We start from the raw sequence: 60,948 nt of genomic DNA, 5'->3' as shown, positions 1-60,948 counted from the left end.
CTATGCCTCCTCCCCACCAGGCTCCCCGAAGTCCTCACCAGCTGTCTGGAGCTCTGGGCCTCACTGCTTCGAAAGTCTGTCCCAGCCCCTGAGTGGGACGACAGGGGATTGCCGGGCCCTCCTCTGCCCCAGCCCCTGGATGAGCCCTGATGGCAAGCGGGGGAGTGAGGATTAGCTCAGGGCAGGTGGTGAGGGCAGAGGGTCAGAAAAGCACTCATCTTTATTGGACAGCCTCGGGGCCACCTCTGCACTGACCAGGCAGCCAGAAGAGGAGAAAGCAGGCAGGAGGCGGGGGTCAGGGAGGCGCACACCCTCATTTCCAGTCCTTGAAGAATTGCTTGAAGATGGGGCTCTCGCGGCCCTGGGGCAGAATCTCCACCTGCAGGAAGACCGGGGGAGAAGTCTAGCTCACGAGGTTCCACCAGGCAAGGCCCTAGCGGAGCTGTGGAGCAGGGTACTGGGTGCCAGGCCTGAGTCCACATGGCCGCCCAGGTCACTGATGCTCCTGGCCAAGAAATAAGCCAAGAGAGGGGACACAGCTGAGAAAACAGATGGCTTCAAGCACTTGGGTGCATAGTCCAAGAGATGCAGCTGTCATCTCTGAGCCTTATCAGCTCCCCTTGGAATGACTCATGGAGTCACTGTGCTGGGGCAACAGGGGCAGGACAAGCCGGAGACCAGGGCCCAGAGGAGGCACACACGCTGCCTGCACCAGGCTCTCTGGGCTGCCAGAGGAGGGCTGCCCAACGTCCCCTCAGAAAATGTGTACTTTTGGGATGCCTGGGTGTCTCAGCTGAGCATCCGACTCTTGGTTTCGGCTCAAGTCATGGTCTCAGGGTCGTGAGATCGAGTCCACATTGAGCAGAGTCCGATGCGCTCCTTCCTTCTCTCCCTCTGCCCCTCCCCCATCACGCTCGTGTGCGAGCTCGCTCTCACTCAGATAAATAAATCTTTTAAAAAGGAGGAGAAAACACTATGTACTTTTAAATGTTGAAGGATTATCGCTTCTCGGCCTTTTGGCTAAGATCAAGTGTAAATGTTGAAGGATTAAAAGGGCTTTCAACCTGGAGGGGCCCATAGGGAGGCCTGACTGTTCCTGACTGTGCCCGAGGATTTCCAGCCCTTCTTGTCCACTCTGCAGGTTAGGGGGCCACAGGAAGAGCCCCAGGAGGGGGAGGGGGGTACCAGGTGTCTCCTCACCTGAGTGTTGGGGGCATATCGCATGCGGGAGATGAAGTCCTCAGCCACTTGGAGAGCCGCCTGCCGCTCCTTCTCGTTAGCTTTTCGCCCTGGGTCAATGGGAAGGGGAATTTTTTAAAAAGAGCAGGGACCCTCTCTAGCATACATCCCATTTTTTCAAGGAAAGCGATGGGGGGAGGGCAGTCCATAGATAGCTGGCAGCTTCTCAAATAAATGGACCAGGAGGTGCTAAGATGCTGAGGAGTCTGGAGGTGTGAAGTCAGGCCTGGAGACTTCTCCTAATCTGGCAGCTCCAAATGGGATGGAAACTCTTCTTTCTGCCTGCTCTAATGGAAACCTTCTGCTCAGACCAGGGCCCCATGGATGCTCAGTTAGTGTTCCCCCATGGCATGAGACTCTACATCGAGAGCCCCATCCAGGACCCCTTACTGCTGGAATCTGTCAACTGTACTGTTGACGAGTATCAGCAAGTATCAAGCCTTTTGTGTAAACCTAAATAGGACAAAAGGGTGTGATTTATTATTACCTTACTCCCATGATGCCAGAGCTTATAAAAAGCAAGACCATACAGTTATTCATCCCCTCCTGTGGGCAATCCTGTTAGTGCAAGATGTGCTCTGGGTAAGGCAAGATACTTCTCTTGCTAGCTCCAAGTTTTCTTGTTTTTTTTTGTTTGTTTGTTTTGTTTTTTAGATTTTATTTATTTGAGGGAGAATGAGTGAGAGAGAGCATGAGAGAGGAGAAGGTCAGAGGGAGAAGCAGACTCCCCAAGGAGCTGGGAGCCCGATGCGGGACTCGATCCTGGAAGTCCGGGATCATGACCTGAGCCGAAGGCAGTTGCTCAACCAACTGAGCCACCCAGGCGCCCCAGTTTTCTTGTTTTTATTTGTTTTTCTTCTCTGGTTTTTCTTTCCAAAATGATTCAGTTCTTTACTTGGGGTTAAATTCCCTTCCGTGGGCATGTGGGAACCCCTCAAGCTCGGAACTGGTCCCATGGGAAAGGTACCTTGTGACAAGAGGGGAAAAGGCAGCCCCAGTGCCCGGTCTCCTACCATCCCCGCCCCAGCTCACAGAAAGCAAGGAGAGCAGCTCCTTGCTGCTCTGGCTCTTACCCGAGCCCGGAGTATTACTGGCCAGTAGCAGCTACCCTGGGACCACCTAATCCCTCCCCATCTTCCTCCCCAGGCTAGGCTGCAGGTTTCTCTGGGCTTTGGTTGCCCCCACAAATATTTAATGAGCAAATGCTATTTCGCCACAACACTGGAGATGATATTGTTCCTGCTCTCAGGAAGATTATAATCTGGTCAGGGAGGTAAGACACGCTCGAGAAAAGAGAAGCATGGAGAAAGAAGTTCCCAGGGTCAGTCGGAGACTCAGGGATTTGTTTCAACATTTTTGGAGTTAAACCAAGTGAACAAGCTTGTACACAACAGTGTTTCTATCTCCAGCCAATGTAATTTCTTGGGAAAAACAAGTTCTACTAGTTCATTTCCCAGGGCACCAAGTGAGATTTAATTTATCAAAAGTTTCTGTCATACCCCAAGGCAGAATGGCAAGACTGGGGTCCCAACAGCCCTGAAGGCCTAGGGGTGCTCTAGGACAGCAGGCCCCAAAATGTGATCCTGGACCAGCAGCAAGGCCTGGGAACCAGTTAGATATGCAAATTCTTTGGAGGGGGGGTGTCCAGCCATCCATTCTAATAGGCCCTCCGGTGATTCTAAGGCTTGCTGATACTTCAGAACCCCTGCCTGGGATTTAGGGGTGGGAACAGCAGAGAGAAAAGGCTCAGCAGCTCCCTGGTGCTGTTTTTGAAAGCAATCAGGCAGGCTGAGCCCCAGAATGGGAAGCATGCCCAGGTCTGAGCAGCTGCAGGGGCCTCAGGCTAGAATGGAGAAGCCACGTGTACCTTTCCAGATGTAGATCTTGCCACAGAGCCCGTTGTCCAGCACAAAGCAGTCATCAGACAGCAGCAGCTCAAGGGCAAAGGGACTGGAGTCGGCCACCTTGGTCAGGTTCATCTGTCCGGTGGCATCGGAGACCTGGGGGAGGACGGGCAGTGCCAGATCCTACCCGCTGCCCCCAGCACACAGCCCTAACCTCCGCCCCTAGACCACAGCCCTCAAGGTCCCCACTCATGGCCCCAGCCCAAGGAGCAGAGAGGAGACTGGGCACACCGACCCTCATGTCACCTCAGTCACTGCAGCGCCAAGGAAATTAAGTGGACTCCAAATCACAAGTGAATGGAACAAACCCCAAAAAGTAAAGCTCAGCATTGGTTTCACACTTCCTTTTCCAAGAATGGGGGAGAAGTGAAGTGGTCTTTATCTCCTCAGAAGGGCCAGGCATCCATCTGTTTCCCATCGTCACCCCGCTCGGAGTCCCAGATAAGCCACCCTGCTGCATGGCCCAACCTTCCCTGGGCTTCCCCCTCTCCCTTCAGCACACCCTGCCCCGGCCCAGGGCAGGCCCAGAGTGCCCACCTTATACAGAGCTGCGGCCTGGGCGTTTGTCCGGTCAGCTGTGAGGTCTTCCTCGGGGTTGCCCTCCTTCAGAGCTGGCTTGGGGCCCAGGACCTAGAGGGGCCACAGCAGGCCAGGTTTCCAGGGACTCCTGGGCATCTGCCCCAGACCTTCCCAACCCATCATGCCTGAGGCTACCGCGTCTGGGGGAGGCAAACCATGTCCTGCACAAGGGCACCCAGCAGAGGCGAGTGAGGGCTGGGTCCAGCCCAGTCCACCTGCCAGGGCACTGGTCCATCCACCCAGAGGGGCACTTTATTCTAAATCGCACAAGGCACCCTGTAAGAAGCCATAGCCCTAAGCAGTACCCCCAGACCACCCATCCCCACCCCCACCCTCCTCTCCTGACCACCCTCCTCCCCACAGCTTCTCCCAGCTGCCCACCCCAATGTCCCCCAACCTGGATCATCTCAGCGGGCTCTTCCCCATCCGTGACAATCTCCACCTGGGCCTTGCCCTGCCGCTCACTGTCCCGGATGGCCAGGGCCAGGTCCCGTGCCTTGTTGCGCTCCAGGATGTTGGACTTGCCACCACACCAAGCGAAGATGTTCTGGAGGGAAGTGGGGAGGCTCAACTGCCTGTATCCAGCCTGTTGTGCGCATGTGTGTGTGGGGGCAGTCCTGAAGACCTGCCCCTGGGGGCAAGACCATCTAAGACGACACAACACTTTTTGCGAGTGTTTCTGTGGCCAGCCTATGTCCCTCCTGCTTTCCTTTTCTCCCCAAGGCTCACCCGCAAATACATAAAGTCTTGATCTTGTCTGTAATCTATCTCCCCTGACTAGAAAGTAAGCTTCACTAGGCCAGGAGTGTTTTGCTTTGCTTTGCTTTGTTCACAGCCGTGTGCCCAGTACTTAAACAGAGACTGGCACATATCCAGACACGTATTAAATATGAATGAATGAATGAAAGAATGAACGAATGAGTGAGGGAAGGGGTGACTGGCACCCTGGAGCCCCGTATCTCACACCACCACCTGCACCCTGCTGCGCTGGTCTCCTCCCTCCACTCACTACTGCTCACCCTCCTCACACACTGCCCGAGGTGGGCTGCCTGCCTGGAGCCTTCAGTACAAGGTGCAGTCCAGACTCCTCCAAAAGTCTCAGGACCTGGGTCTCAGGCTCCGCAACAATTTTCGCTCCCACAGCTCCTGTCCCCACTCAGGGTCTCAGCCCAGCTAGTCCCCTCCCTGCCGTCAGCATGTGTTTCTGCACCTCTCCCCCTTCAGTGCCTCAGCCTCACCTCGCCTGTCCCTTCACCGGGAAAGGCAAGTCCCCCTTCGAGACGGTCTAGTCAGATGGCTCCTGCCTGGGACAGTGGCGTCAGCGCCCGCTAGAGGGAGCCCTCCCGGACCCAAGCACCCCTCAGCACAGGTCCTGCTCGGAGTCCTCATCGCATCCCAGGGAGCATTACAGCAGGTGACAGGCCTGTGGGGGCTGCCTTCCCAGAGCAAGCCATTTGTGGTCCCCCGGCAGGCTCTGAGTAGGCATCAGAGACTCCCTGAGTGAAGGGCTGAGCGGACAAATGAATGGGAAGTCTGGCTGGCACGACCTCGGAGTTACAAAGGCTCCAAGAGGAGGAGATGGTGGGCTGCTGTGTTAGAGACACTGGCTAGACGGCAGAGGAAGGTTTCTGTCTTTCTGAATGTTTTTAAGATGTTTTCTAAAGGCTGGAGCGGCTTCTCTCCCGCTCTCTGGCACTCTTAAAAGCCGGGTGCCCACATGGCGCTCAGCCCTGCCAGCCTGCTCACCTGGCCCAGGTCCAGGATGAAGCAGTCCCCGGTGTTGAAGCTGTCCCAGCTCAGTGCCCGCTCGGTGGCCCGGATGTTCTTCTTCCCCTTCACCTGGTACAGTTTCTTGATGGCAGCTGGAGCGGCCCCGGGGGAGGTCTTGTGAAATGCTGAGTCCACTCCGCCCTCCTGCAGCCCAGACCAGCCAACCTTAGCAGGCTGATGGGAGCCCCCCAATCCTCCACAGCCCCTGCCAGCGGGGGATGGGTGGAAAGTGGGGAGGACCCAGGCCTGAGGGCGCCTGGGCCTCCTGCAGGGTGAGAACTGGCTGGAAGGAGGAGTGGCTTGGAGAGAGGCTGCAGGCTAAGGGTGCCAGAAGGTGGGCTCTGACCTGGTACTTGAGGCCACGTGGGAAGTAGCTCATGAAGAGGTCGGACTCATTGCCCTGCACCTCTCGGTGCTGCACGGGCCGCTCCCCAAGCAGGGTGTTGAGATGCACGGCCAGCATAGCGCAGGCCCCCTGCTCGTCCCGGGAGGACTGCTGGCCTGCAGGGGCGGGGAAGGGCAGGCAAGGCCCGTGAGACCCATGCCAGCCCCAGCTCCCGCCGGGGCCACACCCCCAGCTTGGCCCGCAGCCTCCTTACCTATCCACAGGTGCAGGTGGGACAGCTCTTCCGGGCCATTGTGCAGCACGAGGTAGGAGTCCCCTGAGAAGAAGACGCCCTGGCTCTCACGTGCTACAGGCACTGGCTTCAGTTTCTCCACCCGCCATACATGCAGGCCAGGATCCTGCACTGAGGCTGGGAACGGAGAGCCGCTGCAGGAGGGAAGCAGGGGGGTGGTGGTGGCCAGGGCCCAGGAGGAGTGGGCCCAAGCAGACACCGGGGAGGACCGGGGTGGGCAGGACACTGTGGTGTGGGCATGAGGGATGCTGTGAGGAGGGCAGTCCTTGAGGCAGAAGGGGAGAAGGGAAAGGGGATGGGGCATATAGCCTACCTCTGGGGGAGGCGTGTGTACATGCTGTTGCCGGTTCTAGAAAGACAGAAGAAGCCGTTATGATTACAAATGTTATGATAACCACCCTTCACTTTGGTCTGGGGAGGCCTTTCCAGGTGTCAAATGCTATCATATTCATTAACAATTTCATCGCAAGAGCCCAAGAGATTACCCTGGCTCCATTATGCAGGCAAAGACACTGAGGCTCAGAAAATCAAAGTACAAAGCTTGTTAGAGGCTAGTGAAAACTAGGTTTCTGACTCCTGGGCCAATGTCTTTCTCTTGCTGTGACTTCACAGCCATACCTCTCCTCTGCTTCCAGAACCCTAACTCTGGTCCTTACACGAGACTGACTGACATACAGCTCTTTAAGCAATAACTGCTTATATTAGAAAAGTAAAAAATCAATAACTTAAGTTCCCACCATAACAATGCCAGAGAAGGAAAAGAAAATTAAACCCAGAATAATCAGAAGAAATGAAATAATAAAAATAAGAGCAGAAATCAATAGAAATAGAAATATATATATGGAGAGAAAATCAGTGAAGCTGGGTTTTTTTTTTTAAGATTTAATTTATTTAGGGACGCCTGGGTGGCTCAGTTGGTTAAGCAGCTGCCTTCGGCTCAGGTCATGATCCCAGCGTCCTGGGATCGAGTCCCACATCGGGCTCCTTGCTCAGCGGGGAGCCTGCTTCTCCCTCTGCCTCTGCCTGCCATTCTGTCTGCCTGTGCTCGCTCTCTCCCCCTCTCTCTCTGATAAATAAATAAAATCTTTAAAAAAAAAAAAAGATTTAATTTATTTATTTGACAGAGATCACAAGTAGGCAGAGAGAGGGGAAGCAGACTCCCTGCTTAGCAGAGAGCCCGATGTGGGCTCGATTCCAGGACCCTGGCATCATGACCTGAGCCAAAGGCAGAGGCTTTAACCCACTGAGCCCAGGGGTACTCAGGTACCCCAAGAAGCTGGTTTTTGAAAAAAAAAAAAAACCAATAAAACTGATGAGCCTTTAGATAAACTGATTAGGAAAAAGAAAAGACAGAAATTTCCAATTCAGAAATAAGAGAATGATTCACTACAGATTCTACAAATATTAAAAGGACAAAGAGAATATTACAAAAACTTATGCCAATATATTCAACAACATATATGAAATGGGAAAATTCCTTGAAGGATATAAATTATGAAAATTCAATCAAGAAAAAATAGACTACCTGAATAGTTTTCATATCTATTAAAGAAACTGAATTTGTACTTAACCCTCTGCCTCCATTCCAAGTCATGGTACATTCTTTTTTTTTTTTTTTCTTTTCATTCTTCCTTTCTTTCTTTGAGAGAGAGGGAAAGGGAGAAGCAGACTCCCTGCTGGGCAGGGTTCGATCCCAAGATCCTGGGATCATGATCTGAACTGAAATCAAGAGTTGGATGCTCAACTAGCCACCCAAGGGACCCCCAAGGCATGGTACATTCTACCAAAACTTTAAAGAAGACAAAGTACCAATTCCATTTTCCAGAAAATAGGAGAGAGAACTTTCCCAATTCATTCTATGCCCCCAGCATTATCCTGATATAAAAAACAAGATAAATATATTATAGAAAAGAAAATTAGCGTGTACCTGATTCTAGAAGGACCTTGAGGGACTGAGGAAATTTTTCCTCCCCCACACCTCAAATGTCATGTTATTCTATAGGTCAGTGAAAGCAGTCTTTTTTGGACAAGTTACTCAAGAGGGAAATGGTAAAGGCAAATATTTCAAAAAAATATATATATATATATTTTTAAATCAGCAAATGCAATAGCTACAGCTTCGCTTACCATCTGTTTCCTATGTTCCTATTACTACACAGCTTCTTTTTTTCTTTCTTGGCTTAAAATGCACAGCCCACACTAGCCAGCACTGTAACACAATTCACGCTGTGCAGGTGAACAGCATCTGTTACTCAGGGTAAGGGCCTGGGGAATTTCAGGGTGAAGAGACAAATGGGCACCATGGGGAGCTTTTTGGGGCCTGGAGAAGCAGGAAGGGTGAAGAGCCATCCTTAGGGGATAAGCAGGAGAGGAGAGGGTGTTGGGTCTGAGCAGAAAACGGAGGGAAAACAGGAGCAGTGGTAATGGCTGTCAAAAACCAAGGGAATCATCACTTCTTTTCCATTCCTAACTCACAGCAGAGCTGAAGGCATTGTTTGGAATCACTCTTTCCCAAAGCAGGAGGCAATGAGGGGAAATTTGGGGAGGGAACCTTTAATGTTCCTCCATTCCACAAAAGGTCACATGCTTGCCCACATCCCTTGCCACAGGCCGCTCAGCCTGTGACTCAGGTCTGAAATGGTGGGGCGGCTGTCCCACGCCCCAGCCAGCAGGGAGAGATAGTGTGAACAAGAGGGCCAATTGTGAGCTTTACTATTTTTCCTTTTATGTCCCTGACCGGGGAGCTCAGGCCATACCTCCGAAGCAGGCAGCCCCCCATCGGAACTGTGGGTCTCCGGGACCCACTTGGCCACCTGCTTCTTCATCATCCTCCCTGCCTGTTCAAATTAGCTTGGGATCTTATAAAAACACAGCTGCCCCAGCCCCAGGCCTGGAGATTTTGATCACAGAGGTGTGGAGTGGGGCCTGTGCATCTGCATTTTGAACATACGTTCCAGGTGATTTTCTGCTGCCCGTTAACTGGCCAGAAAGGCATCTCACACCTGCCTGTACATTAGAATCATCGAGTTCAAAAAAATATCCCAGTGTCCAGGCCACACACCAGAACAGTTGAAATCATAGTTCCCAGGGTGGAGTCGGGATGGAGGGCAGGTGTGAGAAGTCCCAGGGAGACTCTAAAGTTCAGGTCGAGGCGGGAACACCTGCCATCCCGTCAGATCCCTGCCGCTTGGCCTTCTGCTCTAGGGGCCATCAGACACCTCTCCCTTCCAGCGACTCTGCCCAAGCCCACAGCAGCTTGAGCTTGCCCAGTGTGCACATACCTACCCTCAAGTCCAGTGAAGCCCCACCACCCTCCAGGCCCAGACCAAACCCCAGCTGTCCAATGAGCCTGCCAGAACGTTCGGCAGTCTTTTCCGGGAGTACTCCCAGCCCTCTCACTCAGGAGCAGATACTCCAGTCTCTACCTGCAGGTTGTCTATTAGGATGATCTGGCAGCTTCACATCTCAGCCAGAGCCGCAGACTCAACTGACACGCCTGTATTCCTCCAACAGCCCAAGACAGGCTCCGTGCAATTCCATACAAAGTCTACACTGGGAGCTTGGCACTGGGCAAAGTGATGGTGGGGGCACAGAAATGAGAAAGAACAACCCATGTCTCATGGTCTACCTGGAGGAGACAGAGCAGTCGGGAGCCATCACACCCAGTGGCGCCACAAACTTCCCCTAAGTGGGCAATGTCATAGAATCACAGATGTCAGCGTTAGAAAGGACCTAAATACTTATCTAATCCTGTTCCGCATCTGCCTCCCAACACATGCCCATTCGTACACAGTGCAGGAATCTCTTCTACAGCATCCCTCACCATCCTCCTCTTGCACACTTCTGGTGATGGGGAACTTACCACCTCACAGGATAGCCTCTTCCACAAATACCTCTTACCTTAAAACCTTTGCTTCTTCCCACTCTCGGAGTACTCTGAGTTATGGATCTGCCTACCTCCCCTACTAGGCTATAAAGGCCCTTGGGGCGGAGACAGTATTTTGCCTCTCTGAACATAGCTAGAACCTGATGGGGGCAAAATATACCATCCCCAAATAAGCCTCTTTGGCATATTTTAAACCGGCTATTTTTAAGAAGTAGCAGACATAGGTAACATTCTGAAAACGAAGTAGAAGTTGTCCTTGGTAAGAGACATTTACTCTTATAAGGGAAATCTCCCTTGGTAAGGGTGTCTCCCCACGGCATCAGGAAGGGAGGGGGGGATGACTGTAGCAACTTATCAAAGGGGGAAGCAGCCACTTAAATCTTCGTAACAATCTTTCCCTTGTTCATTATGCCTTTCCTGGTAACCTCCTGTAACTAACCCCCAACATCTTTTTTCTTTAACATAAGATGGTATTTAATGGTATTTCGAATGGCTTCAATCATTTCAGGGTGTTTTCCTGGGTCTCTCCCAAGTATACAGGAGGTATACACGTGATTAAACTGTTTTTCTCCTGTTAATCTGTCTTGTATCAATGTACTAGACCAGAATCTAGAAGGGAAGAAGGGAAAACTTTTCTGCCGCTATAAACCCCACCCTGTGCTGGGCACCCTGCGGGAGCTCAGAGGACATACAGGATAACTAGGACTTGTAGGGCTGTGATTCCGAGAGCAGCGCAGCGGGAGCCCAAGAGAGCACGGGATTTCACAGGCTGGGACAGGTTACAACAGCCCTAGAGCCAGAAAGCAGAGGCTGGGGAATCCAGAGAGACTATCCTGAGGCCAGGAGTGGGGGAGGGTGCACACGGGCTTGGCCCTCAAACAGCCCTGACTTCCTTAGGATCCCGCCTTTGAGGACAGCCTGGGGAGCCTGGGGAGTGGGGGAGCTGCTGTGATGCAGACCTTTAAGGCAATGCTTGACAACTGTCGCCCAACAGCTGTCCCTGCCTGCCCTCCTGTGCTATCTCCGCCCCCCTCAAGACACTGATTTTTGATCCAAAAAGGTCCCTTCACCTCGTGGTCCATTTGCCTCTAGTTGTGAAATGAAACAGCCCTACCTCACTCCTCAAGTAAGGGAGGCAGAGTAAGCGTCAACACTAGAAATGACAGCAGGTCCCCCCAGCCTGGGACAGGGGCATTCCCGGGGGCAGGGGGGAGCTGGGTCCAGAGGCCTTGCCTGGGGAATCCCTAGCTAGTGCTCTTTTCCCTGACACCAAGTGGAGCTCCTACTCTCAAACCTCCTCCACCTTTCCCTCCCTACTTCCTCTCCTTCTTCTACCCCAGGCTCCGGAGCAGACCCTCGGCTGAGGTCTCACAGAATTTGCAAAATAATGGGCTGTGCTACAATTTGAATTCAAATTCTCTGCCCTCTCCCGCAACCACTGCAGCCCACCCGTCTACAATCAGGCCAGTCCAATCTCAGGGACCCGCATCCTCAAATCTGTCAGGATATCTGCACCTCCTCTCCAGCCAGGCAGGACACGCCTGACCCAGCAGTGCGTCCTCAGTATCCTAGGCACAACCCGCCCTCCTCCGGGGCATCCTTGGGGCTCCAGACAGACCATAAATGTACCTGGAGCCTGGCACAAAGCTGCCAGGACAGCGGGCTGGGGGACACCGGTCCCGGACAAAGCGGCTTCCAGAAATGTGAGTCTCTGCTTCCAGACCCTGGTAGCCAACCCTCCCCTGCCCGCGTTAGAGGGTCCCAGGGAGAAGTCCCAGGGGCCGGCTCTCCCTCACCCTCCCAGCCATTTTCACCTTTCCGCAGCGCTCCTTCCTGGCACTTCTGCTTTTCAGATTCTTCCTCCCAGCCCGCCCCACCCAACTTCTCACTTCCCGAGGTCCCGGGCGGGGCTGCCCCGCCCACCTGCCCCGCCTGGCTCCGCCCCCGCCCCCGTGGAGCCTGGTCCCCTCCCGCCCGGGGAGGGGGGCCGTGCTGAGGGGCCAGCCGGCTTCAATGGAGAAGGGCGAGCACTGGGGCCCAGCAGGGGATGCTGACAGCTTGGCTCCTTGCTGGCATCCGGCGGGGCATGGGGTGCTAACGTCCACTCCGGATGCGGTGGTTTCCCCATAGTGGCCTCAGGCGGCTGCAGGCCAGGGTAGCCTCTGAGTCTGGGACCTGCGAGGAGAGCCCCAGGAGAGCTACCACACTCACCAGCCGCAGGCGGACCTCTCTACCAGCCCCAGCCTCAGCTGGGTTAGTCATATTTCCTGGGTGGGGTCACTGCCTCTGCAGTGACTTCTTCCTCCTCCCTCAGACTTGCCTTTCTCCTTGCCCTGAATGCATACATTTGATTTTTTTTTTTTTTAAGCTCACTAATGAGGGAGTATCTGGGGTCTAGAAAAACATTCTTTGCTGTGTCCTGCATTCAAAACGTCTCCCAAGTCTACCCTGGGTCATCTTCTCGTTCACCAGATGTTTGCTGACACACAGTCCTGGCACTGGGCACTCTGAGGGACGGCAATAAAAGGAAGGGTGGTTTGGGGCACTTGGCTGGCTCAATGGGTAGACTCATGATCTCGGGGCTGTGAGTTGGAGCCCCACATGGGTGTAAAGCCTACTTAAAAAAAAAAAGAAAAAAGGAGTGGTTCTGTCTCAACCCTGGAGCCATCTTGCCTTCATCACATCACAGGACCCTGGAGCTAGTCTGGCCAGCTTGCTTGCACACTTTCTAGAGGAGGAGACTGAGGCCCTGCGAGCACAAGTGGCTTGCCCACAGTCCTGTGCGACAAGACGCAGGTCACACAGGAATGGGAGGCAGGGGCAGTGTAAGGGGGGAAGCTGCCATTTCTTTCTGAATCCATGCGGAGGGATGCAGAGTCTGCGCGAGATCCAGGAAAAAGTGAGCACCCAGTTACTCAACCACACATGCGGCTCTAGGGACTCGGGCCTGCCTTGGCCCAGTGCTGGTCAACAGGCTCATTAAAGATAAGGCTCAGCCTTTAGAGGCAAGGCCCCACCCAGGGGCAGCAGTTTAGGCAGAACGAAGTCAAATCCACGTGTTAAAATTTCAAGACCAGAGCAAGATGGTAAATACTATTTGGAGAATGCAGACTAGCTGACATCTGAGTGTCTTCATGGTCAAACTGCTGGTCTTTTTCATTTTTTTTTTTTAAAGCCCATGCTTTAAAAAAAGGGGAGCCCATACTCCCCTTTTCTTTTTTAAGAAAGAAAGAGAGATTTATTTGAAAGAGAAAGTGAGATCACAAGTAGGCAGAGAGGCAGGCAGAGAAAGGGGGGAAGCAGGCTCCCTGCAGAGCAGGGAGCCCGATGTGGGGCTCCATCCCAATACCCTGAGATAATGATCAGAGCAAAAGGCAGAGGCTCAACCCACTGAGCCACCCAGGTGCCCCAAACTGCTGGCTTTAAATACAAGGTAATCTGAGCTGTAACACCCACAAGAGCTTTGTCCCCACAAGAACCTGTGGCTGGGCAGATAACCTGGCAGAGTAGAAAGAGCTGAAAAGTTTGACTACTTACTCGCTATGTTTAATCTGGAGCCTCACCGTACCCAGTCTGTAAGTGGGCAGAAAGATAAAGGCAAAGATTAAATGAGATCATAAAATTAACAAATAGATGCTTAATAAACTTAGACTTATTTTTCTTCCCGAAAAGAGAATTTAGTAGGGGGACCCCACTAGGTGTGCTGAGCACCTCAGGAAGTAATGCCCCTGACCCTCCCACCAGGAGCTTGGTGTAGCTGGCAAGTGGATGGGAAGTCACACCACACCTCACCGCCTCTTGTCCCCACCCCTTAGTCCCACCCTAGCAAGGGTTACAGATTCTGGTCTGCCCCGGGGCATAACAAGTAGCTCTTTGGTTCTGTACTGACTCTGTGGTTACGGAGGACGCGGGATGAATGGGAGTCACTGTTCTCCACATTTGAGCCTCACTTGGCCAATGGTGGCCCCATTACCACAAACATGAAATGAGGTTTGGGAATTAAGGGCAAAACAAAAGAGCAGGTCGCTCAGCCTGGGGATCCAAGCCCCTTAGCACTCCATGAGCGACAAAAACATCTGGTGACCAGACTGGAAACTGTGTGTGTGTGTGTGTGTGTGTGTGTGTGGTTTGTTTGGTTTATTTGGTTTTCTTTTAACCAGAAACCGTGTGTGTGTATGTGTGTGTGTGTGTGTGTGTGTGTGTGTGGTTTGTTTGGTTTGTTTGGTTTTCTTTTAACCAGACTCGCATTTTTCCTCTCCCTCCAGCCTGCCGCAGCGGGAATGCCCAGTTTGTTACAGATGGAATAAAATAAAGCATTTCTTTAGCAAGGATCCGCCCCCTCCTGCCTCTCCTTTCGGGAAGGCCCCTTTTTTCGGGAAGCGAGATCCCGGAGGAGGCGCCCCAGGCTAAGAGAGCCCCTCCGACCCCTGTAGCGGAGTCTGGCTCCGGGGGTCAGACCCCAGAGCGCTGCTCGCCTGCCAGCGCCTCGCCGGTAGCTGGTGGCCGTGGCGGGACCCTCCGCCGCCCCGCACGCGGGCGAGTCAGAGCCCGGAGGCCTGAACCGGCTTGGGGCGCTGCTGAGTCGTCCCTCGCCCCTGTCCCTTGTCGGGAGCCAGAGATGCTCACGTGGACCTAGAATTGTAGCGGGTATTGAGGAGGCTAACAGCAGGCCGCGCAGGAAACTCCGCCAGGGCTGGCAGTGTCCACAGCCCCAAGCCCCTTGAGCCTTGGACTCGCTCAAGCTCTCACAGCTGCTGTCTGTCCCTTGAGTGCCTACTGTGGACTCCGTGGCTTTACACGCGATGTGCTTCTGTCCTCAGACCTACTACCCTCATCATTAGGCTTCATGGACAGAGAATGGTCAGGGAGGCTCAGAGGGGGTGACTTGTCCAGGGTCACATTGCCAGTTCAGCCACGAAGCAGGATTCTCGCCCAGGCTGGTCTGGCTTCAAAGCCTGGACTAGACCTGCAATACCTCCCACCCTTCTCTCCAGAGGAAGACAGGCCAGCCCGTGTTTGCACAGTCAGCCAGGCCCTCCAGGAAGTGAGTCAGCACAGGGGCCACACTTACACCCTGGATCCTGAGTGGAGAGTCAGGAGCCACCGGCAAACCCCAAAAGATGTCAGCTGACAAAACACAATGCGATCAGGATATGGACCTGGCCTCCTGCCCCGGGGGGATTAACAGGACATTGTTCTTCTTTCTTGGAAGTAGCTTTAAAACTTCGAACTAGGGGCACTGGGGTGGCTCAGCAGCTGACTCTTGGTTTCTCCTCAGGTGGTGATTTCATGGGTCATAGAATTGAGCCCCAGGTTGGGCTCCTGCTCAGAGGGGAGTCCTTCTGCCCCTCCCCCCTCTCCTGCTTGCTAGCACAGGTGTTCTCTCTCTCAAATAAATAAATCTGAAAAACAAAAAACCCTAAAAACTTCCAACTAGCTTAGGGGCACCTAGAGAGTTCAGTCAGTAGAGCTTGGGACTCTTGATGTCCTGGTCATGAGTTTGAGACCCATGTTGGGGGTAGAATTTATTTTAAAAATTAATAAATAAAATTAATTTAAAACAAATTTTTAGGGGTGTCTGGGGGTCTCAGTCGGTTAAGCGTCCACCTTTGGCTCAGGTCAGGTCCTGGGAGGGAGCTCCTACTCAGTGGGGAGTCTGCCTTTTCCCCTCCTTCTGTCCCTCACCCCCTTGTGCTCTCTCTCTCTCTCAGATGAATAAATAAATAAGGATTTTGTTTTATATATCTGAGAGAGGGAGAGAGCACACGAGCAGGGGGGGGACAGAGGGAGAGGGAGAAAAAAAAATCCCAAGTGGACCCACACTGAGCATGCCGAGGACATGGGGCTCTATCCCAGGATTCAGAGATCAGGACCCAAGCCTAAGGCAGACACTTAACTGCTTAACCGACTGAGCCAATCAGGTGCCCCTATTTTTTTAAAAAAGTATTCCAACCAGGGGCACCTGGGTGGTTCAGTGGGTTGGGCTCCAGTTGTGATCCCAGGGTCCTGAGATAGAGCTCTGCGTAGTCGTAGTCGGGCTTTCTGCTCTGCGGGGAGCCTGCTTCCTCCTCTTTCTCTCTGCCTGCGTCTCTGCCTACCTGTGATCTCTGTCGGTCAAATAAATTTAAAAAAAAACTTAAAAAAAATAAAAAATAAAATCTTTAAAAAAATAATTCCAACCAGCTTGAATTTCACTGAGGCCTACTGATAGGGCTTGGAGGAAGGGAAGCAGTTCAAAGCTTGGTACTACCTCTTTCTATCTGAACCATGCTAGGCAACCACACTTCACTGAGCAGTGCTCAGAAACCACCCTCCCCCTGTCAACTGTCCTCTTGCCAACTGCTCACCCTGCACACTCAGTTGAAATATTGGTCCCCTGCAACATGCAGCAATCCCTGTCCCCCTCCTCTGTAGTTCCCAGGTGCTCTGGGCATGAAGGCTACTAGGCCATCTGATCTACAGCCTCCATGGGAAAACTTTTCAACCACACCCCACAAGGAAAGGTGGAATTGTACCCATGCGCAACCTAATTTGCCTCTGGCCCACTTCCCAACAGTTGCCCCCTGCCAGCACCTGGCTAGACATAGTCTTCCCAGAGCATTCTCATTTTCTACATTTTTAGGGAAAATATACAGCAAGATGAACAAAGCATACGCATAATGAGTTTTGGCATATACAAACACCCATGTAAACCTATATCCTACCAAGATATAAAACACTTCTGTCCCCCTGAAAAGTTCTCTTGCCATCACTTTTTTTTTTTTTTTAAAGATTTTATCCATTTATTTGACAGACAGAGATCACAAGTAGGCAGAGAGGCAGGCAGAGAGAGAGAGAGAGAAGCAGGCTTCCCGCGGAGCAGGGAGCCCGATGCGGGGCTCGATCCCAGGACCCTGAGATCATGACCCGAGCCGAAGGCAGCAGCCCAAACCACTGAGCCACCCAGGCGCCCCTTGCCATCACTTTTTATCATCTGCTACATGCATGCCTCTTCTATCACACTGCTGGCTTCCTCAGCCCAGGAGCTACATCAGATTATTCTTGTGAAATGAAGAGTCCAAGGGCAGGCCACACCAACATGAAGGTCATATTGAGTTAAAAAGCAATCAAAACCCAGCAGATTCAGGAAAAGCTCTTTACCCCCTTCCCCTCCCAAATGCCTAAAAGAATTTAGGTTCAGGACCTGTTCCAGGGAGACAGCTATCACCATCAACAACATTATACTGTGAACTAGGTATGGTAGACTGGAAGGAACTTAGCCTGGGCCCATTTGATCAAAGTCCTCTCTGTCCCGTTGTTTCTGAGTGGCCTAGAAAACATTTGTTGACCAAACATTTACTCTTTTTCATCCTCCTGTGAGTTGCATTCTTTTCCTTTGAAGTCCCAGAACACTACCCCCTTCTTAATTCAGAATGACAACTAGATCTCATTTTGCCTGACTGTCCTTGGAATTTCCAAGTCTGTGTAGGTTCGCCATATGTACACTATTAAATTAGACTTTCTCCTGTTAATCTGTCTCACATCAATTTAATTCTTAGTCCAGCTGGAAGGACCTTGAAGAGAACAAGAAATACTTGCTCCCTACAGATGCCAGCACTCAGCAGAGCACCTAGCAGGTAAAAAATTTTTTTTACTAGATTTCTACTCTGATTAGCAGATTAGAAAGCAAAACTCCCACATTCTAGTGTGTCCCCAAGATACTTGTCACCCTGGGAAAGTCACTTAAAACTTTTGAGCCACAGGGCACCTGGGTGGCTCAGTGGGTTAAAGCCTCTGCCTTCAGCTCAGGTCGTGATCTCAGGATCCTGGGATTGAGTCCCGCATTGGGCTCTCTGCTCGGCGGGGAGCCTGCTTCCTCCTCTCTCTGCCTGCCTCTCTGCCTACTTGTGATCTGTCTCTGTCAAAGAAATAAATAAAATTTTAAAAATTAAAAAAAAAAAACACTTTTGAGCCACAGATTCCTCTCACCGTCATCCTACCTTGGGGTATTGTGGGCATGCAGTGAGATGATCCTTGGGAAGCTCTTTGAAAAAAATAAAGGCCTGGACACATGCAAGGTGCTATTACCATTATTATTAATAAATTACTTCTAGGACAAACATCTGGCTGAAAAAACACCAGGAGAGAGAGACATCTGACATTGACTTCTGAATTTGGCTGCTTGGTCTCTGGCCAAGGTCTGGAGCCATCCAAGATGGCCAGCTCTCTGCTTCTGTGTCCATGGACCCAGGTTTATGAATTGGTTTCCAGGGCTCAGGATTTCTTGAAATTGGAAAAGAGTCTCCCTAATGGAGCTCCCAACCTGGCTTCTAACTACCTTGTTGTATGATCCTCCCTGAGTCTATTTCCCATGTATAAAATGCAGACACCAGCAAAGCAGTCCCTTCTGGGTCCTGGAATGCAATCTAGAGGCACAGGTCAGGCTGAGCTGTCGTATTTTCTCAGCCTGGGAAGCTGGCAGGGATCTGTTGTAACACTTAAAAATTCCAACATCAAATTCCCCAAAATATTCCTTTGAAGGCATTGACTCGGAATGCATCTACCCTTTAAATTTGATCTGTAATGAATTTTTCTAGATCATTTCAACCAGCTCTGAGGAATGGCCAGGGGTGTGGACCGCCATGTTTTCTGAATAAACCTTTTGGGTGCTCAGAGACATTCTGGGCAGTGACATGGTGGAATTTCTTGGTGACCTCTGGGAAAGTGGGACTCTTCCAGTCCAGCAAGAATGGGGCAGGAGGAGCTCCAGTGGTGCACGGTGGTGACAAGAAGGGCACTGGGTGACAGGGGCAGGAAGAAGGGCTGGTTTATCCACTCAAAGCCAGGGTCACACTGGGTCTTCAATACCACTGTAAGCTCATGATAAAGGCTAACAATCTTGGGGTGCCTGGGTGGCTCAGTGGGTTAGGCCTCTGCCTTTGGCTCAGGCCATGATCTCAGGGTCCTGGGATTGAGTCCCGCATCAGGCTCTCTGCTCAGTGGGGAGCCTGCTTCCCCCTCTCTCTCTGCCTGCCTCTCTGCCTACTTGTGATCTCTCTCTCTCTCTATCAAACAAATAAAATCTTAAAAAAAAAAAAAAGAGCTAACAATCTTGAGTGCTGGCACTATATGCCAGGTGTTGTCCTTTATTCGATTTTTTTCCCTTTAATCTTCCCATTTATTCTCTAAGGTAGATGATTTTATTATCCCCATTTTGCAGATGAAGAAATGGAGGCCAAATGAGGTAAAACCAAACAAAAAAACTTGCCGCTTAGTGAGCGGCAGAGAGTGGATTAGGAGCCTGGTGGTGAGGCCATCCCAACCCTCAGAGCACACAGGCTCCTGAGGTGAAGCTGGGCTGAGTCAGGGACCCCTTCCTCCCCACCAGGCCCTGTCCTCCCTCCTTCCCCAGGGCCCACCCTTTTCGCAGCATCAAATGTTAGATGGGAGTCCTTTCACTTGTAATAAGCTACTTCTGTTCACCCTCCAGATACTTGGCTTTAAAGAAAAGAAGTTGTATTTTGCAATAATTGTAGACTCACAAGAAGTTGCAAAAAACAGTATGGAGTACTGCTACCTGCTACCTATGCTAAGTAGGGCGCCTGGGTGGCTCAGTTGGTTAAGCGACTGCCTTCGGCTCAGGTCATGATCCCGGAGTCCCAGGATTGAGTCCCGCATCGGGCTCCCGGCTCCATGGGGAGTCTGCTTGTCCCTCTGACCTTCTCCCCTCTCATGCTCTCTCTCTCTCTCTCACTCTCTCTCTCTCAAATAAATTTTTAAAAATCTTTAAACAAAAAACAAACAAAAAAACCACATTATGCTAAGTGAAAGAATCTCATCACAAAAGAACACATATCATATGATTCCATGAAATGTCCAGCACAGGCAAATCTGTAGAAATAAATAGATGAATGGTTGTCTGGGGCTGGAAGAGATAAAAAGGTGGGGTTTAGGGAGTGGCTGCTAATAGGGAGGAGTTTCCTTTTGGGGTGATGAAAATGTTCTGAAATTAGATAGTGATGGTAGTTGCACAAGTCTGTGAATGTACTAAAAAACACTGAATTGTACAGTCAATAAAGCAGTCAACAAACAAACACTCAAAGAGCTTTGTAACTTTTGAGCAGTAAGGCCATCCCTGACTCATTACCACCCAGCTTCTCTTGATGGAGAGATCTTACATGAGTGTACCTTCCCTTTTAAAGTGAGGGTCCTAAAGGACCAGAGCCTTTTCTCCAGGGTCTCAAGTTCAAATTCTGAGGATGGTAACCCCTTACAATGCCCTGGACTTTAGAGTTTACAAAACAGTCTCATCCCCGGATGGTAACTAAATGATAATGATACTTCCCTAATATATGGAACTGTCACTATATTGTACCTGAGACTAATATCATATTGTATTTCACCTACTTCAATAAAAAACAATAATAATAACCCGCCCCCAAACCCTATTTATGTAATCCTCAAAGGAAACCTGTGGGCCAAGATTGTCCCATTTCTTGCTTTTCCTCCTCAGGAGAAACGTCCTTCCTCCCCGATCTCTCTCTCTAGGGTTGATCTGTCAACCCTGGTCAGCTCTAATGTGCTCAGTCTGTCCTGGGCGAATCTGTTCATCATTTCGAGACATCATTGATCACAGACTCTTAAGAACTGAAAGGGCAGGGGCCCTTGGGTGGCTCAGTGGGTTGAGCCTCTGCCTTTTGCTCTGATCATGATCTCAGGGTCTTGGGATCTAGCCCCGCATCAGGCTCTCTGTCCAGCAGGAAGCCTGCCGCCCCCACCCCCACCCCGCCTGCCTCTCTGCCTACTTTTCAAAGAAATAAAATCTTAAAAACAAAAACAAAAACAAAAACTGAAAGGTCCCCGGACCCTCCCCTTGCCCGGAATGGCCCACAGGCCTGGGCTGGGCCTCCCAGGCCAAGTTCTCACTCTGGCCTTTCCTCTCCCACGTTTACACTGCAGTCTGACTCCGCCTGAAACCAGGGCAGATGGCAGCCAGAGCACGCAACTCTTCGTGCCTCAATTTGCCCACCTAGAGGCTGGTATTTCAGGTGCCGCTGAGGCGGTGGGCCGGCTGCAAAAAGAGACACCAGAAGCCCGACCGGAGCTGCTACTCCGGGTCTACTGTGCAGATCCAGGCCAAAGAGGAATAGGATGGCACTAGCTGGGCTCAGCTCCCGTGGGACACTCTCCGCCCACCCGACCTACACAGGCGCGAATCCGCACCCGAACCACAAGTCCCAGTAGGAGTGGGCCACGGGACGGGTCCTCGGGAGCAGTGGCCTGCGACCTCAGTGCCAACCCCAGGTCCAGTAGGCCCTCGGGCAGGAGGTCACGAGGACCGGGACCCCACAGTGGACCTCTGGATACAGACACACCCACGCACAGGCAGTGCTAGCTCCGCCCCCAGGAACTACAAATCCCAGCAAGCAGTGGGTTGCGGGGCGGGGCCTCAGAGACCGGGACGCTCGGGACCGGAAGAATGTAGCGAGAGGTGGGACCCTCATCCCGGAATGGGGGCTTCCCTGATACAGAGAAGAGGGTCTTCTCTCCCCGCCAGCCGGGCTCCCCGCCCCTGCACACACTGCTCGATTGCGGGGCCGCCGATCCGAGCCCTCCGTTTCCGCGGACCGGAGCCCTGGCCCGCCTCCCACCCTACCGCGGCCTGGGCTGCTGGGGAAAGGGGATGGTTGTTTGGGGTTTGGCCCCTCCGCTGTGGAAAGATGCAGAGTACTCCTCCCTGACCTCTTCTCCTTAGCGTGGAGCGAACGCCTCTTCCCAGGAGGGAGGAGCAGCCGGGACCCTGGGGCGGGACTAAGCTTGTTAGGGTCCTTGTATGGCCTGCAGGTCTCCTTGAGAAGCTCGCAGAAGGCCTGGGTTCTCAGCCCCTGGGATATGTGTGCGGGCGTTCGGGCCACAGTGTCGGACCGCTGTCAGCGTCTTGCGCCCAGGCATCAACTTTACATGACAGACCCTGATAAGGCTGAGAGGCTGCCAGGAAGTTAGAAACTGGGCATTCTCCTTCAGTATGCTCTGTCTCAAAATGCTCTGCTCACAGCTCACAGCGCCAGACTCTTGTCTAACTTCCAGATTACTCAGGGATCCTCTGAGATGTTACAGAAGAGACTTACCCAATCCTTTAAATGCAAGTCAGGAACTCAGTCCAGTCTGCTCAGTGAGATGAGCTGTGGGGAGGCCCCACTTCATCCACCCTCCAGGACCAGGACAGTCTCTCTCCAGAGGCTTCTTCTCAGCTGATTTCTGGCTCCCAAGTGGGGATTCAGGTTACACCTGTATCGGGAGCAGTGACACCACAGTGGCCAGCAATATATTGGACTTTATGTCTCCAACCCTATTTTCAGCTTATACACTTTCTGGTCTGATCATGTACTGCTGTGTCCCTGATCATCAAGGTTGATAGGAAAATACCTGGTTTGTGACGGTATAGTCATGACCCTGTGATACAGTGAGATTTTATTCTTCTGTACTTAGGTCGAGACCAGCTGTTTCCTAGAAATATTCCATTTATTTTTGGTACAGTTAGAAACAAATTCAGAAATGATATTCAAAGTAAATCACCCAGGTTCCCTTGGTAGCAGGAGTGGGGGTCATATTAACTAGTCAGGTGGTCTTTAAGCATACCCATTTCTGTCTGAGACGTTCTCAAACTCTTGGTTTTCCAAGTACTTTGGTTGAGACAATCAACCTTTTGTTGAATAGTCCTCTGTGCCAAGAGATGAGCGATAGATACCATAGAAACTTGGAGACAGCTTTGCTCCAGGCCCTGGACTCTCTAATAAAGGCCCATTCTCTCCTGTAACAGGGAATTCTGCATTCCAGGGCTGAGAACTGGATTCTTGAACCAGTTAGAGCCTGTGTCACTTGGCCGGGTTGTGCCAAAAGCTGTTTAATGCCTATCCCTGCTTCCTGATGATCCAGCTGACAGGATGCAGGTAAAGTCACAGGGCAGTGTTAATTAGGTCATTTCAGGGAATGTGGCTAAGGATAAGGTGCACCAGAATTTGGGTTCTTTCCCTTCAGGGTAATGGGAGCAATTCAGAACCATACACAGTCTATACTGGGAAGGACCTGCACCTGTGCTGGATGGAGTTATCCTCAACACATGAATGTTTTAAATAAAAGTTTGTTAAAACCGTCATTTAAAATCATAAACAAAGGGGCACCTAGCTGGCTTAGTTAGTAGAGCATGTGACTCCTGATCTTGAGGGTTGTAGGTTCTCGCCCAGCAATGGTTGTAAAGATCACTAAAAAATAAAAACTTAACAAATTCATAAACAGAAACTCGTTTTAATAACACTTTCCATCTTATTTGTGCATATTTTTAAAATCTTTCATTTGTATAGGCCTCACAAATTTGTGCCCATTTTCAAAGCAGGGTCCTTGCATCACTAGCAGGTGGTAAACCTTTGTCGGTGGTCCTGCAGGCCACGCCCCTTCCTGTCATCCTGGAGATGAGGACAGGCCGACACGCTTCTCTTTACCACCAGGGGTCGCCCTTTCCCGTAGAAAGACTGCTGTGGTCCCGGTGGCCGACAGGGTCGGGATGGGGGAATGAGGGCCTTAGTACTGGCCTATGATACGATTGGATGGCCTTGGCCCAAGGCCCAGCATCCATCCCTGCTTGAGTCTCAATTTTTCCGTCGGTAAAGGCGAGGAGGGTGATCTCAGAGCCCTCCACGCCCATCAAAGGAAGGATGTGGAATGGTGACACATCCGTTAGGGGCAGTGCCTGGTCTCTCCGAAGGGGGAGGTAAAAGGCCTGGCTGGTTTTCCATAACCTCTCTCCGCTCACCAGTCCTAGGAGGGAGGAACTAGCAAGCAACGGGAATAGCAGATATCTGGCTCTCTGGCTTTGGGCTGAAGAGGGAAACCTAAGTTGGGCCATATTACATCCGTCCAGGGAGATGGGGGAGTGGGGGAATGAGGGATTGGAGCACAGGGGGAGGGGGATAGGTGCCCCCACCACACACACACCCTCTCTGGAAGTTAAATAGAGGAAAGGACCCAGTAGGGTAAGGGCACAGAGAAGATTTCCACAGTAATCCATCTGCATTCAGGGAAGAGAGTTGTTAGCAGGTAGGACACTGTGCTCAGCCTAGGCCTAGTGCCTGATGTCCAGTGGGCAGTAAAGGAACAACCTATAGCCTTTCAGAAGAAAGACACCAGAGATGTTTGCAGAGACGCAGGCTTTTTAAAAATTCTTATTTATTTGTTACCTTTCTTTGTAGAATGTAGGCTCCAGCGGGCACGGATTTTTTTCTGCCATTCTGTGCAGTATTTCCGGTGCCCAGGCCAATGCCTAGCATTTAGTAGGTGCACACAGAGAAGCAGGCTTCAAGGGATATTTGAATATGCAGCAACAACTATTTGTTAAGAGCTGGCTCTGTGCCAGGCTTTGGGCTGGGCACTTGGAATTGGGCCTTGAACTGAACAGACACAGTCACTACCCATGGAGAGTGCTTACAGTCAAGTGGGAGTCCACAGTCTAGCTCTGAAGTAAAGCCCTAGATTTAATGATGGTGGGAGCCACAAGAGAGAGTGTGTTGTGGGGAGAGACAGTTGGCCCTGGTCTGGGACCTCGCCTGAGGGTCACAGAAGCTGTGGCCTGAAGGAGGAGGGAGGAGATGGGCCAGAGTGTTCTAGCAAAAGCATGGCAGGTGTGTAACCTCTAGAAAAGGAGCCTGCTTGGGCCACCTGGGTGGCTCAGTGGGTTAAAGCCTCTGCCTTTGGCTTGGGTCATGACCTCAGGGTCCTGGGATCGAGCCGCACATCTAAAAAGGGCTCCTTTTCTAGCTTGAGGCTAGAAAGGGATGAAGGAAGCCATCTAACATTGTAAATGTTTGCAGCTACTCTGTCCCCGGTCACCTTCCCCAGGCTTCCCGAATCCTGGGACATCTCCGCAGTTCTCTAAAACCAGGTGCTCCTTCTAGAATCTGGGCAGTGGCTAACAGATCAAGTTTAAAGGTAGCTAAAGCAGCTGTGGTGATCTGCATTATCAGGCCCAGGTGGAAGGGAGAGGGCTGGTGTCTGGGGAAGGGGAATGTGCTTCCACCATCTGTGAAGAGAGTCTTGTCACTTGCAGAGCTGAGTAAAGTCGCTGGAGGGTGGGGGGGCGTAAAATGTTTTTGAAGTATTACATACATAGAGAAGAGTCCTTTTTCTTTTTTTACTGTGTTTTGCTCTACATGAAGAGTGCCCTCCCTTGGTTTTATTCTCTAAGGACTCAGTAAAGATTTAAATTTCTTCCAACTGAAATTTCCTTCAGTCAACAGGATGCAGAGGGACAATACCCCTCCTGTTGTCACGTCAGAGAGAAGGCAAGTGTGAGTCCGTGGAGAAAGTGGAGAGGCTGGGGCAGGAAGAGCAGATAGGGGCCTGACCTCCTTACAAGGCAACAAGAAGCATTTGGCTCTTTCTTTCAAGGAGCCATGGGGCGTCCCTCCCGGGTTTAGGCAGAGCTGTGACACGGCAAATTCTGCTATGAGCAAAGCTCCGGAAGAGGGAAGGGCAGGGTGTGTGGGACAGAGGCGTGCCAAGCATGGGCAGAAGCAGGGTGCTAGCGGCTCGTGCTCTTTGCCCTGGAGACCCAGAAAGCTGGCATCGACCGTCAGCCCCCACCCTAACCCTTGGGAAATCTGAGGGAAACTAGAAAAAAAAACACAGACCTACTACACACCAAGCTCTGTATCACTTTTAGGGAGTGAGAGGGCGGGTCCCTGACCTTCGCTTTAACCCAACCTCAGAGTTCCACTGGCCTCAGGCTCCACCTGCTCAGGTAGAAATATCTTGAGGACTCCATCTCTATGACTCTTCATAGGACATTGTTTGCCACTTGCAAGGCTCCCCTCTCCCGCCCTGTATGTTCAGGCCATCCCATGCCTCGGTCTCACCTTTCCAGGAGACGCCCACATCTGGCCTCACTGTTTGGACTTCTGCAGTTTCAACTCTAGAGTTCTCAAGTGAAAGTAAGACAAGCCCACCCTAGCTAGTTTAGGCTGAAAAATAAGTATTAAAAATATTCTGTAGCTCATAGTAGCTCTGGGAGGACCAGAGAAACTCCCAGGAATCATGTCCCAAAGGTCACGGCCTAGCTGGCCCGGTGGAGGCACCTTTGCACACAGATACCACGCTTTGCCAGCACCGCTAACCTGGGCCCTGGTAGTGGCACTAGCTTCTCAATCTCCAGACTCTGGAAATAGGACACAGCTGTCATCCCCTCCCCAGGCTGGGTTCCTCTTGGTGCCTGCTTTGGATACAAAGTTTGACATGGGGGCCTGTCGCTGGCCAAATGCTTGCACCTCAGCTTCAAGGAAGGCTGGGAAGGCCTCAAGGGGCTCCTGTGGCTGGATCTAGGATTTGGAAGATGGAGAATGCCCCCAGTGCAGGACACGCTCCCCAGTCAGAAGGAATGGCACACATCCCCTTCCATTCTCTGGGGGTCCAGTCACCCCCATCTCAGGGCTCCTGCCCTCATCCCTGAGACCTCAGGCCACAGCCTGCTTACCTTCCTCCTCCGGGTCCTCAGGAACCATGCCCTCCTCCTCACAGTGCTTCCCACTTGGCCACACCAAGGATCCCACCACCTGCCCTGTCTGCTGGACAACCTCATCAGGCACCACACCACGGTCTCAGGAAAGCTGGTATTTATTGTGCGGCTGCTGTGTGTTTCTTGGGCTCTCCCCTCATTTGACCCTCAGAAGCTCCCCCGCCAAGAGGACTGCCCACAGACATCTCCATTTACACAAGAGGAAACCGAAACGCAGAGATTGGACATCTCCTCGGGTGTGCCCTCTCCATCACTCGGAGGGGCCCCCTGAAAGCAAGGTCTGTGTCACATTCTTTCTCTGCTGGGGACCACTGTGTTCTGAACGAGCAAAAGTCCATATGGGATTCTAAACATGTCCTAGAAGTCACATGTTCTCAGACCGTTTCCTGTAGAGCAGCATTTCCCAAAGCTGATCATAACATTGACCAAGGATGTTTGTTAAAAATAATATAAAGTCCTGGGGCACCTAGATGGCTCAGTCAGTTAAGTGTCCCACTCTTAGTTTTGGGTCATGATCTCAAGGGTCATGAGATCAAGCCCTGCGTTGGGTTCCCCACTAAGCTCAGAGTCCACTTCTCTCCCTCTCCCTCTGTCCCTCCCCACTGCTTACACGTGTGTCCTCTCTCTCTCTCAAGGAAATAAATCTTTAAAATAATAATGTAGAATCCCAATTCCCTCCTGGAGTAGCCAGTCCTTAAGATCTCAGGGAACGCTCTGCCAGCCACTCCCCATGCTTAACGTGCACGTGGGTATGCACATGATCTCTCTCTCTCTCTCAAAAAAAACCCCCAAAAAACAAAAACAAAAAACTCAGGGAAGATCTGGGAACAAGGGCTTTTCACAAGCTCTCCAGCGATGCTTGTGATCATGCAAATAGGAGGGACACGGCCCTAGAGAGCTTTGGGTGGATTTAGACTACCCTGGGCCTGCAGATTACAGTCTGTTCCCATTGGAGATCAGCTCCTGAAGCCCAGCAAATGTGGAGAATCACCGAGTGCTGGGAAAGGGCCTTAAAACAGGTGCTCGGGGGCTACCAGACCATGGAGACTTGCAACCAAAATGTGAGCTTCCAGCAATTCCACTTCTAGGAATTCATCCTGAGGGAAGAGCTAGGCTTCTGCACTATCCTGTGCCAGGGGAGAAAGAGGTTGTCCAACAAATCAGTCTGTGTAATTAGTAAGAAGCACAGTCCACACCCCTCAGAAGGCCGGCCAGGGTGAGACAAAGCCATGAAGCAGGCTTCCTTCCATCCTACCCCCTTCTCCCTGATCTGTCCTGGCCCATGCCCCCACCCAGATGGCATGATTCCATCCTCTGTTCCCCGGGGGGGACCCTTTCACTCACCCAGGTCTTGGAATTTGCCTATGCAAAGCCCAGAACAGGAGGGAGGTGCCGGGGCAAGGGCAGTGCTGACTGGAAACCCACTTGGTTTGGGCTTCTAGAGCAGCAGCCTCCAGCTGACTTTGACCTGCTGGCCCTGTCCCATAGGAAGTCCCTTTGGTAAGGGAGCTTGCCCCCTGCATTATGGTCCAAATGTGGAACAAAGGTCAAATGGGGAGTAGAGGTTGGGGAGGAGCCTCCTGTCCCTGACCCAGGCCTGGATTGTTTCTCTGTTCTTGTTTTCTCAGTGTTTTCCACTGTACCACTTGGGTTCCCTGGTAAGCCACCCCAGTGATTTTTCATAGCTTCCGAAGCGCCCATTGGCCCGCAGGTCCCAGAACTCATCTGGTCTTCCTCTCTGAAGGCTGTGGCCAGCTCCAACCATGGGGTTTCCTCTCTAGGGTCCTAGCCATGTGGCTTCCCAAGATGTGAGCACCTGGCTTTCACTTCTCCTTTCTGCCAACAGCCAAGACATCACCAAAATAACAGACACAGGAAAGTCACGGTGCACTAGAAAGGTCTTAGTTCATGGTCCTCCTCTGTGTTTCCTCAGTCCCTGGTTTTAACAAAGTCAGACCCCACGCCCTTCCCCCAACACTTCTCAGATGTTAAAGTAACAACACCTGGAGGTCATGGGCTCCTTCAGGCTTAAGGAAGGCATGTTTCCTGCTGTGTCTAATTCCATGACAGGAAAGGAGGGTAGGGACTCAACCCTAGATGAGATACAGGAGCACCTCCAGGTTGGTGCACAGACTCTGGGTTGGGCAAACCTGGGGTGGAACCCCACCTCCCATGCTTACTAGTTGTCTGACCTTGGGAAAGCCACTCAGTTCCTCAAAGCCTCTGAGCTCTGGGCTGCATTTGCCCTTCTTCTATGCCTATGGTGAAGCCCTAACACCCCTGGGATTAGATTCGAAGACAGGCTCTTTAGGGAGATCATTAAGGTTAAATGAGGTCATAAAGGTGGAGGTCTCATTCCATGAGACTGGTTGTCCCTTTAAGAAGGGATGAGAGATGTCTCTCTCCAGGACTGCAGAGAGTCTAGGCCATGTGAGGACACGGAGAGGACACAGAGAGGAGGAGACGGTCTGCAAGCGGGAAGAGACCTCTCCCCGGAAATGAATCCTAATGGCACATTGATCGTGAGCTTCTGGCCTCCAGAACAGTGAGAAAAGTCATTTCTGTTGTCGAAGGCACTGCATCTGTGGTATTCTGTGAGGAGTTCGCTCTAATAAGCTCAGTTCCCTCACAGGGGGATAAAACTAGCGTTTGCATCATGGGGCTACTGTGAGGGTCCGACAGGAAATAGGCATGCTTCTTTGGGATTTTCTACAACATCTTCAGCACCTGGAACAGTATCTGGCATAGAGAGGATGTTCAATAAATATTTACTCCATGAATAAATACAGCCATCCAGAAAGGAAGCTGTCAAACTAAATACACATGCGTATTTCTGAGCTTTTCACTAACCTCCGCTTCTTTCATCATTGGTGACCTTTCACCAGGAAAGGACAGCAAGCGAAAGTGTTTAAGAAAAGTGCAAGGACATTGGGGAGGGTATGTGCTTTGGTGAGTGCTGTGAAGTGTGTAAACCTGGTGATTCACAGACCTGTACCCCTGGGGATAAAAATATATGTTTATAAAAAATAAAAAATTAAAAAAAAAAAAGAAAAGAAAAGTGCAAGGACAGTGTCCCATTTTCAACTGGATCTGCCCCTTAATGGCCTCTGTTCTGTGAGTTGGCCGACCATGGGGAGAGTTGGAGCCTCTGGGAGGAGGGGGCACCGACCAGAGAGCTTCCAGGAAGCCTCTGAGCTCGGGTCCGGCCTTGTGGGCCTGAGGCCCTGGAGCAGAGGGGAGAGCCCTTCCTCCAGAGAGGCAGAGGGGCTGGAGACCGTGGACCACAGCTGTGGGAGGCCATGTGGGGAAGCTCATGGGAGCCTCATGGGGCAACTGGGTTTGAGGTTAGAGGCCACAGCAGACCCACCTTCCTGGTGCTTGTGAGATGCAAATGATGAGAATAATAGGACCTCTGTCCCCAGGCCATTTGTGGTAGAGTCTGGGCTCCCAGGGATCAGAGCTCCTTCAGCCCAGCCATGGTGAGAGTTGGTTCTGGGGCAGCAGCAGGTGCACAGATGTACCCGCCACCCCTGGCGACCCAGGATGCTTGCTAGGGAGACGCATCCTGGCTGCACTGACTTATGCCCCCTCCCTGATTCTTTCCAGGACAAGCTCAGGGGAAGCAAGCTCCAGTGAGTACTCGGGCTCCTCTCTTTCCTCCGCCTCCTCTCTTGTCTCTCCCTCGCCGCCGCTTTTCCTGGGCACAGCCCTACTTGCCCAGGGAGGCCATCCACCCACCTCCATGCCACTGCGAGCACTAGGGCTCCCGCCCCACCGGCTTCACTGGGGCACCTGCTCATCCGGCTGTGCACCCACCAGGCACCAGCTCTACCCCCAGACTGTTCTTCCTGCTGGCCGGGTCCCAGGCTATTGGCGCACAACTCCAGGGGGCGCCACTCACATAGCCGTGGCTGTGAATGTCCTGCGAGCGGTGCAGGGTCCGGCCCCTCGGGCAGAGTTGACTAGAGTCTGATTGCAGGTTGGAGCCACCCGTTCCACCCCCCAGATATGTAGGTAAGTGACGGTGGCCCCCTGGGTTTCAAAACACCGACTTCATTGGCCCTGCGGCCATGTTGGACACTGGTCATGAATAGCTCCTCTGAGTCCAGTGAAGTAGCCTGAAAGGCCCATTGAAAAATCACGGATGGTTTATTCTATGGGGGAAAGAGAGGAAGTCACTGCGGGGTGGGGGGTGCTGGAAGGTGAGGCCAGTCTCCTCAGTCCCCTGTCCAGATTCCCCAGCCTGGAACAAAGGTGCCCCCAGCCCATCTCCTTGGCCCACCCCGGGGACCAGCAGATTTGAGGTAAGTGCAGGTGCTGAGCCTGGGGTGGAGGGAGGTGGGCCACAGTGCCTACCACTGGTACTGCCCCTCTTCTGTCCCTTCTGGAAAGCCCAGGGGGAGGAGGAAGAAGATGAAGATGAATATGAGCTGCCCCCCTGTGAGGCTCTGCCGTTCAGTCTCGCCCCAGCCCACCTTCCTGACACCGAGGAGGACTCTGTGTACTTGGGTAAGGGCTGGGAATTTGAGGCAGGGGGTTGGGTGGTCAGGCAGGACAGAGGTCCCCATGAGGAAGGAGGGCGCAGGCCTTGCCTCTTCTCCCTTTGTCTGTGCTGGGACGGCAAGGGGAGGCCTCAGCCGGCAGCTGCGGAAGCTTCTGGGCTGGGCAGAGAGAGGGAAGGATGAAGGAAAGGCAGAGGGAGGAGGGAGAAAGGCAAGAGGAAGAGTGGGAAGGGGAGAGGAGGCTGGAGGGGCACGGTAACCAAGGCAACAGTGGGAGAGCAGGAGGCCCGACAAGGTCCCTGGGGCCTCCTCTGAGATCCCTCATTTCTCAGAGCAAGGATAGGGGTGCCAGGAGAGCCTGGCTGCTGCTGGCCTCCCACCCCCAGAGCTCCTCCACGAGGCCAGGTGGGGGCAGCAAAGCTGGCCGCCTCCAGTTGCCATGGAGACGGGGCTGTGGGGAAGCCAGTGAGGGGGATAAGGGGAGGAAACAGAGGCTAGGTGGGGGGTGGGAGGAAAATTGGAAACCTATGTGGGAGGAACCCACCGACCCACGATGCCTGGGGCCTTTTCCAGATCACGCTGGCCCCGTGGGCGCATCCAAGTCACCACCACCGCAGCCCCAGGCCACAACGGTGAACAGTACCCTCCCCCAAGCCCCTCCTTCCCCACCCACCCGACCCGGCTACCCTTTCCCAGGGAGTAAATCTAAGAGGCATCTCATTTGCAAGATTCCCCCATATTTGCATTCAAGAGGCCCCTGAGGGTGCCTGGATGGCTCAGCTGTTAAGGGTCCTGCCTTCAGCTCAGGTCTTGATCCCAGGGTCCTGGGATCAAGGCCAGCATCGGGTTCCCTGCTCGGTGGGGAACCTGCTTCTCCCTCTCCCACTCCCCCGGCTTGTGTTCTCTCTCTGTCAAATACATAGATAAATAATCTTAAAAAAAAAAAAAAAAAAAAAAAAGAGGTCCCTGAAAAATAAATGTGTTAGAAGAGGAACCCTGTCAGCCCTCGCTGCTCCCACCTGCCCCACCCGGCCCCCCCAGCGCTGTGCCCCTGGCTGTCCTCATCCCCCAGGACTCACCCTTCCTCTGGAGCCGGAGCCCAGAAGGCAGGGCTGGCTCGGCTTCTCCTCCCCAGTCCCTAGAGCCTGCGGACCCCTCCCTGCCTAGACAGTGGAGAAATCCTTCATTTTGCTGCCATCACTGCCCGCTGGGCTGAGAGAAGCTTATGGTCTCACAAGTTACTGCTTTCATCATAGATTTTACTGGAATAAAAAGAAAATCAGGGAGAGATTCACAACAAAGCAAGAGCCACAGGACCGAGGCAAAGAGTCACCTCTGCACATGAGTCCTTGTGCTGCTGTGGTTTCAAGGCCCATTCCCTACCCGCTATCCTTGCCCTCCCCCTGACTCAGTTCCCCTCCCCCTCCTCCCTAACCCTAGTCCTCCTCCCCGCCCCTTTGTGCCCACAGCTGAAGGCGGTACTGAGCCTGAAGGAGGCTAAGAAGCAGGGACAGCCCTTCCCCCTCAGGAAGCAAGGTAATGAGGATGTCCTGTCTTTTTCAGAGGCCCACTGGTTGCCCACCCCTCAGGGTAGACCCGATCTCCTGTGACTTGGTTTCAGGCTTTGCCTGGTCACTTTGCAGGTTACCCCCTGCAATCACCGGGGGTCCTCGTGGTTTTTTTTTTTTTTTTTTTTTAACCTGCTGATTGCCCATCCCTGCTAAGGCAGGCAGTCCAGGGGGAGACTGAGGGCTGGAGCCCAGAAATGCTTTGCCTGAGATCACAAAGCAGCAGAGTCCCTGACTCCCAGGTCCGGTTGTGCATCTGCTGTGGTGTCCGGGCCAGGCAAGGGACACTCTGGACTGAGGAGTTCTGAAGGGCAGCCTCACCTGCCCAGAGGACCTGCACTGTTGAAACACATCTGAGTGTCATCCCCCATCCAAGGGGCCCTTTGGCTGCCCGTCTCTGATTCTGCCCTTGTCATTATTGCTATCACTGTCCAGAAACTGCCCATGCTAAGAGCCCCGAGGCCTGTGAACACAGAACCTCTGGGGGGTCGGGATAGTGAGGGACCTCAGCCCTGTGTTTTTGTCTGAAAATGGCTCAAGAGGGGCAGTCTCCTCCTGCCTCAGGGCAAACAGCTAACCTGAGGCACAAAAGTTTGTGTTTTCTATGCTCAGTGGTTGGTAAGCCTTCATGAGCTTGGGGGTGATTTTGATTTTTGGAATACCCCGAAGTCATTTGGAGCAAGCCTGGCAAATCATTTGGGAGGTTCAGTTGGGCAGCACCCCTGGGGTTATGAAGTGGGGTGATTGGAACTCAGGTGGCTATCTCCTGGAGCTTCAAAGCTGGCTCGGGGGGTGCCCTCAGATAAGGTCCGAGGACACTCCACTCTCCCAGCTTAAGTTTCGTTGAGTTCCTTTCTCTCTGTATTTCTGACTGCTGGTTTCTCTTTTTCCTTCCAGAGCTGGTTACACCAGCCAGAGAGGTGAGTGGCCCCCCTTGCCCACCCGTCACAGGGTTCTGGCTAGGAAGTTGGCAGGGCTGGGGTAGCAGGCCTGGAAGAGCCAGGAAGTATCCCTGAAACCAAAGAAAAGGGCTCAGAGCAGAGTGGCATCCTGTTTGCCATGGGCCCCTGTCAGGATGTAAGCGAGCTCTCCGTGCCACCCGGCGCTACTGGGGAAGGCCTCCCCCAGAGGCCTCCCAGAGGCCACTCTTCCTGGATGCCCACATTTAGGAGAGCTGGAGCCTACAGGTACCTCTGAAGGGGAAGGTGCTCGTGGGTGCTCCTCCCCCAGGCAAAGGAGTAACTGAAATCATTCTAGCTAGCTCTCAGAAAGTCACCACCTTGTGAGGGGGGAGGGAGATACCCAAAGTAGCCCCCCCAAGGCTCCCCGGTGATGGATTCACCCTCTCTCCCATTTGCGGGTCAAACCCTTAGGTGCCAGGCCTTCCAAAGAAACCTGATAATAACGTCTATGTGGAATGTGAGTCCAGTCCGGGTGAACACCTCCCTCTGTCCCAGGTCCCTCCTGCCCTGGGGCCCTCGGCTGCTCAAAACAGGACACATTCTGGCTTCCTGTTCTTCCCTTGTCTTCCCTCACTGTTCCACCAATACACATTTGCCTTCAGACACTCACAGGGACACCCATGCTTTGGCCTTTGGTCCAGATTGAACCCCCACTGCATAGCGGGGGGGGGGCACTTACTCAAAGGCTGCATGGGGCTTCCCAGCTCTTGTGTCAGGACAGCCCTCCCTCTGGTTGGAAGGACTCCCAGAGATCCCAGGCTGCTGAGAGGCAGCAGGCCCTGCAGGCATCTGCTCCCCTCTCTGGTCAGCGTGGGTACCCCTGCCTGGTGCCCAGCTCAGCCCAGCCTGCCCTCCCTATTTCAGTCCCAGCCTTGACTAGGACTCTGAGCTCCCAAGTCCTGATGCCCCCAATCTCTCTGCCAAGGATATCAATGGTGCCCAGGTGAGTGCCCGCTGGGTGTATGGGTGTGTGTGTGTGTGTGTGCACACACACACACACACACAAAATGGCCAACTCTGGCTTCCCCATCTCTGACCCCGCAATCTCTGGGTTCCCTGGGCTCTTTCTCTTAAAGGAAGTAAAACCTAAGCTCTCTTCCCCACCTTGCCCCCCGCAGGCCCACTGTAGCTCCCCAGGAAGCTCGGAACGTAAGAGGCTATTAGCCAGGGGACCTGTGACCTGGGGTTGGGGGTAGGCTCAGGGAGAGACTTTGGGCCCAGGGGATAGGATTACAGAATTGAGTCTCTTCTGAGCAGGCTTTCTGTGTCCCAGGGAGCAGCGAATGCCACCTCTAAAGGTGAGTACGGGCACCTTTAGTGTGGACCCTAGGCAGTCCTGCCTCCCACCCTAGCCACAGGCCTGCAGCCCCAAGTCTGCTCCCCAGCCCTCTGCCCACCTCTCATGCCCCACTTTGCTGTGGGAATCCTTGCAGCTCTGACTTCAGGTGAGAGCAGGCCTACAGGGATCCTACGGGGGCAATTTCTAGGGTCTTCGACAAAGCAGGAAACTCCCAGCCTGTACCTCAAGATCACCCCTCATTTGAAGGTCACATATGGCCTAGCTGATAGGTCCTACCAAAGCCTGAGGCCTGGAGAGGAGGGGTAACGCACTCAGTGTCCAGTTTTGGGCTTCAGGCCTATGTGCACAGCCCTCTAACCTCCCCCACCTCTGCAGCCAGACCCAAAGCCTTCTTTGTCTAATCCCCTCCCAGCCTCAACTCTGTAATCTGCTTCTCCCAGCAGGAAGGAGATCTTCTTTTTCCTCTAGAGCACCTACCTGGAGCACCTCCACTGCTGAGGTGAGGTGGGGCTAGGAGAGGGCTGGGAGGAGGCAGACAGGGACCCGCCTTGAGCTGGTGGCTGCTATCGCAAGGAACACATTGAACGTGGGCATGTAGCCCTGTGCTGGGCAGCAGGCACAGACACATCTTGGTTCTACTGGCACAGACTCAGTCTGGAGAAGGCAGATGTGAACACAAAGAACCACACAGCCCAGGGTTCTCTGTGTCCCAGCCCCTCTCCAGTGCCCTGGCACATCTCTGAGTGGCTGTATGTGTACGCACAGGACGGCAGCCTGCTGGGTCAGCCCTGGTACTCAGGAAACTGTGACCGCCATGCTGTTGAGAGTGCCCTGCTCCAAGTCCAAAAGGTGGGCAACTGCAGCCTTCCTGGGCCTTTGCGGAAACCCTTCTCTGCTCATGAGCTATGGCTGACTGAGCAACTGGAGATGGGAGGGTGGGTGGGAGGTGGGTTGCTGACCATCTGTGGGCCAAGGCTGCAGGTAGGCTAGTTGAGAGATGGGGTTGACAGATGGGGTCTCCTCCACAGGATGGCGCCTACACTGTGCGCCCCAGTTCAGAGCCTCACAGCTCCCAGCCCCTCACCCTGGCAGTGCTTCTCCATGGCCGGGTCTTCAATATTCCCATCCGGCAGCTGGACGGTGGGAGGCATTATGCCCTGGGCCGGCAGGGCAGGAACAACGAGGAGGTGGGTGCTGGAGGAGGATGGGGACTAGCAGACAAGAGGGCACAGCAGAGCCAGGTGCATTTGCCTAGGGGAAAACACACGGCATTTTTCTGGACTGGGTGGACATGACAGAAGCCAGGGACTTGAAGTCCTTCTCAGAAGGAGACACCCCCTCCTGCACGGCTCAGTCTGTCCAGGGCCCCAGGTGGGGGTGGGGGTTTTTTGTGCCTGCCACGACCCCAGCCAGGAGGAGACTGAGCACCGGGTAATCTAGACTCTGTCCATGCCAAGGATTGGACTTTGTGCCTGCATTTGCTGAGGTTTCCGTGCTAGAAGGCCTGGGCAGAGGAAGGCCCCAGAGTTATTTCTACCTGGCCTGGCTAACAGCACGCCCGTGGGTGCTGTGGCGAGAAAATTCCATGAGGCCTGGAACAGGGCACAAAAGGGCAGTAGAACTTCATGGGGCAAACTGAAAGGAAAGGATTTAGAAAAATGTCAACAGGCCCCTTCCCCAGCATGAGGCTCCGGGGACTCACTGATGCCCTGCGTCCTGTCTAGCTGTTTCCATCCGTGGTCGCCATGGTCCAGCACTACACACAGCACCCCCTGCCCCTTGTGGACAGATACAGCCATCGCTGTCAGCTCACCTGCCTGCTCTTCCCGACTAAACCCTGACCACAGCGTGGATTGTACGCAACTGCCTCTGGCCCCACAGTTTGCTCTTTGCCCTAGTCACCTTGCTGTGTCCCTCTTGCCTCTCCCCCGTCTCCACCCCTCCAGGCCCTCCCCTTCTCTTGTTGCAGTCCCTGCAGACCTGGCCGAAAGGCTTTCAGAAAGGTTGCCCAGAAGCAGAAAGAACCCCCGAGACCCCACACCAGCTTCACCTGGAGCTTGGAGGTGCCCCTCCCTGCTGCACATCCAAGGCTGGGAAGCAGGGGTCAGGCAGAGCCCCCTCTCCCAGGCCCCAGGCATGGCTGGGTCTGTACTGTTCCCAAGGGCCTCCCAGCCGCTCTGGATAAAGGCCTCCTCCAGGAAGCTGAGCCTCGGGAGGCCTGTCCGGGGCACTGCTTGGACACAAAGGGAATCCTTTCACATTCTCTTAGGGGCTTAGCACAGGGCTGGCAGCTTGGTTGCACTGTACATAGTCTGCTTTCAATAAATATTTGTTGAATGAATCTGGAATCTGCTGGGCAAGGCAGAGGTGGCCTCCATGAGGCTCCAAGGTCCTTAAATGTCCCAGGATGCAGACCGGGTCTGAGCGTGGTGGAGCAGCGGTGGCCAGGGCAGGAAGGGTCAGCCCCATTTCTGTACCTGATTGGGTTTTTTACCCTTAGACGTCCCGTGGAGGGTGGCTTGCTTTTGCTTGTGTTTTCGGGGCTCAGAATGGGGTAAGGGTGTGAAAGGCTTGGTACTGTCTGCCGCGCCATATATGACGAGAACGGCCTTAAGTATTTGTCCCCCACCGAGGAATGAGCCCGAGTTTGCTCACTTGGTGTTGCTAGAGTAGGGGAGACAGGCGGACCCCAGGAAGCAACTGGGTATTGGACGTGCCAGTCCGAAGACCAAAAGCTATGGAAGGCCCAAGGGTGGGGCTTAGAGAATACCAGCGGTCAGGGAGCAGATCTGCCTGCGGGACGCGCCCGGGAAGGTACAGCTCCCGCTCCGGGAGCCTGGGCGGGGGTTGGGGGCTGGCCGGCTGGCGGGGCGGCGCGCGTGCGCGCGCGCGCGCGCGCGCGGGGACGGGAGCGTCCCGAGCCCTGGCCCGGCGCCCGGAACACCCCGTGCCGGAAGCGCCATGTGACCGTGACTGCGCAGAAGCCGCGAGCGTCTCCAAACAAAGGGCGGCTCTGCGGCCGCCTGGCGCTTGGGCTGGCACCGAGGGGCGGGACCCCCTACCCCAAGCTGGGCCCCCGGCCCCGCCTCCCAACGGACCCCGGGCGCTGGCCGGCGGGGCGGCTCCGCATCGGATCGTGCGGAGGCCCAGGCTGGAGCGCGGGGAGATGGGCGAGGGTCGCGGCGGGCACTGGGAGATGCAAGTGCGATACGGGGCTAGGCTGGTGGTGGGGCGTTGGCGTTTGGCCCCCGCGCTCCCGGCTCTGACAGATCACCCTTTCCTTTATTTCTGTGATGGTGGTGGAGATAGAGGTCCCTACGCAATTATCCTAGGGGGAGGAGGCACTGATGGACAGTGCCCTAGCTAGCGTCTGTCTCCCAGATAAGCACTCGCGGGAATTCGGGTCAATGGCTTTCAAGTCCCAGCAGGGATGTACCTTCTGGCCAGGCCACGGGGAAGGGGAGCAGCATGAGGCAGGTGGCACAGGGCAGGTGAGGGTGGCACGGCCTGTGAGGTGGGAAGGGGATTAGCAGCTGGGGGCTCTCGCAGAAGCAGGTGGTTAGGAGACCTCAGGACAGCCTCCCTCGGCTCTGTTAGCCAGTCCTGGCTCCCTCGAGGCCCTATGTGGGAGTGTGGCCTGTCTCCTCTACACTTTCCCCAGTCTGATTCAGGTGGGAACTTAAGGACTGGAGAAGGTGGCCAGCCCAACCTTGGCCTCAGGGTACAATCAGACTCTCCCATCTCCCACCAGATTTTCAGCTTTCACTTCCCTTGACGAGCCCTCTACTCAGGGCCTGCTTTTCCTAGTGGTGAATTTGCCTAGCCCCAAAGCTAGCTGGCCTGTGAGGGGAGCAGAAGCCACAGCACAGAGCTCTTGAGCCAGCAGCCTGACACTCTCAGCTTGGTCCCAGCTGGAGGACTAACTTTAAGGAACTAGCCTCAGCCCTTCTCTCCTTAGGGAAAAGAGAGGAGGAACAGTCCAGGCAGTGGGAATAGCCTGTGATAAGGGCTACCAAGGGCCCAAAAGAGCTTCGTTTCAAGAGCCACTCAGTTTAGCTAGTACCCTCCTCAGCCTACAGGTTACACTTAGATGTCCCCTGTTCCAGGAAGCCTTCCCAGATCCCCAAACCTGGGCTCAGGTGCTTAGGATACCTCTTAGCGATTGCCTTTTTACTCCTAGGAAAGGACCAAGCTACCACTGCCCACTATTGTGTATTTAGGACCTGGAATACAATAGGTGCCAAATATTTGTTCAAAGAGTCATTGAATTAAAAAAGGGAAAGAAAGAAAGAAAAAAAAGTCACTGAATAGGTCAGATCCAACCTGGATTCCTCTAAAGTTATTAACATTCCTTGATCAGAGCTTCCTTAGTAAAAGTTCAATAGAACTTTCTGTGGTGATAGGAACATTCTATATCTGCATTGTCCAGTATAGTAGCCACTAGCACAGAGGTTACTGAGCACTTGAGGTGTGACTAGTGTGACTGAGGAACTGAATTTTTAACTATAATTGAATTAATTTTTAAAAAAGATTTTATTTATTTATTTGACAGAGAGCAAGATCACAAGTAGGCAGAGAGGCAGGCAGAGAGAGGGGGAAAGCAGGCTCCCTGCTGAGCAGAGAGCCCGATGGCCTCTATCCCAGGATACTGAGATTATGACCCGAGCCAAAGGCAGAGGCTCTAACCACTGAGCCACCCAGGAACCCCTAATTGAATTAATTTTAATTAATTTAAATTTAAATAGCCACATGTGGTTCCTTGCTATCTTATTGTTCCAAATCTTTTGCATTAAGTGTGAGGGGCAGTGGTAGAAGAGAAAGCTGGAGAACTTGGGAGGGGAGCTAGGTCCTGAGAAGCCTGGGAAGCCTCCATAATGAGTGTGGGCAAAGGGGAGCCATTGAGGTTCAGGGGAGGGGGGGGGTGCAGGAGAAATGGTATTTGAGGAGGGTCTCTCTAGCTGTGATGTGCTGAATGGGTTGAAGAGGCAGCACAGGGACAGAGAGAACAATAGGGGCTGCAGATATTTCTGTGATTCAGATGAGAGATGACATCCTTTTTTTTTTTTTTTTTTTGCCATGTTAGTGTCCCCTCAAACACCCCAGCCCCACTTCCTCTCACCTAAAAGGCCAGACTCTAGAAAATTCCAGGCAGGGTCAGCAATTGGGAGATCAAGTCTGGGAGAAACGCCAATACAGAAGAAGCCCCTGTATTACCACCAGTGGTTTGCCTTTCTCCATTTGCCAGGATAGGCCTGCAGGATGGGGAGCGGTGGAAGTACGCAGCCAGGAAGTTCGTGAAAGTCCCTGGCAAGACCACACCTGCTGGGGCTCATGGTGTGCTCCCTGCAACCATTCAGCAAGCTTTTGGCTTTGGTTTCTAAAGCAGTTGCTTGACCTTCGGCAAAAAATATGGGCTCTGGAGTCTGAAGGACCCACATTTAAAGCCAACTCAGTTACTCACTGGCTGTGTGTCCTTAAAGTCGGTCTCTTTAGTTTTTTTTTTTTTTTTTAATCTCTATTTAAATTCAATTGAGCTAACATGTAGTGTATTATTAGTTTCGGGAGTAGAATTTAGTGATTCATCGGTTGCATAGAACACCCAGTGCTCATTACATCAAGTGCCCTGCTTAGTGCCTGTCACTCAGTTCCCTTCCCTCCCACCCACCTCCCCTCTGGCAACCTCTCTTTATTTTTTAAATGGGGCTAATAGTATCTACTTCTTAGGGTTACTGTGAGAATGAGAAATGATTTATGTAACATGTACTTAGCCTAATGTGGAGTCTGACATAGAGTGGAGCCATATGATTGGTACCTAATGATAATCCTGTGAATAGACCAAGCTTGGTTCTGGTCCCACTTGTATGCTCTTCGGGGGCTCTTTCTGACTTGGGCTTTCCTAACAGCCCCGTACACACATACACACACGCGCGTGTGCGCGTGCTCAGCCCTTAGGAATTGCAGGTACTGTGATGATTGTTTTGTCTGCCCACCTGGCTTTCCTGTCCCGTCCTTCTGGTGATGTCATCCGCTCCCCCAACCATAGGACCCGCCTCTGACCTAGGTCTGACTAGAGCCAAGACAGGCCCAATTAAAGCCTTCTCTGAGATGGATATATTGATGTTCTGGGGCGCCTGGTTGGCTCAGTGGGTTAAGCCTCTGCCTTCGGCTCAGGTCATGATCTCAGGGTCCTGGAATCGAGCCCCGAATCAGGCTCTCTGTTCAGTGGGGAGCCTGCTTCCTCCTCTCTCTCTCTCTGCCTGTCTCTCTGCCTACTTGTGATCTCTGTCAAGTAAATAAATAAAATCTTAAAAAAAAAAAAAAGATGGATATATTGATGTTCAGAGAAAGAAGCCATCTCTCCAAGCCTGAATTTGGGCTGCAAATGGCCACCTTCCCTACCATGGGGACAGAGCCTAACAGCAAAATCAGGCAAAAACAAGGAGCAAGACTCTTGGAGACACTGGGTCCGGGGCCAATGTCGCAGCTTTAGTTGTAGTGCCCCTCCCAGCTATGTGAGCTAGAAATTTCCTTTTTGGTTTAAGCTAGTAGGAGTATGGCATCTGATATTCATCAAGATGACCCTTGCCTGCCACAGGCACTTGTGTGGTTGAAGTCTGGGGACATTGGGGGTTTTTCTGAAGCATAGAGCCCTTAGTGGTAGAACCAGAGTTTAGATTTGTCTGACTGGCTCTAGGTCGGCCATGAACTCACAGCCCACACATCATTCACAAGTGTTTACTGAGTGCATATTATGTGTCACGCACCAAACTAGCATCCTGTTCCCCCTCCACACCTACTGGAGGTCTCCTCCTCCCCACCTTCACTCCTAATCTCTAAGGACCCGCAAATCAGAGGATGTGAAAAACAGTTTTCTCCCCTAGGAGGGGGAACACACTCATGGTCTTTCCAGAATCAATACTCCAGGATCCTCTTCATGTGCCAAAGATGGGAGAGGAGCCAGCCAGCTACCTACCTACCTACCTACCTACTGCAGTCTGCTTGGCATGGAGTTGAGTCCCAGCCCTGGCCCAGAGCCCCGAGGCAGAGTTTCTGCCTGCACCCTACATGAGCGACAGGTTCCTGCTCCCTTTATGGCTGCTGTGGCCACTTATGGGGATACTGAGGTTGTTTTAAAAGTGTTTTGTTTTTTTTTTTAAAGATTTTATTTATTTATTTGTCAGAGAGAGAGAGGAGTGAGAGTGAGCACAAGCAGACAGAGTGGTAAGCAGAGGCAGAGGGAGAAGCAGGCTCCCGGCTGAGCAAGGAGCCCGATGCGGGATTCGATCCCAGGACGCTGGGATCATGACCTGAGCCGAAGGCAGCCGCTTAACCAGCTGAGCCAACCCAGGCGTCCCTAAAAGTGGTTTTTATCTCAATGGACCCACATGTCCCCTTTGTTTACTTTGCAAATCTGGTTGAGGAGAGAGAGGGGTGTTGGGAAGAGAAGGACTTCTCTTCCCAAGAGAAGGACAGTGGTTTCCAAATCTGGTCCTCAGAACACCCATGGACCATGATGATGACATCAACAGTTGGTGAGGGAAAAAAAGGAGAAAAACACAACCTGCAGAGTGAGCGCTTCCTGAAGCAAAATTATTCCATTTAAAGGATGAACTTTTAGAGGGAAATCAAGCTTGTGCTCCTTTTTTGGTATCCAATCATACTTTCTTTTAGGCCACATTATTTTGCTGGGCCTCATCTTTAAAATGGAATGGGGGAGCAGGGTGCTCGGCTTACGTAACCTCCAAGGGCCTTTCCAACCTGATATCCCAAGATCTTCAGGCCCGGGGCTCATCGCTTGCTGCTTGGGACTGTGCCGCTCATAGCCTGGCCTGCTTCCCCCTTCTTCCCCGCCCCCTTCTCTACTTCTCCCCTCATCCCCTCCAGCCCTCCCTGCTCAGCACCATAATGTTTACCCTCTCGGCTGAGCTGGTCTTCTGTGCTCCTTGCAGAGAAACACCTCCTTCACAGTGCACTTTGGATTAATCGAAAACCCAGGGGATACAGCTTATAAAAGGCAAGTATAGGTTTGGAATAGCCTAATGTTTGTCCTGACATCATGAGTGGATTAGCCCAGCCTCCATAAAACCCTGGAAGGGTGGAGGGTCAGATACCAGGAGCAAACCTAAGAACAAACACCAAGACAGAGTCTGCATTAAAAGAGAAAGTTCTAGCAAAAGAATGCCATCATGGACTCCCACAGCACCTGAGCCATCTTGTCCTGTCTCTTCTTGTTAACGATGAGGAGATGAAAGCCCAGGGAAGGGAGAGAAGTCTATGGCTGGGAGTGGGATGTACATTTTTTTCTCTAGCAATGCCTCAGCTGGGGGTAAGGTCTGGAGACGGAGAGAAAGTGAGGAAGACTTGGAAATTGAGTCCAGGAGAGGCCAGAAGCACTAGATTAGGGATGACCCAGGCCCCCGTGAGCCCTTGTGTCCCTCCCCCCAGCCTGCCCTCTCTGCTCTGGCCCCCCAGCTGTCCTTTCCTTTGCCTGTTGCTCTCAGCTCAGCTCTCAGGATATCACAGACAGCAGCCCTCATGGGCTTGGAGCAGGAGGAGGCTGGCAAGAGAGAGCGCTGGTTAGAGAGTGAGGAGGGCTGATGGGTGCCCCCCAGAGTGCCCGGAAACTCTGCATGCCCTTTTGAGAAGCTCCAGAAAGAGGGGAGTTGAAGAGGAGCTGGCATTGCGCTTAGAACAGACTCCTCTCCCCGCCACACATGTACTGTGGACCCCAGAAGGATCCAGGGATAGAGCAGGTGCCCAGCAGTTCCCATGGAGTCCACAAACCCCAAACACTGGGGAGAACAACAGAACAGGAATCCCTCTGCGAACCTCCTGTTGCATTCAACCCTGAGGTGAATAATAAGTGTGAGATAAAGGCTGCCCTGGAAGTCTCCATGATCCGCATCCTGCCCATAACTCTAGCACCTGTTGTTGTTGGTAGAGGGTCATTTTTAAAGTGGTGATGTCAGGGGCCAGAGAGGAGCCAGCTCCAGAGTTCCCGAATCTACCTGGGAGACACCACCAGCTTTAGGAAGTCTTCCAGCAAGGAGACCTTGGCCAGCCGGGGTGGCCTCACAAGGTCCTCAGCTGTGCCTGTCCTTGAGCACACAGGCCATCTGCTGCCTGGGAAGCTGGGAGTTGGGGCAGCTGGCTGACCTGGAAATGGAGAGCCCAGGGAGCCCCAGGTTTGCCGGCTCCACCGGGCCAGCCCCTGCCTGAGAGCAGAAGCAAGGCCAGGCTCCCCTCCAGGGAACCTCCTGCCTAATTCCCAGCCAGCTCTGCAGCTGATGCAAGGCCAGAGGTGGGTGAGCTCAGCCAGGCTCCGGTGCCGGGAGCTTCTGCACCTCCTCTGTGCTCTAGAAAATGTACCAATTCGTTCCCTTCTGCCTTGGCCCTCCTGGGTCTCTAGCTCCATTCCTTCTGGAAGCAGGGCAGGGCCCTCTAAGGGAAGGCTCTGGGAACAGGTGCTGCTGGGAGCTGCGGTAGCACTGGGCATTTCTGAGTCAGCCCAGCTGCCTGCACCCGCAGCCTGTGAACAACGTGGGCACCCAGAGTTCTGCTTCCGGAGCACCTGTTCAGGGAGGGCCTGGGAAACCGTTTGCTCTCAGGCTCTCTCCAGGCTGGCCCGATTCCTCTTCGCCAGGAGGTCAGACCCTCTTGTCCCGTTTGAGGGTAGACTTACCTCTACCTGTTTTCACTCTGTCAACGTCCAGGCCTAAGGCAGGGATGCCAAGGCCCTCTTACCCTCCCGAGGCACCGTCAGCTCAAGATGGGCATTCCTATGGCATTCGCTAAGAGCTCAGTGATAATGACGTGAGGTGTAATATCATCATGTAGACGATGGGTGTCACATTTGATGTCCTCCAAGGGATGATGCCATGATGTAGGGCAGCTCCGGCAGAGAGGTCAAGGGGCAGAATCAGGAGTCATGCCCATGGGCCCGTCCATCAGGCATGGCCCTGAGCAGGAAGCAGCCTCCCACAGACTTGCTTGCTACTGGGACCCGGCTGAGGCAGAGGAAATTTTCTTGAGGACCCTGGGGACCAGGTAGAGGGGGCTGGCAGGACCAGTTGTGGGGCTGGGGTAGAGCTGTGCTGGGAGCCAAGCCCGTCTGGAAAGGCCTGGAGACATTCTGGGAGCACAGAGATGGGAGGCAGGGTAATTGGAGCGCAGAAGCCACAGCTCCTATGTGTCCCTCAGACAAAGGCTCATGGGTCACGACAACTTCAGGCTGCCACCAGCTGAGCTGGGGTCTCTGCCTGGGGACGGAAGCAGACTTTAGGACCAGTCCCTGCAGTTCTGGCTTGAGACCAGCAGTCGTGGCCGCTGCTGGCCTCCCTCTCCAGGCCAGGGTTGAAGGAGGCCATTCCATTCGGGCCTACCCTTTGCCCTCGGCCATGCCTGGACCTCTCTGGGTGGCCGCACACACGTCTTCATGAACCTTGCCCACCTTCCCGGGGCTGCTTCCTGCTGGTGCAACTTGGGAGCCCGGTGAGCTCAGGCTGGCCTGGCTCGCGGGCAGGTGAGCACACAGTGCCCGGCGCTGGAGGGTACAGCCCGTGCTAGCGGCACCCGCCGTCCCTGACTCTGGCTCACTGGCCTGCAGGAGCCAGAGGCAAAGAGGAAGGCAGGGGCGCCCCTCTCATTTAGAAGCACTCCGAGACAACACACCGACTGCAGGGGCCATTCCAGGACCGGCCTGCTGGACACGGCAAGCCTTTCGGTGGCTGCTCCTTGCCCTTCACCGAGTGCACCTGGTCAGAGAAGGGGGATCTGAGGAAGAACACACTGTGCACACGCAGCTCTCAACTCTGTCTTGACCTCAAACCAATTCCTAAAACAGCTTTTCAGTTGGAATTACACTGGTTTTCGTATCAGATATTCCAATCACATGCTATTAAAGTAAAAAGGTGTAAGAAGAGTCTACCATAGAGAAAGATGACGTCCCTCCCATACCTTTCGCTCTCCGCTGCCCTGTTCTCCACCCCGGACAAAAACGCTGTTACCAGTTTCTTGTGTATCTTTCCAGACAGGCTAGATTAGCCACAGGGTTTGTGATTATCAGAGCTGACATAGCAAGGTCACATCTTGCTTTTCTTTTTCTTTTCTTTTTTTTTTTTTTTTAAAGATTTTATTTATTTATTTGACAGAGATCACAAGTAGACAGAGAGGCAGACAGAGAGAGAGAGAGAGGGAAGCAGGCTCCCCGCTGAGCAGAGAGCCCGATGCAGGACTCGATCCCAGGACCCTGAGATCATGACCTGAGCCGAAGGCAGCGGCTTAACCCACTGAGCCACCCAGGCGCCCACATCTTGCTTTTCTTTTCTGCTCGGGAGGGGGAAGGGTAAACTCCCCAGCTTTGAACGCTCCCTGAGAACGGACAGGAAGTGACCGGAGATTAGCTTCCCCCAGCAGGCCCATGTTCCGGTTCTCTCCCCGTCACTGCCCTCCACCTGTTACTTCGCTAGATGCCCAAGGCAAGAGCGAAGGACAGATGGCTTTGGCCTCATTCCTTAGAGAGGAGGAGGTTAAAGAGCAGCGAGGTCTCACACTTCACGCTGAGGCACCCCGGTGTCCCCACACCACCACCCCCTTCCCTGGTATCTTCCCCTCGTCTCCTAAACCGCCTCAAGTTCTTCATTATCTATTTGCTACAACTCGACTCCAGACATTGCAAGGGCAGGGTCAAGGACTCCTCTTCTCTCGCCCCCTCCGAGCTGGACTCTGAGCTGGGCCCTGTACAGCCTCCCAGCAGTGGGAAACAGATGTCAGTGAGGTCCAATGAGAGCAGCACAGGGAGTGCTGTTTCTTCTGGGGGCCTCCAAGACCCGGAGGTTTGCTACCTGGACACATGCACATGCCTGACCACCAAACTCACTGACCCACAGGCCTGTGCCTTGGGAGTTCTTTCCTTGTGTAGTTGGCCCAGTTAGTTAATGGCCCTGCTCAGGAGGCCAAGGCCGTGGGTCTGCTCCTCAGGGGTGGAATCATCTTATGGTGAAACATTCTGTTCCTTGCCCATGAACTATATAGATTGTTGCAAATGACAGCTGGGTGACAAAAAGAGATTTTCCCCTCTGTGAAAAGCAAAATGAGCAGTCATCTAGCTGAGGGGGTGACCTCCTTTGTAATCTCTTCCTCCTCCCAATTCCTCCCCACCCCCACTTCTGTGATCCTTGGGGTTTCTCTGGGGTGAGCCCCGCTTCACCGTCCAGTTCCATCTGATATGTCGAGGCTTGCTTCAGTAAAGCCTGTCTGGGGTGCCTGGGTGGCTCAGTCGGTTATGTGTCTGCCTTCATTCAGCTCAGGTCCTAATCCCAGGGTCCTGGGATCGAGCCCTGCATCAGACTCCCTACTCTGTGGGAAACCTGCTTCTCCCTTTCCCACTCCCCCTGCTTGTGTTCCTTCTCTTGCTGTGTCTCTCTCTGTGTCAAATAAATAAAATCTTTAAAAAAGAAAAAATAAAGCCGGTCTCTCTGAAGGTTATAATGTGCCCAGGGTGATTAGGCTCTGAGAAAACAAGGTCATAACAGCGGACAGTGGCTTCAAAAAAGTATGAGCTGTGCCTGTTCAGTGATGCAGCAGGAACAAGAGGGAGGCTTTATTCATTTCAGAGAACACAAAGTATCTGTCAGGGCTGTCGTGTGAATTCAGGCTCCGTTCTGTGGTGGGAGTAAGGATGCTGGCGGGTGACGGGGCCCAGGGAGGGAGGGCCTGTAGGGAGGCCTGTGACCAAGAGGGTGCTGACCTGAGAGGATCGGAGGCTGTGCTGCTGGAGGGACAGAACAGGTCGCAGTTGGGGACTGCAGTCAGAGAGGGGGACACCTGAGTATGGAGAAGGGTGAGAGAATGGCGAATCTAAGGAGGGGCAGGTCAGAGGTCACAGAGAAGGAAGCTGGAGGCTCCACCAGATACCAGAAAATCAAGGTACTCACCAAAGAACTCATCTGTTCCAAGAGCTGGCCTCTCTACCTGCTTTCTTATTCTGCTCAGGCTGTCTCCATTCTGATGGACTGGGCACCTCCTCTGCATCCAGGACCTCACCTCTCACCAGGCTCCCCAGAGACCAAAGCTCTGTTGTGGGATCTCGGGCCCCACCTGCTTCCCAAGGATTCCAGATGTGGCATCCTCCCAAGCCTTGCTCCCCACGCCCACGCAGCCCCAAGCCTTGCCTTGTTCCCTCTGGATTTCCATCATAGGTGGCTGTGTGAGGTCAGGGTAAACTTAATTTGGAGTGTGGGATGACTATTGCATTCAGTTGGGTGGAATTGGTTTGTTGAATCATTGACCATTGAAAAGAGTGGCCTTTCTTTAACACAGCCGCAATAGCATTCCTTCAGATAAAGGACTACTAGCATCGCCCACATGGAGCCTGAACTGAGTCCGTCAATAATACTAGCAACAACACAAGGGTTCATGGTTAGTGAACGCAATCTCACCCAGCCTCTGGGCTTCCACTCTTTTCTGGTTCTCTTCATTTCAGCGGCCCCTCCTTCTCCACATATTTTTCTGGTTCCTCTTCATCTTCCTGACATCTAACATTGGAGGGCCCCAGAACTGGGCCACTCTTTTTCCTCTGTCCTTGCTCACACTAGATGACCTCATCCAGAGTCATGAAATGGGTCCATCTCCCTATGCTGACAGCAACTATGTTTATATCTCCGGCCCTAGCCTGTCCCCTGAGCTCCAGGTTTGAGGACCCAACAGTCTACTCAACGCCTTGACCTAGACATCTAATGGGCATTGCCAACACACTGTCCAAAATCAAACCTTTATTTTGTGCCCCAGCCTGCTCCTTCCAGAGCCTTCCTGAAGCGGAAACTCTGGCCGTTGATTTTCCTCTTTTTTGTAAGACAAGTGCCTGACTTTGGCTTGGATCACCAAGGTCTCACTTCCAAGAGGCATCCACTCCACATTACCAGCCACAGGACTAGACCAAGAGCCAGGCCACTCCCTGGACTGAGGCTCCTTTGTTTTTACAGAATTTGGTCAATTTTGATCTTGATCATTTGGGCCCCTTGCCTTTTCTCTTCCCGTGCTTTAAATTCCCCCTCTTATGTTTTAAATTCTCCAACACAGAGTGAGTCTATGAAACCCTAGGCCTCCACCCTTCACCCCGGGCCTGCCTGTGTATTCTCTCTCTTTCTCTCTCTCTCTCCCTGTGACCTCACTCTGTGGCCCCAAGCATACTATGTAATTTCCAGGTCCTGAAGTAATAAACCTTTATTTATTTTTTTTTTTTTAAGTTTCCTGATGGTTATGGCTGAAGGGAGTGTTGCAATCATTGTGAGAACTACAGGGCCAGTCCCACAACGGCATTGGTTACCGATGGGCTGAAACAGCCACGTGATTCTTCCCACTCTCAGTAAACAGCTACATGGCACCTTCATCCTCCCAGGGCTCAGACCCAAACTGGTTTGAGGACTCTTCCTCGTGTGTTTTTTTCACACTTCACAGTCAGTATATGAGCAAATCCCATTGGCTCTGCCTTCAAGATACATCCCCCATGCCCTCTTGCCACTATTCTTAGCCACCAAAGCCTTGACCTCTGCCTCCCAGGCTCATGTAACATCTGGCCCACTGTCCCCTCCCTGCCTTCATCTCCTGTCACTCCCCCTACTTGGCTCCTGCCATCCCGGCCTTCCTTCTGGCTGCTCCTCAGATCCACAGCCCACTCCTGCCCGGAGGCCTTGGCACTGCCATCCTTTTGGGTTAGAATTCTCTCCCCCAGGGCTTCACAGAGCAGGCGCTCTCATTCCTTCTGATCTCCACTTCAACATCACCTCCTCAGTGGGACCTCCATGAACAATGTAAGATGGCAAAGCCTCCCACACTCCGGCCTCTACACGCCTCCTTACATTCTCTTCAGAGCCTTTAACTGCAGCCTGGGATCTCATATATGCGTTTGCGTATACGTGTGCACATATAAACATCAGATTCTATATCTTTCTTGGATGTTTATTATCTGCCTTACCCCTCTAGGAACTCCATGAGCGTGGAGACTGCGTGTGAATTGTGCACAGCTAGACTGCAGCAACCAGAACCGTTTCTGGAACATAGTTCCATAGTCATTAACGTTGTTGAATGAATCATCAGGCTTGCAGAGGCTGAATTAGTTCCCCAAGGCCAAACAGCTAGCACCTGTAGAAACTCAGAGGGTTAACAAACTTGCCCAGGGTCAGAGTAAGAGGTACAAAGCTGAGGTTCAAGCCCAGGTCCGAATTAACTACTGTGCTTTCAACCTTCCCAGCCTCCTAACGCCAACCACCTTGGTCCACCCAAGGTTCACCTTCTTGAACAGCAGTTTGCCCTTCAGTCTCTTTCTCATTGCAGTCCATGCTCTAGAAAACATAATAGTTCAAGTTCTTTTTACAGTCACATGGAGAAAATAGGAAAATATTTTTTCAGAGTAGGAAGGACAAAATTACCAATTGCCCAGACACCACAGGCCACCATGGTTACTATATGGCTCTCTCATTCCGGTGTTTCCTGTGACATTTATGACAGGGATCATCGTTATTATCTGGGCCACAAATCCTTGGTTCTAATCCCAGTGAAAGAGAAGCAAAGGCATATTATGGTCAGAGAAAGATGAACAGGCTTTGGCTAGAGGACACAAGGACCTGAGGTCTCCCCAGTCAGGGGCATCTTAGATAAGCAGGAATGGACAAGAAGGATCTGAGGGCAGGGAGGTGGGGGATGATGGGGATGGCCGTCTCAAGGGGAACACGGGGGAAAGAGAGGCGTGGCCAAGTGGGAGGAAGGCACAGAGAGCTGAGAACAGTAGCTGAGGCTGCGGAATTGGAACTCCACAAAAGAAGCCTCCCGAGATTCCTGCGTGCGAGGGGGTGGGGGGTGGGGTGGGGATAGGAGAGGTAGGGAGACATTGTGAGATAAACAGTTCTTAGCAGAGATAATTCACACAGAGGAAACTGAACTGAAAGTGAAGGTCTTTAGAAGGGGAGGAGTTAGAGATCACTCCCAAGGTGAGCGGCTGATTGCCTGGGTGGAGAGTGGCAGCTTTATCAAGACTCAGGAAGAGGGAATGGGGCCTGGTGGGACTCAGTTCTGGATGTTGGGGAAGGGCGGGGAGCAGTTCTACAAGCTGCAATGGCATAAGCACAGCCGTTCTCCTGAGAAGAGGAGATGGGTGAGGAGACAAAGGGACCAAATCCGAGCCCACTTGCCTCGTCTAAAAGACCCACAACACCCAGGCCTACTGCCCTCCTCCGGCCTTCCCTCTGCTTCTGCTCAGGAAGTTCCTTCACTGCCGACGGACCAGCGTCTTCTCCACTTAGCTTGCCTCCGTGTGTTGGATTGTAGGCCTCCCTGGCGGGCTCCCCAAACACACCTCAACTCCCAGGACTTCTTACTCTGTGTTCCTGGAGCTCCACAAATGCCCCTTGACTTGACTTTCCTTTCCCTTCTCTCCCCATCCAGTTCCTGGCTCCGTCAGCTTCCTCCGCACGGAAGGCCCGTGGGGGAGCTCGACTCTAAGAGCTGTAGGTAACCTGGTCTTTGTGTCCGCCGTGGCTAGCTGAAGCCAACTTGGTTCTGTCAGACTGCTTTCTAGTATAGATTCCTCCAACAACTCCCCAGACCAGAGTTAATGGGCCTGTGAATCCCCCAGGGTCCTGGTTTAGCTACAGATGCCTGGGGTGAGCCCAACATCCTGTTTTTTTTTTTTTTTTTTTAAAGATTTTATTTATTTATTTGTCAGAGAGAGAGCGAGCGAGAGCGAGCATAGGCAGACAGAGTGGAAGGCAGAGTCAGAGGGAGAAGCAGGCTCCCTGCAGAGCAAGGAGCCGGATGTGGGACTCGATCCCAGGACGCTGGGATCATGACCTGAGCCGAAGGCAGCTGCTTAACCAACTGAGCCACCCAGGCGTCCCCCAACATCCTGTTTTTAACAATTCCCAGGTGCTGTTGATGGACTACACTTGGAGTAACGAGGACCTGGATGAGTTTAGGGAGTCACTGTGTTCTCATCTGCCAAGTAGGGCTCTGACCACTTCACTGGGTTACCATGGGCTCAAAAGAGTTTGCGTTTGTGAAAATAAAATAAAAACAAAGTCACCGAATAAATGTCAGTTGTCCCCACCTATCTCAGGTGTCTACTCCATCTATCTGCCAGGATGAATGGGATAAAATACACAAAAGACCTTAGCAGGTGTACAACAGAGGCTAGTAGCTCCCCCTCCAGAGGCTGCAAGGTTGTATTCATAATGGTCTCCTCCCAGGTCGGGATATATTTCTCAAAGTCAAGACAATGAAGGAGTCATTCTGGGCTGCAGTGCAGTAGGATGGTGGAAAAGAAGGAGTGTGTTAAGGGTACACAGTTCCATGAGGCCTGGCCACATAACACAGCTAGGAAAGCACAGCCTGGGCTTTCCAAAGAGATCCCACTGCCACCCACCAAAGCAAAATTCTGTCCCTAGAAGCCAGTTGCAGTGCCCTTGCTCTGTCCTGTGAGACCAACCCAGCTCAGCTCTCAGGTCCACTCTGGCTCATGACTTCCATGCCTGCCTGACCCCTCTTCGCCTGCGAATCTGACACTGACCTTGACTCCGTCTCCTTCTGTCACCTATCGCTCTGCGGCTCCCATTACATACCACTCTGGCAGTTAGTGACAGATTTCCATGCTGACACCAGCCTGTCCCAGGCAGGGTCCCATTCAGCCTGATCTGCCTGACAGGTTAGACGCCCACGGCAACCTCACAGCTGTCTACAATGAGGTGAGTGTGAAAGCTATTGCCAGCAGCAGGGGACTGTGTGTGGTGACTAACCGGGTCCCCATGCCAAGGCAGAGGTAGGAGTTGAAAATCATTCTAGGTTTACGTCTCGGCAGTAGAATGAGGAGGTCAATTTGTTTTTGTTTTGTTTTTTCATTTCTGTCAGGGCCTCTCTGTCAGTGTACGTATAATCGTATTTGGAAATAACATCACGAATCTAAGTTTGAGACCTGTTGTGACAGTGAGACCTGAGCGTGATGGTCCTCCTGCTAGCTAGCCACCCAGTACCCATGCCCACAGGACCAGAGGGAAGCCATCTGGGGCCTGAGAGAGACCACAGTTGGCTTGAGAGGCCTGCTCAGAACCACCCTGTCCTGGGAATTGATTTCGGCTTTACGGCAATGTTCTCCAGTGTCTGATCTGCGTCTTCTATCTTTACGCAGATTCAGCAACTGCATCCGTGTGGGTGTCTCCAAGCCCTGACTTCCGCCTGACCTCTATGGTCACTCCAGTCCCACGCTGTGGCTTAATGACTGGCCTTTCTGCCTGTGATGCATAATGGACTCCTTTTTCTTTAAAATTCTGTGAAAAAAGTATAATGATATTTTATTGTATCCTTTATGTTAAAGTAGAAATTACAGGTAGACATTTAAACTAGACCACAGTGTTGTGATCCTAGCCTGGTTTTCTTCATTGTTTCAGAAGAGCACCGCAGATCAGAAGGGGGCAGGACTGTCTTTGCTTCTGCTTCTAACCCAAATTGCCAAGAAATTAAGCTCCTGTGGTCTTCAGGGATTTCACGGTCTAGCCCAAGTTACCGGCTACTGTCCCCAGTGACCTCGGGAGTCAGTCTGTCCTTGAGTCTGGATCCACCTGGACTCAAAATATTTTAACTCCAGTTTTCACCTCAAGCTTAAATTAACCTTTACCAAAAAAAAAAAAAAGGCTCTGTTACTCAAAAAAGTTCTTTTTCTTTTTTTTTTTTTTTTGTTAAATTTCTGATTTTGGGGGCACCTGGGTGGTTCAGTGGGTTAAGCCGCTGCCTTTGGCTCAGGTCATGGTCTCAGCATCCTGAGATCGAGTCCTGCATCGGGCTCTCTGCTCAGTGGGGAGCCTGCTTCCATCTCTCTCTCTGCCTGCCTCTCTGCCTACTTGTGATCTCTGTCAAATAAATAAATTAAATTAAAATAAAAAAAAATTTCTGGCTCTGTGCTTATGTTCTGTCCTTCAACACTTTCATACTTCTGATCCTCAGTAAGGAAAGTACATTTGATCCCGTTGTGGACACATTTAGCAGACATGGAACCACCATCGGCGCTGCTGACATGTTTGTTCATTTGAGGCAACTTGATAGGAAGGTGAGGTCTCACAGCATGACCTCCTCGATGTCAGCCCAGGAAAGCCCCACACATGTTTTGGTGCTTTCCTAACCTTCTCGGTATAAAGGGAAACAATTCTGTTACCAGGAGCTCGGGACAGCCTGGTTTTGTCAGAGGCTGTGTCGTAGGACAGCCTGCGATGGTACCTCAGATGCTGCTGGGTCATCTAAATGCCTCTAGACACTGTCCCCAGAAAATTAAAAAAAATTTTTAGTTGTGGTAAAATACCTGTAACATAGAATTTACCATCTTAGCCATTTTTAAGTGTATGGTCAAGTAATGTTTAGTATATCTACATTGTTGTGGAACCAATTTCTGGAATTATTTTCATCTTGCAGAACTGAAATTCTGTATCCAGTAAATAATATTTTCTCGTTCTCCCCTCCCTGCCCCCACCCCCTGGCAACCACCCTTCTATTCTGTCTCTGAATTTGACTAGTCTAGGGATCTCAGGTAATTGGAATCATACATTTGTTTTTTTGTGACTGACTTGTTTTACTTAGCATAATGTCTTCAAGTTTCATCCATGTTGTAGCATGTGTCAAAATAGTTTCTCCTTTTAAAGGCTGAACAATATTTCTTTGCATGCATGTATATACCTTATTTGTTTTTATCCCTCTATCTATAGATGGACACTGGGTGACTTCCACCTTTGGGCTCTTGTAAATAATGCTGCTATGAACCTGGTTGTATAAATACCTCTTCAAGACTCTGCTTTTGGGACACCTAGGTGGCCAAATCAGTTAAGTGTCTGCCTTCAACTCAGGTCATGATCCCAGGGTGTTGGGATCAAGGCCCGAATCAGGTTCCCTGCTCAGCGGGGAGTCTGCTTCTCCCTCTCCCTCTGCTCCTACTCCTGCTTGTGACCTCTTTCTCTCTCTCAAATAAGTAAATTAAAGCTTTAAAAAAATTAATAAAATAAATACATCTTTCCTATTATAAAATTAATTCGTGTTCTTGTAGAAAACTTGGGGAAGTATAAGCCAAATAAAAATTATTCCTCATCTGTGGTGTGCTGATAAAACCACTTGATTTATAGTATTAGGTGACTTCTGTGACTTCAATACTCCCGCCATGGTCAGTTTCAGCTGGCTTCCAGCTACCCATGAGACCTCACTAAATGCAGGGTACGGAAGAGGTGTTCACAGCTGGCTTTCACACCCCCGACCCTAACTCACCAGCTGGTCAGAGCCATAGCTCATGCAGGTGGCAGTCATACAGTCAGCCATGCAATGTCTCAATGGCCGTGTCCTCCCCCTTCCGTTTCAGCCACTTCCATGATGGGATGGGAGGGATGACCTCGTGGCTTAGTGCTGATAAGGCCCTTCTCTGTCTCCTTGCTGTTCTTTTGTTTCCTGGCTTTGGATGTGATCTTGTGAGTAAGTCCTGCTCCAAGCTGATGCAGCCATCTTGTGACTATGAGGCCAGACAGAGAGTTTTAGAGATGACAGCTCAGCATCTGGACTTTGTGCAACTGCTGAACGAAACCCTGGAGATGCCTATTTTCAGATTTTTTAAGTAAATAAAGATTTTTTTTTGATGATTTAAGCCAGGGATCAGCATGTCTTTTCTGTAAAGAACCAGATAGTAAATATTTTCAACGTTGCAGGTTACAAAATGTCTGTCACAACTATTTCACTCTACTGTTGTCACGTGGAAACAACATACACAACACATGAAGGAAAGAGTATGGCTATGTTCCAGTCAAACTTTATTATGCATACTGAAGCTTGAATTTCATATAACTTTAACATGTCACAAGATCTCATTCTTCTTCTTTTTTTTTTTAAAGGGAGAGAGAGAAGAGTGTGTGCAAGCAGGAGTGGTATGGGGGAGCGGGGGCAGAGGGAGAGGGAGAGGGAAAGAGAGAATCTTAAGCAGGCTCATGGCCCAGCACAGAGTCTGTTGTGGGGCTTGATCTCACAACCCTGAACTCATGACCTGAGCTGAAATCAAGAGTTGGATGCTTAACCAACTAAGCCACCCGGGATTCCCCTTATTTTTCTTTCAATTTTTGTTCAATCACATAAAAATATAAAAACCATTCTTGGTTCATGGGCTCTACAAAAACAAGGGACAGGCCAGATTTGGCTTGCTAGCCCGTTTGCTCATTCCACGGTCAAGCCCCCACTAGGTTAGGTCTTCGGTTACCACAACAGGAAGCAGGGCTAGTCCTAGTTTACAAAGGACTGTCCTCAAACACACATAGACTGAATCTCATCCATGTTCACTCCCAGGAGTGTGTGAGGCAGCACATAACCACCTCTTTGTTGAACTTCCTCCACATTAATCAACATTTTCCAGAAAATATACTGAACACATTAAGACTAGGAAAACATAATCTGGGGTATAAATTGAGGCTTGGATATGCAAGAGTGTGCCCGGCAGTTAATTTCCCTGAGTGACTGAGCAGACTTCTGGGAAAGCACTCAATCCAAAGGCGGGACCAGCTTGGGCCAGGCAAGAGCTGTTGGAGGAGAGTCATGTCCATTGGAGGAGAGAGGCACCATGTGTCAAGTTAGAAATGAAAAAAATAGAAAAACACTTTTATTTTTCAAGTTGGTGTGGCCACCATAGTGGCTTTAGGATTCCTCCGACAAATGTAACACAGCAGGGATGAACAGGTCTTGCCCCATTTTGCAACAGAACCATGTGCCATATTGGCATCACAAAATGCCAGTATCTCCCGGAAACTAGTGGTGCCCAGAGAATATCTGGTGGGAGACTTGGGGTAGCCCTAATGCCAGAGAAGGACCCATGTATTCCTAAGTCCTTGTGAGCCACCCCTGAAAGACTTCCAGAATTCTTTTTTTTTTTTTTAAGATTTTATTTATTTATTTGTCAGAAAGAGAGCGTGAGAGAGAGAGCCTGCACACAAGCAGGGAGAGTGGCATGCAGAGGCAGAGGGAGAAGCAAGCTCCTCACTGAGCAAGGAGCAGACTACTTAACTGACTGAGCCACCCAGGCAACCCTCCCAGAAATTCTTGATGAGCACTTGGCAGGGCAACGTTCTTCCTCAAGGCAGTGTTTCCCCCATGGCTTTCCCATTCAGCGCCCTCTCGGAGACTTCCCCATTGTCCCTCTGCCTGCTGTGTGCAGACTGTCTTCTCCCTTATCTAATCCAGTAGTAGCCAAGACTCAGAAGTTTCCTGTGGATAGCAGCTCCTACCTACCCCAGCAGCTGTGATGGCTCCTTCTTCCTCCTGTCCCCTCCATTTCGTTTCTGCCCTCATTATGATGACCAACAGCTTGGGGAGAATAAGAAGAGTTTCAGATTTCAATCTCCTATTTCCTAGCTGTAGTAGATCCCGAGGAACTATCCCTCTAGGGTCTTTCCTAGGGACTGCCCTTCCCCATCTCCATGACCATGGGAGCTGCCTCGTTAGTAAAATATGACTCTTACCCCCACCACACTATTGGTCCCTCCCACACCAGCCACGGCCTCTACCCTCCTTGCCAAAGTTAATGGGCTTAGAAGGGACACGTGATTCAAACTGGACAAATGCTCACTTCCTAGGGATTAGGAGAGGCAAGTGTATTTCCCTGTATAAAACTTTAAACAACGAAAGTCAGCAGAAATCAGTATTTCCCTCCTTAAGTCCATTAAAACAACAGTGGAGGAATTTGTGAAAAGGAATAATTGAACAAGAACAAAGAAAATGTGGGAGTAGACAGAGCAACAAAATGCTGTAAGCTGGGAAGTTAGATGGCTGCATGAAAACTGAGCTAGAAGACCTGAGAAAGCGGAATCCTAAACCAAAAAACCAAAAACCAGTACACTCTCCCTAATACACGGAACCCCCAGGAGATAGGAGGCAGCAGGTACCACTCACTTGGAGTAAGGGTAGAGCTGAGCATAAAAACAGAAGACTGATTAAGTATTGATTTAAGAAGCAATTAGTCCCCTCACCCCTCCTCCACTGCCCTTGGTGAGTGGCCGTCCCCCCCTCTACTCCAGCAGGAGACACTAGACTCTTCCACTAGGAAAGGATAAAAACAGGTTTTCTGGCGTGGAAGACATCAGTCACAGTTGAGGGCATAGGTGGCATACTGGAAACAGGGGGCTTAAGCAGAGACATCCTATACACTAAACAAGGAGACCACCATCCCTCTTTCCCCTTTCCACAATTAGAATACTGACAGACTTATTCCCTCTGAGCATGAGACTGGCAGAAACTTTTTTGGAAAGTCTGAATAAACCCAAGGAAAAAAACCTAGAGATCCTGACATCAGAGGTTTCCCAATGAACTGGCCCAGACTGATTACTCTTCATTTAAGTCCCCACGTGGCCAGCCCCACATGTGTATATGGGGTTTCTAAGGAACTTTTCTGTGACCCACTCTTAAATACGTGTGCATCTAAGACATCCCCGGGGTGATGGTCTAGTGAGACCCCATGACCACCCTACACAGCAGTCCTAAAGAGCGTTCCACAGAAGACAAGATCAGGTCAAAGGCACTGGAGAGATTTCTTCAAGATGATGAAACTGATGGAACATTCCTTGCTTGAACATGAGAGATTTATACCGCTCTGGGGGGAGGGAGGAGACTGAGATTGGATTAACAAGAAGTATGTAGAAAACCAGGCAAATGAAAAAACAAGACATTACTCTAGGGAGGATAGAATTGTGAAGGAAAGGGAACATAATTTGCTGGGATGATGTAGGGCTTGGTATGTGTGTGTGAGGGGATAACAGGGTGTGGTCTGCAGGAAGTCAGTCTTCACCGTCCATCATAAGATGTCTATACCGAAGATCTGAAATTCTTCCCTGGATGCCATGCTCTCTCTTTTGCTTAAACTTGTCAGAGTTGTTTTTTATTGCTTGAGTCTGAAAGAATCGCAGCTAAAACATTAGTCACAGGATCTTTGCTTGTCACTTCTATCCCTAGGCCTGTGGCTCCCCGCCCATAGAGCAAGGTCCTATTCTTTGATTCTGTGCACCTTTCAACAGTCAACCTCTTCATCTCCTCTCCTCCTACTCAGCCTTTCTGCCAGCTATCTGCCACATCCACTTGCCAAAATGAAACTTCCTTTGGGGGTGTATGCCCTGGCCCACATTGTGTCACAGAGAAAGATGTTGACAAACCCTGCCTGGAAGACAGCCTGCTGAGGCAATCCGTGGGGGAAGTGCCAGGAGGACAACAGAGCTGACTTTCCAGTATGTGGGTGTGATTGCGCTGCTCCCCAATCCTGGACTTTTGGCTTTGATCGTCGACACGTTATTTTAAAAAAAAAAATGTATTTATTTATTTGACAGAGAGAAAGCAAGAGAGCGCAAGCAGGGGGAGGGGCAGAGGGAGAAGCAGGCTCCCCGTTGAGCAGGGTCACCCCCCTGCCCCACCCCGCCCACAATGTGGGGCTCAACCCCAGGACTCTAGGATCATGACCTGCGCTGAAGAAAGATGCTTAACTGACTGAGCCACCCAGGCACTCCAATTGTCTATATTGTATTCATTTTTTTTTTCAAAGATTTTATTTATTTATTTGACAGAGATCAGAAGTAGGCAGAAAAGAAGGCAGAGAGAGAGAGGAGGAAGCAGGCTCCCTGCTGAACAGAGAGCCCAATGTAGGGCTTGATCCCAGGACCCTGGGATCATGATCTGAGCTGAAAGTAGAGGGTTTAACCCACTGAGCCACCCAGGCACCCCCGATTGTCTATATTTTAAATTGAAAGTTGACTTATTTATAATTTTTACCCCATCTGTATTTTAGACAAATTTGAATCAACTTTACAAAATTAATAAAATATAGGCAAAGACGATTAAAAAAATAAAGACAGACACAAGGAAAGTGTGATGATACATTGATAGAATGAAGTGCTAAGTCTTATTCCAACCAAGTTCATTGGTAGGTAAGACAAAATAAAAGTTACATAATTGTGAAGTTACTCCACATTCAAAAAAACATTTATTGGCTACTGAATCAGTCGGGCTTATGTATGGCTACATATCAGAGGGAAAAAGCTAATAATGGCATGTTTTTTTTTTTTTTTTAAGAAGGTAAAAGAAGCCCAGAAGTAGGGAAACCAGGGTTAGTAGGGAGCCTTTCTGGTCATCAGGAAACCAAAATCCCTTACCATTCAGTAGTGCTCTTCAAGTCACAGCTGTCACCACTGCGTTTGAGGAAGAAGGAAAGATGAACAGTGAGAAAGGTATTTCCTTTTTGTTTATTTATTTATTTTTAAAGATTTTACTGATTTGGGAGAGAGAGAGGAAGAGAGAGAGCACAAGCCGTGTGGGGGGTGGCAGCAGGCAGAGGGAGAAGCAGGCTCTTCGCTGAGCAGGGAGTCCAATGCAGGACTTGATCTGAGGACCCTGGAATCATAACCTGAGCCGAAGGCAGACATTTAACCGACTGAGCCATCCAGGCATCCCTATTTCCCTTCTATTTTAAAAACACTTCCAGAAAGTCCCACCTAATATTTCCACTAACATTTTAATGTACTGAACTTAATCACGTGGGTACACCTGGCCACAAAGGAATCTAGGCAATGTCTTTCCGCGGGTGGATTGCTGCCCCAGATGCGCTCACTACGGAATGCTGACGTAGGCAACAAGCAGCTTCTGCTACAAATACTGACTGTGGCAGGTGATTCTGAGCTCAAGAAATACAAAGATGAAGACAACACAGTCCTCGCCCTTTAGGAATTCACACGTTTTAGGAAAACGCTAATAATCAAGGGAATATGCTACCATTAAAAAAAATTTTTTTTGAAAGATGTGAACAAAGAATTCTGGGAGAGTGAGGTAGTGATGAGCTGTCTAGAGAGACAGGGAAAGATTCATAGAGGAGGTGACCGCAGAGGTGGGCCTTCAACAGAAATTTAGACAGGAGAAAGCGTTCTAGGTGCAGGAAAGAGCATGCGCAAAGGAAGGCATTAGAACAGGTGGCTTCTTGGCCCAGGGCAGGGGAGGGAATTTTGATTCATTCTGTATTCTTTAAAATA

The 60,948-nt window shown here is 51.7% G+C and overlaps 2 protein-coding genes and 1 long non-coding RNA gene across 9 annotated transcripts; 2 read left to right on the top strand and 1 right to left on the bottom strand.

Moving 5' to 3' along the window:
* Positions 1-202: 202 nt before the first annotated feature.
* Positions 203-12,278, bottom strand: CAPG (capping actin protein, gelsolin like). Of its 3 annotated transcripts, none has more exons than XM_082743503.1 (10): positions 12,228-12,278; positions 6,444-6,479; positions 6,092-6,264; positions 5,839-5,993; positions 5,469-5,636; positions 4,120-4,269; positions 3,681-3,773; positions 3,107-3,239; positions 1,201-1,289; positions 203-379 (listed from the first exon to the last, which is right to left on the bottom strand). In XM_082743503.1, the coding sequence occupies exons 2-10, from the start codon at positions 6,464-6,466 to the stop codon at positions 314-316; spliced, it is 1,050 nt and encodes a 349-aa protein (XP_082599629.1). In that variant the 5' UTR covers positions 6,467-6,479; positions 12,228-12,278; the 3' UTR covers positions 203-313. The 3 variants fall into 3 exon arrangements, with proteins under 3 accessions (XP_082599629.1, XP_082599627.1, XP_082599628.1); XM_082743501.1 differs by lacking the exon at positions 12,228-12,278 and adding an exon at positions 11,831-11,962; XM_082743502.1 differs by lacking the exon at positions 12,228-12,278 and adding an exon at positions 11,646-11,872.
* Positions 12,279-21,438: 9,160 nt separating this feature from the next.
* Positions 21,439-23,106, top strand: LOC309870933. Its single transcript, XR_014314878.1, has 3 exons — positions 21,439-21,486; positions 22,816-22,945; positions 23,034-23,106. It is a non-coding gene; the product is annotated as an uncharacterized lncRNA (long non-coding RNA).
* Positions 23,107-29,932: 6,826 nt separating this feature from the next.
* Positions 29,933-37,232, top strand: SH2D6 (SH2 domain containing 6). Of its 5 annotated transcripts, none has more exons than XM_082743504.1 (16): positions 29,933-30,038; positions 30,166-30,191; positions 30,539-30,573; positions 30,781-30,863; positions 30,957-31,068; positions 31,635-31,693; positions 32,531-32,597; positions 33,527-33,549; positions 34,003-34,048; positions 34,456-34,534; positions 34,710-34,740; positions 34,865-34,889; positions 35,332-35,390; positions 35,657-35,740; positions 35,920-36,078; positions 36,616-37,232. In XM_082743504.1, the coding sequence occupies exons 1-16, from the start codon at positions 30,036-30,038 to the stop codon at positions 36,730-36,732; spliced, it is 1,008 nt and encodes a 335-aa protein (XP_082599630.1). In that variant the 5' UTR covers positions 29,933-30,035; the 3' UTR covers positions 36,733-37,232. The 5 variants fall into 5 exon arrangements, with proteins under 5 accessions (XP_082599630.1, XP_082599631.1, XP_082599632.1 ...); XM_082743505.1 differs by having other exon boundaries at positions 29,990-30,038; positions 35,335-35,390; XM_082743506.1 differs by lacking the exon at positions 33,527-33,549 and having other exon boundaries at positions 29,990-30,038; positions 32,531-32,608.
* Positions 37,233-60,948: the final 23,716 nt, after the last annotated feature.

This window comes from Mustela nivalis, assembly GCF_964662115.1.
Source record: "Mustela nivalis genome assembly, chromosome: 8".
Lineage (NCBI taxonomy): Eukaryota > Metazoa > Chordata > Mammalia > Carnivora > Mustelidae > Mustela > Mustela nivalis.
The sequence above is the reverse complement of the archived record's forward strand: the minus strand, read 5'-3'. Positions and strand labels throughout refer to the sequence as shown.

Excerpts from the sequence above, each read along its gene's own strand:
- CAPG (XM_082743503.1), bottom strand. The coding sequence starts at position 6,466 with ATGTACACACGCCTCCCCCAGAG. Across the intron at positions 6,265-6,443 it reads TACACACGCCTCCCCCAGAG|CGGCTCTCCGTTCCCAGCCT; the intron begins GTAGGCTATATG and ends TCCCTCCTGCAG. Across the intron at positions 3,240-3,680 it reads AGGCCGCAGCTCTGTATAAG|GTCTCCGATGCCACCGGACA; the intron begins GTGGGCACTCTG and ends GTCCTCCCCCAG.
- SH2D6 (XM_082743504.1), top strand. Across the intron at positions 33,550-34,002 it reads TGGTTACACCAGCCAGAGAG|GTGCCAGGCCTTCCAAAGAA; the intron begins GTGAGTGGCCCC and ends TCAAACCCTTAG. Across the intron at positions 35,391-35,656 it reads GGAGCACCTCCACTGCTGAG|GACGGCAGCCTGCTGGGTCA; the intron begins GTGAGGTGGGGC and ends GTGTACGCACAG.